Source organism: Ptiloglossa arizonensis, chromosome 4, assembly GCF_051014685.1.
Source record: "Ptiloglossa arizonensis isolate GNS036 chromosome 4, iyPtiAriz1_principal, whole genome shotgun sequence".
NCBI lineage: Eukaryota > Metazoa > Arthropoda > Insecta > Hymenoptera > Colletidae > Ptiloglossa > Ptiloglossa arizonensis.
In genome coordinates, this window is record NC_135051.1 from 7,106,052 (window position 1) to 7,178,140 (window position 72,089).

A 72,089-nucleotide genomic window follows, 5' to 3' on the forward strand; every position below is an offset into this window, starting at 1 on the left:
GATCTGCTATCGGTGACCCAGAAAGCCTCCCTCAGAGCTCAAAAAGATAAAACCAACGCCTCGTTGGTCCAGAAGCGTTTCAATGAACGATCACAGCTTCCCAACACCGTGCGAAAAGTAACTTCTTCGTGAAATAACGAAAATCACGTTCGATTCCAAATTCGAGAGAAACGTAGCGATTCGATCCGGTATCGGTGACCCAGAAAGCCTCCCTCAGAGCCCAGAAAGATAAAACCCATGCTCGCGTTGGTCCAGAAGCCATTTCCAATGAACGATCACCGTTTCCCAACACCGTGCCAAACGATAAAACCGAACAATCGCGTTCAAGTTCCCTCGATGTTATTAATCAAATTTTTATCGCGAGGAACCGAAAAATAACGATCGTAAGGGTATAATCGATGCATAATTAACGACGACTCGGCTTTCTCTTAACGCTCGACCTTACCGACCCGAATCAATTATTTTCCGCGTGCACGGGGGGCATGGGGGTCTTCGAAACGGGTCGGGAATTCCAGCAAGAACGATACCGGCTCGCCATGAATTATATCGCGCTGGGAGAGCAATTCAAGCGGCCGCAATAAAAGCGCATGAAAATAGAATGTCCCAGACGTTTCCGAGGAGCGAATACTTCCCTGTGAAGTTCGCGTAATAAACGGACGATACTCGTGAAAACTTTGATACCGCGGGACTTGTTACGCCGAGGAACGTTACCATCTGCCGCGTAGGAATAAACGAGTAACCGGTTTGGGTGGTGGGGAGGGGTCCACCGCGTCACGGGGGCGTGGCCTGCTGGTACGAGCGCGAGAGAGTGGGGGAAGCGGTGGGGGATAGGTATTAGGATCAACGGTGATCCGATTATCGCGACTTTATCGATCGTATATACGGATAACGCGACGATACGTGCATTCGGTACCGGTCGTAATAATTCGGACAACATCCGCTCTCGACGGTTTCCGGTGGTAATATTCTTAACGAGGACGGTAGTCGGGAATCTCCCGCGAAACGTTCACTGACGTTTCGCCGCGTTATCGGCTTGCACCCGGCGAATAAAAGAGAAGCGATCCCTTTTACCCCGGAGCGACGCGGAACAGCCGGAGACACGTTTCAAACGACTCGCACGGAAAACTCGTCCCCGGAAAAATGCTCGAAACGAACGGGGAGAGTACCACGCGCAACGTGCACCGAGCTGATGGTTCCCCGCATTATGACTGTGGGGCGTCGTTCCGTCGAGCGTAGGAGGATGCTCGAAACTTTTGCCAGTCGTTTGACGTTCCACGAGAAACAAGTCCGTAAATATTAGAATTTTCTTCGACGCGGGGTAACGTCGTGTTTCGCTCGAGGAAATCTCGGCCGTTTCAACGGCTCTGTTTCTACGTCTTGCAGAGGGATTCTTGGACACTGTTGCCCGCTTGCGAAGCACTCGGGATTGTTCCGAGAGCTTTTCTTGTTCGCGTTCGATGACACGTGGATAATGAAATCGCGAGAAACTTCCACGGTTCAGTCCCAACGGAGCACGTGGAAAATTATGCGGATAGGATGCATCCTAGGCGAGAGGAAAGATGGTTCTGGGATCGAGGGGAATGTGGGGCTACGAGCGAAGGGAGTGCATCTGACAGTTTTTCCAATTGGTAATTACAGGACGAAAGTTCTGTGTTATATTGGTTTTTGGAAAGAAGATTGTTCCACGTTGTCTTTCTTTTATCGAAGTACATACTTTAGGATACATTTGGCAATTTTTGCAATAGGTAATTGCAGGACGAAAGATTTGTGTTATATTAATTTTGAAAGAAAGCTTGTTCCACATTGTCTTTCTCTTATTGAAGTACATACTTTAAGTTACATTTCGCAATTTTTGCAATAGGTAATTGCAGGACGAAAGATCTGTGTTATATTAATTTTGAAAAAAAGCTCGTTTCATATTGCTTTACTCTAGAATACATTTGGCAATTTTTGCAATAGGTAATGGTAGACGAAAGATCTATTTATACTCCTTTTGCAAAAGGAAAGCTTTCTTTAATACCTGATTATTCTAAATTTTCCTCCTCTGACTTCCTTATCGTTACACCAGTATGAATTTTTAAAGAGCAAAGGGTTCGATTCGATAAAGACACTTGCAATGATCGATTAAATTACATTTATTTCGCATACAAATATACAAATTCAAATTCCACTAACTGGATAATTACAATACTAATACAATACTAATAATCGTCCTTGTTGATACATCCGAAAGGGATCGAAGGGCAAACGGTGACTCAGGAACCGAAGAAAGGAGCGTTTCGCAGTTTCTTGATCGTTCTCGAGGCAAAGATAAATTGTCGAAACCACAATCACCCGTGAATGCTCGTTTCGTTTCGTAGAGACGTGGTTTCGTCTGTCGGACGTGTAAATGCTGCTCCCAGTCTCGCAATAGAAGACACGGGGCGTGACAAACACGCACTAACGGGGACTCGGTGTATATTGAGACGTGAGAATATGTTCCTCGGCTAAACGAAGGGTTCTTACGGATACTCGGCAGATGTGCGAAGCAATAGTGGGAACCGAGCCGGAGATGCAAATTCCGGAAATAGCTGCGCAATATGGACGGATGAAGGTCTAGTCAGTGCGCTATTCTTGTATCTGTGGTATTTATCTTAACGGTTCGACACGACAGGGAACAGGGATGCATTTCAGTCGTCAGATACGCCTGTAGAAAGGATTCGCGCGAGTAGCTGGTACTCGACCCGATCCGGAACGATTGCTCATTCGGGACCAGTGTCTTTCCATAATTTCGACAATGTTCGAAAGTGACTATTTCCTTCATATTCGTCTGGAAATAAAAATAATTAGATTGAATGCATCTGAAGATCCTAGGGTAACGAAAAACGATACTTAATGGACACTTGGTAGTGAATGTGGTAATAATCGTGAAACTATATAACGTAAGGACGAAATAGCTAGATATTTTAATAGTTATTTCACGGTTAAAGATTGAACCGTATCCTTAGAGATATTTTTCGTTCGATTTAACTGTCGATCGCTTCTAATAATTAACCTTGGAATATTGAATATACTCTCAGGTGTTTATTACAGATGATGTGAATTCAAAATAATCGTGTTTTGTATGTTTCTCGTATTGACGATGAAACGAGATCGAAATAGATCAATGGTGTTGGTTCAGTGTTGTTCGAGTTGGCCTCGCGAGACCTCTACGATGCCCCACTCCTGTCGAAAATTATCCTGTATACGTTGCGCATAGTGGGGGAAAGACACGGTTGGAAGAGGATATTAAGCTAGGGTTAGTCTTGTTCTAGACGTCCTGTCGAAATTTTGTAAACAGAGCGAACTCGTTCTCCGTAGCAAGCAGCTATGCCTCGTAAACAAGAAGAGAACAAGCTTGCCAAACACCGAGGACCATTGAAAGAGTAACCAAACGAATGATAAGACATCGACGAGCTTGCTTGGAAATACAGGTAAAAATAGAGATAATCGAACAACAGAGAATTCGTTGTATCTTCTTCACAAAAATAAATCGAACAAGAAATCAACTATTATCAAAACCTTTCTTCGAGTCCTTGTGCCTTGCAGTCGATGCATTAACTACCAGTTAAAGTATATTAAAAACGAAGGATACTAGAACTAGGATATCGTTTCGATCGATGAAAAAGTAATCGCGTAATCGGTGCGTAACTATACTTATTACTAAATAATATCTGGACACTCGCGCGAGCAACGGACGAAATTACGAAAGCGAAATTAATATTCTCCGGAAAATGTAGGAAAAGTACGATCGCGAAAGCTCCGCGAATAACAACGTTGCATCACGAGTGGGGGAACCGTATATTAATACGAAATACTCGAACCGTGAAGACTTTTGTCCATTAGATTTACTTTGGCCGGTGAAGGTTGACGAGCAACGTGGCGTGTCGAAATTATTTAAATTAACAAACACTTTGCGGTCCGCGGGCGATCAAACTCGTGGAGCTTCCCATTGAGCCGCAGTTATTAACGATATAATTTCCGGGGAATTCCGCAAAGGTGCAGGACGTGGGCGTGAACGAATGCAAATGCTGGGAAGAACGGCACGTCCGGATTTAGGCAACGAGACGTACGTGATATCGTGCATGTTGCAAGCGATTAAGTTCCCTGCGGTTGCACAGGAATTTATAATGCGTGTTGTGACCCACCGGTACGCGAAAAACACCCGAAACGTCCACGCGTTTTACCAAGAATTATTTCTTTCAAGGTGATACCGCACGGATCGTCGTGGCACTCGTTATCACTTACTGTAGATAAATATTCGTTGTTTTACGGATTTATATTTCCAACGGTTTTTAATATTTTTCCAGACATTTTTCGTTAGGATGGATTTTTCGCGCGGAATGAAGATTTCATTTTGGAAGAAGTGCGAGGGATGCTGGAGAAAATATTTCATTCGCAGAAATACGTATATATTTTTATATTTGTAACGGTTTCGTATTTTTTTATTCATTTTCGTCAGGATGGATTTCATCGTACAATTAACAGTACGAATGATAGATTTATTCGAACACACTAGGATGTATCGAATTGTTTCAATTCGAACATTCTGGTGAGTTAAATGTGACTCGAATATGACTCGAATACCATTCAAATGCTCAAGTGCGTTTGATTTAAACTTTGTATTCTCGTAGAGAGAAACGAATGTGTTTACTTTTTCCAAATGTAAATAATTCCACGTGATATTGCGCTCTCCAATACATATTCATACTTACCAATTACGTAAATATACAAATACTTTCTGATTCGAGTAATAATGTTCCAATAGTGGTATTTGAATACGTTTATATTCATCTCTATTTGCGTAGGTTAGATACACACAGATTATTGATCATCTTCTATGAATCATCTATTTCACTGCAAGCACTTTCTCTGCATTATTCGTGCAGATGCATATTCATACTTATCAATCACGTAAATACACAAATAATTTCTGATTCGAATAACAATATTCCAATAGTGGTACTTGAATATGTTTACATTCATCTTTATTTACGTAGGTTAGATACACACAGATTATTGATCATCTTCTATAATATTAATCATCGATTTCACTGCAACTCTTTATCTGCATTATTCGTGCAGATGCATATTCATACTTACCAATTATGTAAATACACAATCTGTAGTAGATGTAACGATCGAAGAAACTATTCTAAATTTTCGAATATTCTAAAATTTGAATATAGAATATTAGATATCCTATTATAAAATTAATAATATATGATTGATAAATAAATGTAAATCATACTTTCTGATTCGAATACCAATGTTCCAACAGTGGTATTTGTACGTTCCATAGTATTCGAATACCCAAATATTCGAACAGTGATATTCGAATCCTCGACGTTGGAGTAAAACCATCGTTTTTAAAGATATCTTTTCGAAACAATGTTCAATTCCCAATCAATGCTCGGGAGTAGTAGACAATACGTTGATGGACGAAATTACGGTTTATTATTCACAGTTTCGAATTTCCGGGTTCCCCCCCTACCTGAACAGCAAACAGACACGTCATAAACCCACGAGTTGCCGCAGAACGAGACAGAAATTAGTTGTTGCGAGGCAACCGAGGGTAGGAGTTGCCAAAGTTCGAACATAGGACAGATAGCGTTGCACACCCTCTTGAGGATAGTCTCACTGAAGGCACGGTGGAGGAGAGGTCGCGATACCTTCAGAAACCTAGTTGTCGTTAACGATCAGTTAGCCGTTAGTTGATTGTTAGCGAGAATCGTTAGAAACGATCGGACTTCCAATCAATCGGTCGGTTAGGTAGCAATCGATCCACGGTTAAAAACATTGCAAGCGAGTTGGTTATTTAGCTAATTTCGGTCGCAATTCGAGGCACCGAAACTTGAACCAATTAATTGATAATCAGAGTCCGGGTACCCTGTACCAAGTCCCGGTTAATTGTTACCGGCTGTCTACTATTTACGATAATACTATTACTAGTTTCCCAATTATAGTATTGTCCTTCGAGTTGCAGCGTTATCCCCACCATTCCCGGGAACTGTTCCCATTAATTCCGTCTCTCACACGATTTCAATATTTCTCGATTCCATCAACGATGCACTCGAAGTGCATCGCCAGTGAATTTAAGATAAATAACACGTGCTTGACCTTTAAGCGGTTGGGGCTGTTTCAAGCCTCGAATACCGAGGTCAGGTTTAAAAATAGTATTCTATTGGGTTGTTCGGAAAGTGATTTCGTTTTCCAAAATGGAGAATGTATAATTCAATCAAATGTTTGCACACTCTGAAAAAATCGTGTTTCTGTTTCAGCAAAAAATAAAACGAAACGACTTTCCGAACAACCCGATATAATAAATGTGAGAAAATGTTCAAAGGGGTCGTATTTTTGATCCAGTAACTTTGATCTAGTGACTCTTTCCCTTTACACACTTCACTATTCAGATTTCTGCTCCTCGCGGTATGTGTATATTTTATTCGTTTCGTTAATAAACTTTGTGCAGAAAGCTGCTAAAAAAAATTGAACAAAAATAAATAAATGTCGTGCATACACAGACAGCAAAGATTCTTACCAGGGTCTTCCCATTGAGAAACGAACGATTTTTCTTTATCAAACCCTTTTTTTCGCTCCGATGTGTATCACATGTGTTTAAAGTTTGGCTACAGCTTTTTGCACATCTCTTGACCGGACCTGGGATACGAGTTGGAAACGTTGGACCTAGGTTGCCCATCTAGGTTGCCCATATCCCACGGGTATTGAAGATAAGCGATAGACCCTCGTATGTTATCCAGAAACTCCGGTGTAAATAAGTTATCGAATTCAGAAGTTGTTTCGTCGAATCTTGTTTGCAATCTCGTGGCACGCCGAAAAGGAGATTAGTAACAACCGAGAATAATTATTTGTTTCGCAAATATATATACCTGAAATGTCAAACCTTCTTTCCTGTTAACTTATTCTCCACGATTCGTTCCAGCACGTAACAGCACGTGTGTGAAATATGAGGGGAAGAAAGAAAAAAAAATTCGAGCTGATTTCGAGGGAAGAAATGACCCATTTCGTGCATTAAAAGAAAATACGAGAGGGAATATGTGTTAAAGAGAGAGACAACAATAGGTGAAACTACGATGCACTCGCATGTGCAGTGTATTTACCTTGGCTTTTCCAAAGAAACTAGAGAAACTCGTTGATACGAAAATAATGAAAGTCGTTGCTCGGAAAACTAGAAACGAAGTCCAGCATATCCTGCACAATTACCAAGAAATATTTTCTTCGTTCAACAGTTCCAAAGTAGATTCGAATCCTCGGTCCGAAAATATTAACAAAAGGAGAACTCGTATCGTCGAAACGCATTAACGATTTGTCGTTATCGATGAAACGAGAATTGATAAATTTTACTTTCGTCGCTATGCGTTACAATTGCATCGTACATCGCGTGTTTCGACAACCAATTGATTTCGATCCGATTACGACGACGATTAGAGTCCGATACCCTTACCAGATAATCGAACTTCTTAATGGATCGCTTTTCTATTATTCCATTATTCCGTTATCGTCCCACATTGAACGTTCTCGTGTCTTCGTTTACTTCTTCGTTCTCCTCCGCGAAATTCTACACAGAACTGCAGCGTATTTTTGGAAACGGTCGGGCAGGTATCTCTTCGTGGTAATCACGATTCAGACACGGTGTATCCTTTTCGACGTTGTTCTCCCTTTCGAAGAACAATATTAGTTTTCCCAATAGAATCGTCGTGGAAGATTAAACTGTTGCCGGTGCTCGGTCGGTCGCGCGCAATTTTACTCCGCTTTCGATGGTAATTCTCCGTTAAGAGAGCAATTTCCGAGGAGACATTATATTCATCCGCAGAGACACGCTCATTACACGTGTACCGTGGGACCGGGACGTTTAAAGGGCGGCCACGATTACAGCGACGCTCGTAAGTGAATAATTTAGGAGCAATTTTTCTAGTTTTACGCACACCCATGGAAGAAACTCCGCGTCGAGATCGCGGTTAAATCGTCCCACGGTGGACTCGTTTCGTCCCTCGATCGTCGTACGCTCGGTTATTAGAGAAATTTCCGCGAAATCGGGGAATATTGCCAGTTAGACGCCGCGTCTGTTCTTTCTCGTTTTCTCGTCACGGTTTCGCGCGTCGAAACACGCGGTGCAAATGTTGAACGTAAATACGAGACCCTGAGAGAATCGAATGAAAATTCTCTATCGATGGCTCCGAGATACTCGATGCTCGAAATTGGTTACGAACGTAGGTATCCAAGTATTGTTCATCGTACAATATGGAAATTTAAAACCGAATAATTGATTTACTTCTTCAAGTATACGTGAATACGAAAATACGGGTCCAAATGTTGTACGTAAATACGAGACCCTGAGAGAATCGAATAAAAATTCTCTATCGATGGCTCTGAGATACACCATGTTCGAAATTGGTTACGAAATTTCGTAAACTATTGTTTATCTGGAATACTTATTACAATCTGGAAATTACTCGAACATACTTGTGATGTACGATGCAATTGTAAATTTACTGGAACGTACTTGATGTTCGAAATGGGTTACGCGCGTAGGTATCGAACAATTGTTTATCGCAAATCTGGAAGTTTCAACCCGAATCGTTCCAAGGAGATTTAAAGGTAACTTTATTCTTCTAAATGGAGTTGTATTCTTTTTTTACTTCTCAGTAAAGCGTTTTAGGATGCGTTCGAAGGTCGTGAAAGATCGATTAGGAATTAAAATATTCAAATACAAGAAACAGATCGAATACTACAACCATAGTATTACCATACTGTAACCATACTAATAACCATTAGTCCGTTAATTGGCACGTTTACATTTTTTACTGCGCGAAGTTTCATCACTTCTATATTATCCATGTTGCAGAGAGAATATACACACCCATTTACAATTTTAGAAACAATATCTATTTTCGTATCAAATTTCAACGTTGATCTTTAAAGAAATGAAACAATATTAAGGAAAAAGTCTGTAAATATTATACATAACACGTACCTAATCAAACGAGTTTTGTGTAAACATCCAAAAGGACACACCGTTCCAAGTGTTTGACAACATTCGCTGAAGTGCCTCGAGGGCCATTTCTACGCGACGTGGCGCATTTAATGTCGCGATGTAAATCACGATTTTACCAGCACGGTACGTGTTTTACGGGACGACACTCGTCATTAATCAACGCGACGTCGATGCTGTTGAAGAAGTCATTTATACGGAAACTAATAGACCGTACAACCAACGTGACGTCCGTGATCGGATGTCGCTACCAACGACGTTCGAGTTTCCACGTTGAAAAGTGTCGCGACTGTTAGGTTCGAGGTTTACTTTTCGTTACACGGGAACGTATGTAGCTTCGACACGCGAGACCACGGCTCTGCCAGTCCCCTAAGTCGGTTACGAATTTCTGTAACCGTTTGTACATTGTATACATCGATGGCCATGATTATTAATTACAGTAGAACTCGCCGGCCGAATTTAGAGCGAACCGCGCGTATAATGCGCGCGCGTTTGCCGATTTGCATATTCAAACGTTGTGTACGACGTGGCGATTATGCGACGAATCGCGCTCACGTGCCGATGACGATGTACGCTCGCCATTGTACGAAGCTCTCCTCGCGTCGCCGACGCAATATGCTGATCGACCTTATTAATGGATTGAAGCGATGCACGGTTCTACCGCCTATGGCTGGACGCGTCCAGATTTCGCCTGCTCGAATTTTCGTTTATTCGGAGATTAATCGCGAAAGACGAACAGTGTATCTACGTGGATTTAAGAGAGGGAAGATTCGGGTACTTGACTTTAACGCGTTCGAGGTCTTTGGTTGAAAAATAGCGTGAATTTATGGAACTCGCGTTTTTTACATTGCGATACCATGAGTGGATCGAAGGAATTGTAGGGGTATCGAGTCTTGGAGTAGCTTTGATTATAGAATAAATAATTACATATCATGATTAATATATTCTGTGTATAATATTTTCTATATTATACATAGGAAAATAATATATCACGATTAATATATTCTGTATATAATATTTTCTGTATTGTATATAGGAAAATAATATATCACGATTAATATAATATATTCTTTATACAATATTTTCTGTATTATATATAGAAAAATAATATATCATGGTTAATGTATTCTGTGTATAATATTTTCTATATTATATATAGGAAAATAATATATCACGATTAATGTATTCTGTGTATAATATTTTCTATATTATACATAGGAAAATAATATATCACGATTAATATATTCTGTATACAATATTTTCTGTATTATATATAGAAAAATAATATATCACGATTAATGTATTCTGTGCATAATATTTTCTATATTATATATAAGAAAATAATATATCATGATTAATGTATTCTGTGTATAATATTTTCTATATTATATATAGGAAAAGAATATATCACGATTAATGTATTCTGTGTATAATATTTTCTATATTATATATAGGAAAATAATATATACGAGGAAGCAATCGGTCGAAAAAGACCATAGATTGAGAAAGAGAAGTTATATCTGAAATGGGATTGGAGGAGTTTTCTAGGAAAGGTACTTGTAGGTCAAAACTCTTTTTTAGTATTGTAAAATATTTCGACAAAATTTCGTTTCGATGTTCTAACAATTAGGGCAGTACTTATCATTGAATCGTGTAGAATTGAACCCAAAACAGACGAACGATCATTGTTACCAATGAATTCAGTTTTACAAACGATACAATACTCGTTTTTCAATCTTCAATTTTACGAGTACGAGTAATAAATTCATGTTTTACGATTCATGGGGATAATAAAGTTCTTCGAGAGCTATTTAGTTATTAATTGAAACGTAACTATGTATCTAAAAAAACCGAGGGAGACAAGCTACTGAAACACAAGCTTCAATTTATTCGATTTATCATTTTGTCGTACGGATCTTCTTTCCAAAAAGTTTTTCGATCGTTTGTTAAATTCCAGCAGCAAAAATGGCCAAAGAGTAATAACTTTAGAATAATAGCTTTGCAATGGTAGCTTCACAATAATAGCTTTGCACTAGCCAGTGACTGTAGTCAATGGTCTTTTGTAGAGGTTCTCGATGATTAGAATACGACGAGAGGATTAATTATTCCGAGTCAAATCCCTATGGCAATGGTGAATACTTCTATAGCTCGTGATCTCTGATCAGTGTAGTTATAAGGGAAAGCTTCGGTACCCATGACTGCTACGGAACTCACTCTCAAAGGGTAGGCACCCTTGTGCTTCGAAGAACACTTATCCAGTGTTGAGATGCAAACCTTCACGAGGGAGCTCGAGTCGAGGAGCAAAATTCGAGAAGCCTCAAAATATTTTATAAATGCTCGAAAATCTTCAAAGTCTCGAATCTCTCGGATATCTCGAGCGTCTTGAGAAATCATAAATAAAAATGTACACAAGGTTTCCAAGTACCGTGAAATCGATATAGATATACATATACATATAGAGAGAGAAGGGTGTCTTTTATTCTATTTCTAACTAGCATAAGAAACTCCTAGTCTCTTGCAAATGCGTCCAAAGGTTTGAAAATGATGCTTCTAAGCGTCTGAGAATAATCCCACCGTAATTTTCAAACATTATTAGCTATAGTAATTAAGTATTTGATAAATGCTAGAAAATCTTCAAAGTCTCAAATCTCTCGAGCGTCTTGAGAAATCGTAATTAAAAATGTACTCAAGCTTTCTAAGCAAACTATACATATAGAGAGAGGGTGTATTCTACTCTATTTCTAACTAACATAAAAAACTCCTAGTCTCCTGTAACTGCGTTCGAAGGTTTAAAAATGATCCTTTTAAGCGTCTGAGAATAATTCCACTGTAATTTCCATACATTATTAGCTATTGTAGTTAACGTTCCAGGGGAGCGTTGTCTCGTTTAAGACGGTTCGTGGACTCGGATTCGGATACGATGGTAATTCCGTTTGGGTATTTTATAGAGCCTTTGGTTGACGAAGAATTTGCGTTGATACATATTCATTCGTCATCCGTGGACCGACGTTTGCCCAACGAATCACCCTCATCGACGGCGCGTGCACAGCGCGGTGCAATTCGTCTTGTTTAACGCGATGAATCGGCGACTATAAAGACGTGGGAATATCGTGGGGGGAAAAAAAAAATAGAGCACACGCACGCGGCGAACTTAGCGCAACAAGTGCGTAAACGTCTCTTTAGCGGTTAATTTACGCGCATAACTGAGGGAATTTATGACGGTCGATACGCCGCGCAACGAGGCACCTGTTCCAAAAAAAAAACAATTCCGAGAATAATTGAAAGTGACTGGTGAAGAGACTGTGACGTGACTCGATACCGTCGATGCATTTGCATTCGGAATCGATACACGCGCGTCAAAACGTTCTAACGCGTTTAAATTCGCGTCTAGACGAGACTTGGCTGGGAATTACTCGAATACTTTCACTGTAGAATATTTTCTACGTGTTGGAGGGGTCTAAGAATTAAATTTACGTATTTGAGTATTGGTATAAACTTGTATTTGAGTAGTCGAATATCATTATTCGAATATTATTCGAGGAGTATTTTCTACGTGTTGGAGAGATCTAAGAATTAATTTTGTGTATTTGAGTATTGGTATAAACTTGTATTTGAGTAGTCGAATATCATTATTCAAATATTATTCGAGTAGTATTTTCTACGTGTTGGAAAGATCTGAGAATTAATTTTATGTATTTGAGTATTGGTATAAACTTGTATTTGAGTAGTCGAATATCATTATTCGAATATTATTATCGTCTTACTCGAATAATTTCACGGTTGAGTATTTTCTACGTGTTGGAGGAATCTAAGAATTAATTTCGTGTATCTGAGTATTGGTATAAACTTGTATTTGAGTAGTCGAATATCATTTGAATATTATTATCGTCTTACTCGAATAATTTCACGGTTGAGTATTTTCTAGGTGTTGGAGGGATCTAAGAATTAATTTCGTGTATTTGAGTATTAGTATAAACTTGTATTTGAGAAGTTAAGTATCATTATTCGAATATTATTATCGTCTGTTTTCTTCTAGCTTGTGAATTTCACACAGTCGATAGTACTGGATTTTTGAGATTTAAGAAAGAAACACAAATGTGTCGATAACAATAGTAGTAATTATTAAAAAGAAAAACCTTTTCTCTGTTTTATAGTCTAATCTACTCCATTTTCTTCTAACGTACTATAATAATCTACGAATCGTTCGATGCGATTGCAAATAAAAATTTTAAATTCGATAACGATAATAGTAATTATTAAAAAGAAAAATCTTTTCTCTCTGCTCTATCGTCTAATATACTTCTTCTAACATACTTTGGTAATAAAGGTTTAAAATTCCAATCGTTCGAAATAATTCGTAATCGAAGATAATCATTCCCTACGAAGAACATCAATTTCAAAATTTCATTAAACGCATTTCGTCTCGCGTACATTTTTATCTGCTTTCGAGCAATTTCCCTCCCAATTCGAGTCGAAACTTTCGCTCTCCACAAGAACTAAAAAAAAAAGAAGAACAACGAGTAAAAAGCATAGCGGAGCAGAGAATCGCGAACTATTATTTAATCGTACGAATTCGCGAAGAGTCCGAGCGAAGTTGAAAGTTCTGGATGTGCACGATAATTTCCATTCCGTTTCCCGATAAGTTCGCGGCCACCGATAACGGAAACGTACGCCAGGTATTGTTTATCGTAGCACGTGGTTAACTACCTCGTCCCGTACTCGCGCATTTTAATTACGTTCAAACGACGCTGGGCGCGTCGTTGAGCGTGTCGGTGAAACTTTCAACGAAATCACACGGAAGACAGAAATTTCTGTGTCTACGAGCTGCTACCGACCGACGTCTAGGGTAAATCTGCCGGCGTGCATCGCAGCTTCGAGGAAAATTAAACGTCACCGCGGAGCAGAGTATGCCGAAACTCCGCGAGATAGGTTTTACAACGAACGTACGAGCCATTGATATGTCATTGCGCAAGCATGGCTACGAAACTTCCTGCCGATTGGAATCGACGATCCTTAAACCCGCTCGACATTTATCACTCTCGAGGACGTCGTGGATAAGACAGAAAAAAGTACAAGCATTCGACGAAAATACGAGGCGTTATCGGCTCGCGCGACAACTTATTGCACAATGACTCTGGTCGTATCAAAGTGATATTAAGTTGATAATTATCGTGCAAGATTGTACAATAATAATATCGAACGTTTCTTCATGTGTAATCTTAATGTGTTCTGAGCATCGTTTAATCGTGCATTTCACTTTCTGAAATAATTATATTATTATTATATAGTGTGAAACCTTGTAGGATTTATAGTACGTTGTTATTCATGTTCGTTATTTCTTTCTTGGAAAAAGATCGATGATAATGGGTAGTTTACAAGGTGTCCTGCGTTAGATGTTATGTTTGTGTGATAGATAAAATTGATTCTAGATAGAGGTTTGAATTAATTTTTGTCAATCGCTTGAGCCACTTGGTCGAACTAGGTATCTTTGACACGCTAATAGTTCAACTAGGCATCCGTGACCCTTAACACGGGGACCTAAGATGATGAGGTGATCCCTTGGTAGTCTAACGGAGCAACCATGGTCCCCTTGTGGTTCATCTAGGTACCTGTGACCTTCTAATGTTTCACCTAAGCGCCCGTGACACTCGAGTAGTTCGATTAGAGAGTTATAATCCGGTAGTAATTCAATAAAGCAACCATAATCTCCTGGTGACAGTTACTCTATATCATTATAAATTGATATACCGTAGTAAAAATTGATACACGTTTAAAGTAAATAGACTAGTAACTTCGAACGGTCAATAAGACGATTTCAGAGTAGGGAAGAATTTATGTTCGTTCCACTTTAAAAAATGAGCTGCTCTCCCCGATGACATATAAATGTACGTCATCGAGCCATAAAATTGCAAGGAATATTCCATCGTTGTCTTTAACAGTGTCGAGAACAGCAATGATACGCGATACTTATCTCAGCTTAGGATTTGATTGGCCTTACTTTCGAGGATCGTAATTAATTAAACGAATCTTCACTTAGGTGTTTAACAATTGACAATCTGGTGTGATCGTTTTCAGCATTCGTTATTGTAGACACTCTTGTGCTTAATTTTTCGTCTCTGTTCTCTAGCAGTTTGCAAAAGTGACGATTTTAAACATTTCTTAACACTCGTATGGAAATCAGTTTTACGAAACGAGTATTTTAAAAACCTAATAAATCTGAAAGATTCTCGGCCGGGGTATTCCACTTTGTTGGCAGTCAGTTTATAGCCTGGAACTCTGTATCTACGATCTTCGTAAGTCATAAATAAAAGTTCCCTTGTAACAATCTGTTCGGTTAAAGTTTCGCGCGACACTCGCTCAAACTGTATTCTCGATTCTCGACGGTTACCAATAAAAGTACGATTAAATCCTTTGAAAACTAATGTTCAACCGAGAGTATCCTCAACGTCTTATTCGCATCGAGTTTAAGGAGCTATTACGTCTTCGCGTCGGGGATGGCCGACATATTTCAAGTGTACCGTGAATTTGACAAATCGATCTCCAGTGAGTGAAACCCAAGACAGAGAACCCAAAGCTTTCTCGCGACCACACGCTGCAAACTTAAACGAAACTGTATTAAGTACAGTGTCTAACAGAGACCCTATTTTATAATTCATACGAAATTAATAGAACAGTATCATTGTGTCGAAGAAACGCAGAACTTTATATTTATACTTTAATTACGTAGAATTAAAACCAGTTCGAATCAAGTCTTCTTTGGACTGTTCTTCATCGAAGAAACGTCATCTTTAACAATACTTTTGAAGTACAGATAGAAGATGACGCGTATCAAAATTTGATATATATTATATTACATCCAGTTTCGATATTTTACAATTTGAACGAGTATAAACGACCAAGGAACAATTTCTTTGTATCTGCTTGGAGAAACGAGGTTTAGTATCTTCGAACGTACGTAATTTACTCTCAGGTGGGATCATCATATTTTGTCGAAATTTTGTCCGGCAGCATTAATTTATATGTAGGAAACCAACTGCGAAATTTGATCGGCGGAATATAGTATGTACACTTGAACACACCGGCAAACATTTAATGGTTTAGCTATGCACGGGATAGAATGGTTTTGGAAATATCGATTTCGGTAATAGTACAATGAATGTTCGCAAACATACCGATGTGTTGCTTAATAATTTGCTGGAAAACGCGCTTACATTGAATGTCGGTGACACGTACTGTATTATTTTCAATGGGACAATTATCCTAAGCACCTCGTTCTAAAACGACGAGAGTGGATATACAAAGGGGCCCAATTTCCCGTGAATTGCCCACTAAATAATGGTTTTTAAACGCGATTATGTGTCGTCCACGGTTCACGGGGCGCCTAGTAATAATTTTCTTTTATCGACAACGAAGATCACTTCGATTAAAAACACGAGAAACCAATTCCTTTTACTGTTCGAAACGAGAAGAATTTTTTCTCGTTGAAAAATTACCACTTTTTATTCCAATAAATATTAAAAATTTTAAAACTGTATACAGAAGATATAGTAATAACCATGTGTAAACTTCAATGCAATTACCAGACAATCAAGGATTAAAGATCAAAAATTACAAGCATTGAATTTACAAGTTAATTATCCTCTTTGTGATTTCAATGTTCAAAAATAGTAACAGTCCTTCTACATTCAATGATTTAAATATGTGATTCATATTCAATACGTGTGATTTTAAATATTCAAAAATAGTAAGCAAGAAGGAAGAATTGAACAGGGAAGTAAAATTTTTCTTTTCGATAAAAAATTACAAGCACTGAATTTACAAATTTTGATTTTAAATTCAATTTAAATATTCAATAATTTGAATATGTGATTCATATTCAATACATGTGATTTTAAATATTCAAAAATAGTAAGCAAGAAAGAAGAATTGAACAGGGAAGTAAAATTTTTCTTTTCGATAAAAAATTACAAGCACTGAATTTACAAATTTTGATTTTAAATTCGATTTAAATATTCAATAATTTGAATATGTGATTCATATTCAATACATGTGATTTTAAATATTCAAAAATAGTAAGCAAGAAAGAAAAGTTGAACAGAGAAGTAAAATTTTTTTTGGTTTTTTTCGATCAACGCTTCACTTTCTCGTCGCTCGAGCGAACGATTCGAATATTTCGAGCCGACTTGCCTTCTACGCGGGTGCATCGTCCCCCGGATCGTACGAACGCTCCCCTGTATACTTTTCATCATCGTAAGTCCCTTTCCTTAAAAACTCTGTATTCCCAGCCTCCTCGGGCGTTCCCCGTCATCCTTTTCTCGCTGGTAATTATCTCTCGGTCGATCGTGCCGCAATTTATTGGAGCTTCATTCATCCGTGTGTAAATCGTGCGCGCGTAGTTCGAGATCGGGTATTGGAAACCAGACCGGGGTACAAGCGAAAGAAAAATAATTACACGCTAACGCGAAACTGATTTACGAGACAGGGCGATAGGATCGAAAGGACGTTGGCGTGAAACTGGTTCGACGTTCGTTCAGCGACTCTATTAGCTGCGAGACTCGGTAAGATACAAGACAACGAAACGGTGGATACGTCCTAATTTCCGGTTCAGCGCCGAACGAGTTTTTATGCTTTATGGCCGACGCGATAGATACCGAGTGTCAGCCAGATTCGGTGCAACTCGGTGTCTCTGTTTGCGCGTAGTGCATCAAAACCGGCTCACAGTTGCATCGCTTTCGCGTACGGCCTCTGTTCATAATTTACGAGTATTTCTTTTCATAAATCTTACGGGTTAACGTGCCGCCCCGCCGGGAACACGGACTCCTGTCATCGTTCTCTTTCTCAGATTTTACTTGTCGCGGTGTGTTGCGTGCGCGGATACGTTAATTTCTTCCTACGTGCAATTCTTCGGTGCACAGCGTCGACTGTTGACACGTTGACGGTCAGTTCTCGAGTGTTTAAAAATGTCCACGATATTCGCTTGTTTATTGCACGAGCACGGACTCGTTTGCTAAGAAAAAGAAAATTTTTAAATATACCGATGGAACACAGAGTTTACGGATACAAGAGAATAGTTGAGAAATACGTGTACGGTATAAAATAGAATTAATATCGAGGCTTGTGTAACAGCGCGATTGTAAATTGTATATCTGGTTTTCAAATATCATTTGCTCAAACCGAGGTGTTAAATGTAGAAATGTTCCATAATTTGTCGATTGTACTTGTTATTTTATAGCATTGTTACGAGAGTAATTTAAAGTTTATAGGCTTTAGAGTTTATGACTTGTAAAGCTAATTGTAGAAAATTCAAGAGATATTATCATGCATCGACCTTTCGAAGAGTCATTCTTTATCGAATAAATTAATCGATTTTCAAGCGCGTTTGGTATTTCATAAAATCCTGTAAATCGCAAACTTGTATACAGAGGACGAAACGCAATTATATTCGCGCAAAGAGACGCAACAAATGTCAAAAATAAATCTATATGTGTTATAATTTAGGCGTGGTAGGCAAAGTAACATCCCCACTAGCGTCTGATCTACCATGACGTAGTATGTGATAGCAAAGCATGGCTTTGAATCGTGTAATTTTCGCATTGAATGAACCGTGACGTAGGTAAACACACGTACACGTCGGTATTTGTAATTGGTTTCTTCGGAGAAGGTAAGCCAGTATGAAAAACTTTCGGCTCAATCGAAGTTCCCGAATTCTTAGAAGCACTTCTTCCAGGAAAAGACGAACACCTGGGGACAGTCGTAAACATGCTAAGGCGATTCACCGTGAACTTGACGAACACGTTGTCAGTGTCCTCTGAGCCATCGTACCATACGTATCGAAGACTGAGAAATTCATGGTGTCAATTTAATAAAATGAGTACTGTTAGTATAATCAAAATTATATTATTAACTAACTTATTAGCTTAGCCATTAAATACTATTCGTACTTGTTGGTTATGCGCATCGTGCATAAGAAGACTGAGATATTCGTGGTGCCAATTTAACAAAACAAGTACTATTAGTATAATAAAAATGATATACTACGAACTAACTTATTAGCTTAGCCATAAAATACTATTCGTACTTGTTGATTATGCACATCGTACATAATTGCGTGTGCATCTTTTATTTAAAATGGACATTTTTCACGTGTGTCTACAGATACGACAAAGACGAGCAATTCACTGTGAACTTGACAAAGACGTTGTCAGTGTCCTCTGAGCCATCGTACCATACGTATCGAAGACTAAGAAGTCTATGGTGCAAATTTAACAAAGTGAGTACTATTGAATGTATAATAAAAATTATAATATTGTCTAGCTTATTAGTTTATCGATAAAATACTATTTGTACTTACGCACGTCGTTTGTATCATTTATTTAATATGGAATTTTCTCACGTGTCTACAGATACGACAAAGACGAGCAATTCACCATGAACTTGACAAAGGCGTTGTCAGTGTCCTCTGAACCAGCGTGCCTTACACATCGGAGACTAAGAAGTTCCTGGTGCCAATTTAACAAAGTGAGTACTATTAAACGTATATTTAATTTATTAGTTTATCGACAAGATTCCATTCGTCCTTATTGGTTATGTATTTCGTCTATTTACAATGGAATTTTCTCACGTATCTACAGTATCGATAAATACATTTGACAAAATGATTATTATTAAACGTATACCTAATTTATTACCTCATCGACAAGATTCTATTCGTACCTGTTGATTATGCCTTTGGTTTATTTATTATGGAATTTTCTCACGTGTCTACAGTATCGATAAATACATTTGACAAAATGATTATTAATAAACGTATACCTAATTTATTACCTCATCGACAAGATTCTATTCGTACCTATTGATTATGCATTTGGTTTATTTATTATGGAGTTTTCTCACGTGTCTACAACATCGATAAATACATTTGACAAAGTGAGTATTATTAAACGTATACCTAATTTATTACCTCATCGACAAAATTCTATTCGTACTTATTGATTATGCATTTGGTTTGTTTATTATGGAATTTTCTCACGTGTCTATAGTTTCGATAAATACACTTCGTAGTAAAATTAAGGGATTGCTATATTTTGGAGGTTGTTGATAATTAAACCTTTGTAACTTTATGAAAAAATGTCGTACAGTAGTGTATCTAGTGTCGTTTAAAAGAAAAAAGTTTCTTTCTCGTTCGTGGATTAAATTTTTTCAAAGACTCATATTTTTCGAAAATTTCCCCGAAAATTTTCGTAATTCGGACGACTCTATGGAATTCGATCAATTTTTTTCGCAATTCGTTTTGCAATACATCTAAAGGAGGAAGTCTTTCCTTTATAACGAACCATTAAAAGTTGGAGTGCGATTTTTTCTCACCGATTTATCGCACATCGAATGAAAAGTGTGCTGCTGGCATCAGAATAACCCAAGCTACACAGCGAGGAGGTTTGTACGGTTAAACTTGTACCTTGTGTGTATAAATTGTATATTTTTTTTTCTTGCATAAATTTAGCGTGGGTTTGATTTACGCAAAGAATCGTAAATTGATTACGAAAGAGGACAATGTCGCGTATTATTCGCGAACGAATCGCGGTTTTACTTCTACGTTAACGATCGCGAGTTATTTCAATACCAGCTGCACACTTTTCATTCGAAGCGCGATAAGTTAACTATCAAAAAATTGTACAATAATTATTATCGCTAAACGTCTTCGTTACGCACATATAACATACATATATAATAATAAAAAGACGTACAGAGATCGAACCTATCGTTGAAAATTTCTCAACAATAATGAAACATAAAATCCAAAGCGTATCCATGAGATACATTCGGTAAATTTCGGTGTATAAAAATTACGTACGTCGCTTATATTTTTCGAAATTAATTTTGGCTTACTTAGGTAGACTCCACCAAAGTAACCATGTTTGTACATTAATCCAGACTACCGAAGGGTTAATCGTGGTCTCGTCGCGAGACACTTTTCTCAATTAACGCGACGTGTCAAGTCTCGAGCGAAACGTATGAAATTTCAGTAAACATTAAAATTCAGACGAAGCTGTCGTGCGAAATTTTAAAACAGCCCCGCTCACGGTAGGTTAACAAAAACGTCGTGTCTGATTATAGAAGATGACCGGTGGAAATAATTTATCTCGGTTGATCCGTGACGCAGTGTTATTTCATTTGTTCAATGATCGGCGAATGCATTATTCACTGGAGAGGATTAGCACCGTATAGCCTTTCTCTTGAACGATAGACTCTGATCCGGTTCATCTCATAGAATTATCTTGAAGCGTGTGATTTGTTGAAGGATTATGGCTGACCGCGACGATTAATCCCCTTGGACAGATTCGTTCGTAGTAGGTTGCTTAAAGCAGTTCGAAAGGGCCGTACGTATTCAATTTTTCGTCCTTTTTTTTTATTCGATGTAACGACAAAGAAAGGGATTTTATTTTTCGAGAATTTCCACGGTCAGAATTATTTCCCTTTATTCTCAACGAGATCGAGCTTATTTTCTCCCGTTTGAAATCCTTCCGTTTGATTTTTAACGAAAGTGATTTTATTTTTTCCGAAATTTCTACGGTAGTATTCAACATTGTATCGTTCTTTTTCGTAACTTAACTGACTTTATTTTTTTCCAAATTTCTATGGTAATATTTAACATTGTATCGTTCTTTTTCGTAACGAAACTAATTTTATTAATCCAAGTTTCTACGGTAGTATTTAATATTGTATCATTCTTTTTCGTAACGAAACTGATTTTATTTTTTCCAAATTTCTATGGTAATATTTAACATTGTATCGTTCTTTTTCCTAACGAAACTAATTTTATTAATCCAAGTTTCTACGGTAGTATTTAATATTGTATCATTCTTTTTCGTAACGAAACTGATTTTATTTTTTCCAAATTTCTATGGTAATATTTAACATTGTATCGCTCTTTTTCGTAACGAAACTAATTTTATTAATCCAAGTTTCTACGGTAGTATTTAATATTGTATCATTCTTTTTCCAAACGAAACTGATTTTATTTTTTCTAAATTTCTACTTTACGTAGAAACGTTACCAGGTAACATTTAACATTGTATCATTCTTTTTCGTAAGTTAACTGATTTTATTTTTTCCAAATTTCTATGATAATAGTCAACATTGTATCATTCTTTCTCGTAACAAAACTAATTTTATTTCTTCCAAATTTCTATGGTAATATTCAACATTGTATCATTCTTTTTCCTAACGAAACTAATTTTATTAATCCAAGTTTCTACGGTAGTATTTAATATTGTATCATTCTTTTTCCAAACGAAACTGATTTTATTTTTTCTAAATTTCTACTTTATGTAGAAACGTTACCAGGTAACATTTAACATTGTATCATTCTTTTTCGTAAGCTAACTGATTTTATTTTTTCCAAATTTCTATGATAATAGTCAACATTGTATCATTCTTTCTCGTAACAAAACTAATTTTATTTCTTCCAAATTTCTATGGTAATATTCAACATTGTATCATTCTTTTTCCTAACGAAACTGATTTTATTTTTTCCAAGTTTCTACGGTAGTATTCAACATCGTATAATTCCTTCTCGTAACGAAACTGATTTTATTCGATTTGCAACGAGGATGATTTCATTTCCTTTAAATTCCTACGATCGTGTACAGAATCGTTTTATTTTATTCGAAGTACATCACTAGCGGTTATTCCCTCAAAACGAATGACAAATGCACACCGGACCAATGACAGTTTGACAGTGAATCGGTTAGAACGAGAGCTCGAATTCCTGCAATTCCCCGTTATTTGCAGATAGATGGTGTTGATAGCCGAGTTTATAAAAAGTCAGTTTGCTTAATTGCCGGAGCGTGCATAGTGAATAGCTTGTGGGAAGTTCGCTGGCTTCGGAATACTAGATATTGTTTGCACGAGATTTGTTAAGCGAGTGTACGCTGTTCATTGGATTTAAATCGACAACAATTTTCGGTGTGTATTGAATGACCTGCAGCAACAAGACCGATTCCGCCTAGGAGTTTATAAACTCATCGATTAGACCATTTGATTGTAATCGATTTCCAGTTTGAACGACGGGGTAAATGGGTTGACTGATTGTGTCAACAAGGGTGGTTGTATCGGTGGAATGGCCCACTCGTGTAACTGACGTTCACGATATATCGTATAGATATCTTTACAATTAAAGAAAATAATTGATCGTACAGGTTATCAAACGATAAATGTTGTATCAGATTTTTCGTCCATCCAGAAAGAACCGGGTAACATTTCTCTAAAACAATTAATTGGTTCTCTGTTACGAAAAATTGTGCCACAGAAAGGTGTCTCTGTTTATTTTTTATCACGTATATAATTACACGAAAGAAACAGATCTTGCTTGTATTTTACAAATAATCGGACTTCGTTCGTTCTCACGCGCGCGATACGTTCGATTATTCAAATTTGTACAAATCTGGATTTAGCGTCGTTGTCGATTAAACAATTACACGAGTGTCGCTACAAAACAGTTGTTATCTGCGGTTAGTACTTACAGTATCAAAATCCAGTCACCTGTTCGAAGTTACTCACGCCTGTCGTGCTTACTGCACTTAGGAAACTTCATTCTACTAGCTTAAGACCAAGTTTAACGACGATTAACGATCGTACAGCTTCTTCGCGCTTGATATAATAACATCATGATTGTGAAGGAATGTTGGACTTCGAGGTAGGTTAATCAAGTAGAGAAACTTCCTTGGGGAACGACGCGTACATTTGAATAGAATTAACATAGATTAGATTAAATTTTAGCCTCGAATCCTTTGTCTTCCTTAGAAGTCTTTAAGTTTCACTCTCTGCATTCCAGCTGTTAATTTTTACGATTTCCACGTAATGGACGTCTGATCTCGATTCTTTGACTCTCTGAACTTGACTCGCTTACTCTCTTTGACTCTTTGATCCCAGCTCTCTGATTCTCTGCCTTTTTCAGAGTTCAACTCTTTCGAACCTTAATCGTTCTGCACTTTTAAATCTGTTACTTGCACACTCGTGCCGTGCACCCACATTCCGAGTGCAGTCTCAGAATTCTTTCACCCTTTATCATTCTTCCCTCGTAATCGGTTCTCCAGCATAAAGTTTCACTCGATATCGCTCCATTTAAAGTATTATATATGTCATTCACACGATCTACCGCAGACAAATATCTCTTGTATGTACAATATATAGATCAATATTATCCATAGATATATATACACGAATATAAATACTTGACGAGATACTTTGTACGAAAAAAGCAACGAAGTTTCACTCGATCTCGTTCCATTTAAAGTATATGTCATTCACACGATCTACCGCAGACAAATATCTCTTGTATGTACAATATATAGATCAATATTATCCATAGATATATATATACACGAATATAAATACTTGACGAGATACTTTGTACGAAAAAAGCAACGAAGTTTCACTCGATTTCATTCCATTTAATGTATATGTCATTTACACTCGGCCTCACGTTCTACCGTAGACAAATATCTCTTAAATATACAATATATAGATCAATATTATTCATAGGTATATATACACAAATATAAATACTTGACGAGATACTTCGTACGAAAAAAGCAACAAAGTTTCACTCGATTTCATTCCATTTAATGTATATGTCATTTACACTCGGCCTCACGTTCTACCGTAGACAAATATCTCTTAAATATACAATATATAGATCAATATTATTCATAGGTATATATACACAAATATAAATACTTGACGAGATACTTCGTACGAAAAAAGCAACAAAGTTTCACTCGATTTCATTCCATTTAATGTATATGTCATTTACACTCGGCCTCACGTTCTACCGTAAACAAATATCTCTTGAATATATAATATATAGATCAATATTATATCCAAATATAAATACTTGACGAGATACTTCGTACGAAAAAGGAAACGATTCAAGAGAACCTTGTCATACAATAGTGGAATATTTAAACGCGTTAAACGAAAAAAGGAAATAGAAGAACGCTGTCGTTGAGAAATGTTCAGTATCAGTATCTACTCGTTGAGAAATGTTCAGTATCGGTATCCACTCGTTGAGAAATGTTCAGTATCGGTATCCACTCGTTGAGAAATTTTCAGTATGAGTATTCACTCGTTGAGAAAAGATTCGTAAGGAGCATCGATGTTCAATCGCACAGCAGTCTTCGCATCAAAACGCAATAATCGTTCCCCTCTGCATCCGTAATCGTCGATAGCTTAAACAAACCTCTACACCCTGTTAAAAGTTGGAAACGCCAGACCCTGGATTAAATCGAACAATTATTTTTCATCGGTTTACACGCATCCGCTCGTCCGGTTCTAAAACATCGCGAACGGGTTACAAATTTCAACTCGTGTATACGTTTTAATTGCCCGGGGGGTGGTTTCGATTCGTCGTGTTCTGAGTCGCGAGCTACACGTGTTATCAAACGCGAGTACGCGTATAAAAGAAAAGAAGAAAAAATCCCAAGCGATAATTAGCGTAATGCTCGGTCGAAATAAAGAGCCCGGTGTCATGGATACCCATGGAAATTACACTGGCGGTACGTAGGTACACCCGAATGAAATTTAGTTGGGTTACATGTCCGGCGCGATACACAATCGACGGGATAAACGTTCCGTTCGAATAATTTAGGACATAATTAATTGCAATCGACGTCGCAATTGGCCGTCGTTATCACTTTTAAACCGCGTGCAGCGCTCGGCTGCGTGCGAAGTCGTCGTAAATCGATACGGGGGAAAGCCGCGTTGAAAGCGACCGATTTATTTTATTCGTAGCTGCAGATTTACGCCGATTACCAACCGATTCGTGTCAACGGCGATTAATCGATCGACGAAAACCGGTAACAGCCCGGATGAAAGGTATTTGACGCAAGGGCGGCGCGCATTAGCGGGAAGTGTTCGCGCGGTGTATTGGTCGGAAAATATAGAGAGAGAGAGAGAGAAAAAAAAAGGAATTAATAATCGTGTAACGAAGAACTTTGAAAAGTCGAAACGACGGTCGTCACCGTAAATCTCAATGAACATCGAACGTCGAGGGTAATATTTTTCCGTTTTCGTTTTTTCTTTTTCCCCGTTAGAAAGTACACCGACACGTTCGCGCGAAACAATTTTTAATTATGGTACGTATTGTATTAAATGACGGAGAAGAGATTCCCGAGAAATATACGGTTTCCCGGTTCAATGGGTGGAAAATATAAATCGCGACGATCGAACGTATTTAAAATTAAATTACGGAGGGAACCGTGAATACATTTTGTAACGTTTCGTTCACTTTTGCACGGTGAGCGAAATTAGCGTAAGAAAAAAATACGATTTTCTTTCGCGTTGCACCGGCACCGTTCGAAATAACGCGCGTAAAATGAACGAACGAAACCCCATCGGAGTGAAAATAACAACCCGTCGACGAGCAACCGCGGTAAATACATTTTATCTTTCCCCCGATACTTACTTTACCATTGCGCGATAGTGTTGCGGATATTAATAACCGAGAAAATGTAAAATTTTTGAACGAAACGCGCACCGAACGTCGGCCAACGTCCACGTCGAAACCGTGGAAATGAAATAATAAAGGAGAAATAAATATTTCGCTATAACGGATCCGTTGGCCGCTCGCGTATTAATTATCAATGCGGAGCGTGCATTTATTTTAACGGAGACTTGCACGTTCTTTCGATAAAATTACATTCGGTGGCGCTCCCTTCTACCTTCCACCTTCTCCCTTCACCCTTCACCCTTCGTGCTCGTGCCCACGAACTCGACTCAAATTTCGGCACTTGGTGCGTGAATATAGAGTAACCGCGAACCGATGTGGTATCACATTGTGGGAAATATACACGCGCGCTAAATCGCACATTTATGCACAGGTCCGTGAGATCAGCGGCAAACGTGATTAATAAGAGGCACAAAGCGAAATATCCATGGTCGCTTCTATCTTCCGTAATGTAACTAACCGTTGATTTGCTAGGGACGTGGAACGCGGGACCGAAACTACGCGGACCGGGCAAATAATTAGTTTAACGTTAATACATGTCGCGTTGAACGCGTTGCATTCAGTTTTTTCAAGAACCATGCCGTAGATGATACGTTTCCTACCATTTACTGGTTCAAGACATTATAAAATATGTTTCTATAGTTAAATCGCTATGTACCGAGCAAATAATTAGTTTAACGTTGATATATGTCACGTTGAACGCGTTGCATTCATTTTTTTCAAGAACGATGCGTTTCGTATCATTTACTGGTTCGAGACCTTATAAAATATGTTTCTATAGTTAAGTCGTTGCATACCAGAGTTCTGTGTATATAATTGATAATATCAGGTGATTTTTATAGACAGATATTAGACGTTATGCTATATTAACTAGGCGGACCGAGCAAATAATTAGTTTAACGTTGATATATGTCGCGTTGAACGCGTTGCATTTATTTTTTTCAAGAACGATGCATTTCGTACCATTTACTGCTTTCAAGCCTTATAAAATATGTTTCTATTGTTAAGTTGTTAGACATCAGAGTTCTATTTGTATAATTGATCATATAGGGTGATTTTTATAGACAAATATCAAACGTTACGCTTTATTCGTATATACATATGGAAATGAGTAATAATTATAATAACGATAAATGAGAATCAATTTTTGGATACTTAGTGGGTTAATGTATATAGTAATAGAAGTAACTGAGATGTAATACTCAAAGTTACATTTCTGTAAATATTTTAAACGTAATTTCGTTAGTTGTTATTTAATTCCTCCTCTAAATCTATTATCGTCTGTTCTTGCACAGCGTGCTTTTAACATTTCTGCTGTCTTTCTAAAGGACTATGATTCCGCCCTTTTCCTTTTAGAACATAGTAATCGAAGCATTCTTTGCGTCTAGTAATTTCCCCTTTGTCTCATTTTTGCCCTTTTATTTAATTTTCTCAGGTGCATTTTAATCATTACCCTACTTCTACAACAATAGAAGGACTGACCCATTTACAACTTTGCAAAAGTAATCGTATTAGTTTCGTTCCGGGGCTTTTAAAAATTTAGAACGCGCACAGGTAAAGAAAGATTACTTACCTTTATCTTCGCTGAAGCTCGCGAACAAAAATAATATGGTTACTTTTGCGAACTTACAAATTGATTCTTTTCTTTTTACCAAATCGATCCTTTTCCCACCAACGAGAACTAATAGACCGAATCATAGAATTCGAATCAGAACCGGAAGAAAATCTCCAATGGAATTTGAAATTGCAAATATCTCCTAAATTTTCAGCATTCATTTTCACGATATCGTTATCTAATTACGTATCACTTTTAATTATACGCAAATTGCGAGATCCTTTTCCAATCAACGAGAACTAATAGATCGAATCGTAGAATTCGAATCAGAACCGGAAGAAAATCTCCAATGGAATTTGAAATTGCAAATATCTCCTAAATCTTCAGCATTCATTTTCACGATATCGTTATCTAATTACGTATCACTTTTAATGATACGCAAATGGCGAGAATAGTTATCATTTTTTGTCCACTGTTTTCGATACAGTTTTCTTTGAATACACGAATACTCGAGCTTTACCACAACATTCCTCAAATTTCGTACGTATAGTCTTGCCAGAATTAATTAGTCTTCCTCCTCAAGTTTACGTGGCTCCTTGAAGCTGAGCTACGATAATTTGAGGGATAGCTAAGTGTTCTATGAATTGAACGCTATTACTCCTCTTCAGCTCCCTTCAGTATACATTAGAGACGAGAACGATAAACAAAGTGTGTAGAAATTGTTCGAGAAAATAGTACGAAATGACCGAGTTCCAAGAACAACTGCACTCGTTACTTCTTATTAAACGATTCTGAAGTATTATAAATCGATGCAGCGTTTCATTTCACACTCACTGCACACACGTTCGAATATTTAAAGCTATTTACAACCTAACCAAAATTTCACAAACTTTTTCCGATCGTTGATCGATCGATCGTCGTTATTAAAGACAAAATGGTTTGTAAAAAATTTTATCAACGGTACAATGTCGAATTACAATCCACGTAGGCTCGAAAGTAAAAAGTGAATAATTAGAAAACGTCCTCATCGTTCGTAAATCATTTTTCAATGGGAATCCATATTGTTGCAAGTAACGTCGAACGAAATGACACATTTATTTAGCACTGTCAATGAAAGTTTAATCAATATCGTAACGCGGACCACTGTTACCATGTTAACAATTCTTATCAAAGGGACAGGCAATACGAGGCATCTGACAGATGCATCGCAAACCAATATGCATTTCTAACCGCACGCCAATAGTAAGATAGAAACAATTTTCTGCGGTTTTTAATAACGCTCTCTCGGATTCAAACTGTCCCCGGTTTGCCCTCCCACCGTTTCTTCCTGTTTCCATCGAAGCGACATATTTACGTAATTAATTCGTAACTCACGCGGACAAAGATTGAAATATTATACAGTTTTTTGCCATCGGTGCGATTCCTACTGCACGCGACATCGAAATTTATCCGCGACTGAAAATTAAAATATTTACATTTATCTTTAGATTTTCGTGAAAGTGAAATCTCGCTTGAGATATTAATAATTATTCGAGTAACTTTTTCAAGTTTTCCAATATCGTGTTATTTGAAAAATCATTTCGTGTTTACAATTAATTCGTCATTCACACGGACAACGATTGAAATATTATAGTTTTTTGCCATCGGTGCGATTCCTACTGCACGCGACATCGAAATTTATCCGCGACTGAAAATTAAAATATTTACATTTATCTTTAGATTTTCGTGAAAGTGAAATCTCGCTTGAGATATTAATAATTATTCGAGTAACTTTTTCAAGTTTTCCAATATCGTGTTATTTGAAAAATCATTTCGTGTTTACAATTAATTCGTCATTCACACGGACAACGATTGAAATATTATAGTTTTTTGCCATCGGTGCGATTCCTACTGCACGCGACATCGAAATTTATCCGCGACTGAAAATTAAAATATTTACATTTATCTTTAGATTTTCGTGAAAGTGAAATCTCGTTTGAGATATTAATAATTATTCGAGTAACTTTTTCAAGTTTTCCAATATCGTGTTATTTGAAAAATCATTTCGTGTTTACAATTAATTCGTCATTCACACGGACAACGATTGAAATATTATAGTTTTTTTGCCATCGGTGCGATTCCTACTGCACGCGACATCGAAATTTATCCGCGACTGAAAATTAAAATATTTACATTTATCTTTAGATTTTCGTGAAAGTGAAATCTCGCTTGAGATATTAATAATTATTCGAGTAACTTTTTCAAGTTTTCCAATATCGTGTTATTTGAAAAATCATTTCGTGTTCACAATTAATACGAAGAAGGTACGCGGTGGTAAATTCGAGTAAATTATTTACAATCGGTACGAACATAACCGAGGAATCAATTCCTCGAAGGTTTCACCCTGTATAACATTATGTAACGTTGGTTTCAACGACCAATGAAATAAAGTTTCCAATACTCTATGTTGGAATTACGTTTCGTTGTTCAATGTTGTTTCACTATCGTGTTTCAGTTATCGAATATTTTTTCTTTCGTTTGCATTCAAAAAAGTCGAATTATTGTTTTTCAAAATTCATATTCGTTGTCTTGGCGTTTTATCTGAATATATTTTATTCAATATGAACGAATATCATACCATAAGAAAAACACATTCACTGCTTAATGTTACCACGTGTTTTACAAATGTGACGCTGTCACCTGGAAGTATAGTATTTATAATAATTGTACACAACTAACAAATGTACCACCCGCTTCTGGGGATACGTGAACAGTAATGGCTAGCTAAAAGCATATAATCTCATATGTCAGCGTCACATTTATCGGCCAGTGCAATCTCGTACAATCGTAATAACTTAAGGTAAAAGTAGCTTTATCGATTATAGATCAAAACATGTGTTTCTACTTAGGGTATGTCGTCTTGGTCAGCTCATCTTAGCCTTACTATTCCTAACGATGGTAAAATTAGCCATTTTCAAATCTCTAAACTGTTTGTAAAGTGTGTGAAATTAGATCTTGCTATCAAGAAAAGTACGAAAGAAGTACCCTATATTTGTGTTTCAAGTACAGAGTTTAAAGAATGTTTTCAAATATCTCCAAATATGGTTTCTGGACTTGTATTGTTGGACTATAATTTTTCTCAACTTTTAATAATTCTATCTCGAATCCACACTGTCAATTACGTCTCTGTTCTTTTCTACTATAGCTAAAGAGATGTCACCTGGAAGAAATAACAAATTCTATCTAATCGAATATTTTAGTCGGTTGCTTCGAAGCAAAAATTGATGTGTCTCTCACACATGATACTACAATCTTTTTGATTCAAGTGACGTCTTTCCATCTTTATATAATATATTATATAAGAACATATATACAATGATTTACCGGAAAAATCAAAGAACAAGGAATGCAAAATACAATGGGAGACTTATGTAGAACTCGTGTTCACATTTCTTTCATACATGGTACTACAATCCCTTTGATCCAAGTGACGTCTTTCCATTTCCATACACTATATCGTAGAAGATACTCTTACACATGGTACTACGATATGATCCAAGTGAAGTCTTTCCACCTTCATACACTGTATAGTAAAAGATACTCTCACACATGGTACTACCCTGTGATCCAAGTGACGTCTTTCTATCTCCGTACACTATATCGTAAAGGGTACTCTCATACATGATACTACCATCCCTCTAATCCAAGTGACGTCTTTCCATTTCCATACACTATATCGTAGAAGGTACTCTCACACATGGTACTACTCTGTGATCCAAGTAACGTCTTACCACCTTCATACACTATATCGTAAAGGGTACTTTCATACATGGTACTACAATCTCTCTGATCCAAGTGACGTCTTTCCATCTCTATACACTATATGGTAGAAGAACATATACACAATGTCCTTTCAAATATCTCCAAACATACTTTCTGGACTTGCATCGTTGTACCACAATTTTTCTCAACTTTCAACAATCCTATCTCCAATCCGTACTGTCAGTCACGTCTCTCTTTCTCCTCTTCCACAATAGCTAAAAAGATGTCGGTAAGAAATAACAAATCCTATCGAATCGAACGTTCCGCTCGGTGGAAGCGTACGTACATTCGCCGTAAAAATCAGAGAACAAGGAATGCAAAATGCAACGGAGACGGTGCTAGTGTGGAACCAAGACGACGTCGGTATACGGGTCGCCGCCTTTATTTTGATTCTCCGGCGACGTTAGGGGCCTGCCGGGAATATACCGACGTATTATGAAATGTGGCGCGTAGTCTCCGGGGCAAATAAGTTTCCGAGCTCCTGGAATACATCAGGCAACACGTGTCCCGCAAAAAGCCGAGTTTCGCGACTCGACAATAAGTTCATGGAAATATAGTGCGCCGTTGGGAGTCGGGACCGGTATTAAAACTTTTTCATCAGTTAACGTATGGACTCGGACGTAATTCCGTCTGACGTCCACTGTATCGTTCGAACCGGTATTAGTATTTATGCCGGTCCATTACCGCCATATTGCGCCACGAGGTTTCAGGGGGTGTGTGTATGCCTTTTAACGAATCGCGGACAACTTGCTCTTATTTGCTCGTCGTTCTCCCTTATCGTTGACCCACCCTCTCCCTGGACCCTATTGACCATTCCCTTTGAATCATCCGAGATGTTCGTCCCCCTTGTTCTCCACGCACATCTCCGCAGAGTGGTTTCGAGTCACTTGGTTGAACTCGGTCGATGTGTTCTCGTAATCGAGGTTGCTGGAAAAGAAAAAAAGTAGTCTCACCAGTACTTTCACCAGTTGTAACTCGGTGCAGAGTGGACGATGGTGTTGAAAACGACGAGACGGGAGAGGAAGACACGGTTCGTAGTGTCGTTTCATTGATTGGCGAGTACTGTTACGATTTGATGGGCTGGTATACCTCTGGCAAATGTTTTATGAACGCTCGGTGGTTAGATACCCACAGCTCGTTGAGACACTCGGTCGAAAGACGTAACCGACTGGTTCCGGATGTTCCGAAGGTATTTTATAGACCTCGGGGCTATAGACATTCTACTATTTCCGATGGTTTCGTCTTTGTAGTATCTACGAAATCTCGAGCAAATGGGAACACGACTCGTCGCTTCGGTTTACCAGTTGCACTCGTTGGATAGATTATCGCATCGTTTAGGAACGGAATTTTACACAGAATTGTTCGAGACTTGGAAACGTAAGTTTTATTATAAATTGCGCTAATTTGCAGCTCAGTGTACATCTCTATTTTTTCAATAATCTGATCAGGGTTGAGTGGAGTTATTATCTATCAGAGACACTCGAATTTGTATTTCTCTCATTCTAAATAACGAGTAAAATATATGAATAGCTTTTTTTGCCTAAGAAATATTTCTTTCTCCAAATATTTTTGCTCTTACAAGCTCCCAGAGAAGCTAAAATTTCATTCGAAACTTGTAAACGTAACTTTTATTATAAATTGCGTAATCTTTGCGCTAATATACATCTCTATTCGTATATTTTTTCAATAATTCGATCAGAGTTAATAAAGCGGAGTTATTATCTATCGAGCACACTCGAACTAGTATTCCTCTTATTATGAATAACGAGTAAAATACACATAGATTTTTTTACGCAAGAAAAATTCCTTTCTCCAAATATCTTTTGGCTCTTTAATTTACAAGCTCGCAGGGAAGCTAAAATCTCATTGGAAACATTTTTCAATATCTTCCTCAATTTATGAGTCGCGTATAAATAAAGTTCGTGGCTCCTGATGTATGTACACGATAGTGATTTTTCCCTTGAAGACGAAAGGTGGCAGCAACGAAGTACATCGTATCTTCCCGGGGAACGCGCGTGCAAAGTTTCATCAAAATCGGCGTCTGACAGTTCGCGACGTTCCCTTGTTAGCAAGATAAGACAGAGTTATGGTATCTTGCGAGACCATCGTGCGTATCACTTACTCGCGTATACCTTCTCCGCATATTTATCTTCATCCATCCCCCCTCCATCCTCGTCACCATCCACTCGTTCGATTATAATATCTCTTATCACTGACAATATCGATTAGAATTTCTTTCTTGGCGCGTTTGCGGTCGTTTCGTGCACGATTTCTGAAATCCTGTTTACCTCGCCATTAAAAGACACGATAGGAGAATTTATCGAGAAAACGGGGGAAACAGTTGCGTATAACTCACGACAGTCTTCCTGGATATCATTCTTGCGTAACACTGTACAGTTACGCCGCGTAGTTATGGCGTCGTGGTACGGTCATAAGTCGCAGACAATTTTCTCCTATTCTGTGACCACTTCCCTGACTTCGTATTACTCTCTCCCGTATTTTTATTCCGGCCATCTCTGTTTACCATCCAGGTTTATTTTTGCCCCCCGTCTTTGTCTTCGCGTTTATCTTCCTCGTTGTTCTCTTCTCACCTTTTCCGGCTTCCTCGTTGCAGAGGTAACACGGATAGCGATAGGAGAGATGGTCACAGGGTAGGAGGAAATTGTCTGCAACTTATGACAACTTCCCAGGGATGAGATGGGGTGGGGAGGAGGGTATCGTAACTACGTAGAATTCTAAACGAAAACACGGGGAAAACTCGAGAATCGGGTGGAATCGTTTGCACCTGAAGTTAAGGTGTAATTCAGTGTCAAATCTACTTGGGAACTATTTAATTGTATCGTTCTATGAATACCGACAGCGCGGCAACTTAAAGATTGTTTGCAACGGGGCTGTTACATGCAACCTTTGATGCAACGAGTTGGTGTGGGTGTTTCTCGAATTTTACGTTCTCGTGAGACGGAACTTCCCCTCCAGAGACGAATTGAATCATTGTTAGTTAAAATTGTGCGTGTTTTTCTTTTTTTTAATATTATATTACTTTTTTTTAATATTATATATATTATATTTTCTTTTTTTTAATTTTTTGATCTCGTTCAAACGGATTCGAAAATGTAACATCGTATTTTATAATAGAGTGCTCAATGTATCTTTAATGTATGTATATGTACTGAAATAAAATTGATTCCAAATTGAAAATTCAGTAATAATACCGACGATGTGAAATATTGAGAAAAATTAAATAATAACTAGATCGTACGTTATGAATGCGAATAATGTAAACGAGAACACAATTAAATACATAAGTGATATTTGATGAGTAATTTAACGAACGATTTCAATCGAAGTTGATTGTTCCGATCGGAATTCTAAACATTCGTTTTTAAATTTGACAAGTAACACGTCCATCTTGGATTTCAATAACGACGCAATTAACACAATTAAAACTTAGTAGTTCTACTCTCGTTTCGTAGCACCCTTCGTTCGTAAGATCTCATTTGCAATTCATAGTGCTTCGCTACACTGAACTCTTGAAACTTTTCAAACGAGGAAAAATAATTTCAAGCTTTATATTTTACATCTGCAGATAAACAAACGTAATTAAACGTAACTGTGCAGTGTGCAGTTACGTTTCTTGTACGTAGAATCGTGTAAACCACAGAAGTAGTAAAATCTCTGATAATTGAGTCACCGTGAAATCGATTTTTGTTTAAACGAGGTCTCCGGCGACCGTGCGAGCAGATTGCTCATAATTCTCGATCCTTTTCTAAAAAGCGTCCCTCGCGTTATCGTAAATTTCGGTAATAAGAATCACGAACGAGACGCAGATTCATTATTTGTTTTATTCCACCGGGCGCAAAATCTACCTTTCGACGTTAATTTATCCGCGAAGGGATTAATAATGTCGCGTAAAAACAGTAACGAGCTCAACAAATCTACGGCGTATAATTTTGTATGCAAAATGGCGCTTAATACTCGCGGTCGTGGAATTAAAATTTCAAATTAAAATTAAAATATCGAAAACAATTTCAACGCTGGTGGAAAACTTTCCGATCGCGTTTCTTTCGTAATTTTTCTCAGTATCGTACGAGTTCGATTACAATCAAGATTACATCATTTTCTTCGTAACGTTGTTTCTATAAACGTAACGTTTAATCGGTTTTGCCAACGGTTTACACGGTAACCAAAATATTGGCGAACTACGAATTCCGGATAATGAAAACAGCCGCCAGGATAAATCATATTTCGCGCCAGTACATCGTGCAGCACCGTGATTGGAAAAAAACTTATAAAATCGCTCTCGAGATTGTTCGAACGTAGACGTGTAATCCAGTTACTCGGTTATCCAACTGACTCAACTGATACAATTTTTTTGTTCGTTATCAGTTTCTCGTCTACCTTCGAATCTCATAAATGTCTGAACTATTACGTTTCTGTATCGAATTTTAGACGGATTCGTAACGAAATAGGAACGCTGGCGAACTGCTTTTAATCGTTCAATTGTTTTTCGAAAAGATGAATATTCTACCGACAGTTAACCGATGAAAGTAAATTCTCTTCGTTGAATCGATACAAATTTCAGTTTGTGGTCAAATTGAATGATAAAATCTCAATAACTAAACGACACTCTTATTAGTAACGGTAAACACGGATTTGTCACAAGTTGGAGTATTTTCAACGAACAAACGAGGAATTAATCATCGACGGTTTTGGTTGAAATTTTTCACCGTTGTAAAAACTCGTTTCGAAGCAGATCGAGAGAACGATAGAGGAGAAGTCGTTATATTCGTGGAGAAAGGTAAAATTTTAAATAACATTAGCGTTCAATCGTAGCCAGTCATCAGTTAGAAACTTGGGAAGTAATGGATGTTTAATTGGTAATTACTCTAGCCAGTAGTTCAACTGGCACCTCTGGAAGCAATTAGGCTTCCAGCAGTCAGTTTTAAATTAGCAATCGATCGCTAAAGGCTATGGAAGCGATCAGGATCCCATGAGTTAATCGGTTCTCATTCATTAGAACTGGTAATGCTAATGTTACCAGAAACCGAGTCCACGGTGATTTGGTCAATATCCGAAGCACTCTAGATTTGGTATCACGCTAATTAGCTATTTTATGAAATTACTATCGGATTACTTTCTATCGTTTGTTCGGACGATAACTGTCACGGGTCACACCGGTTCGCGATTATTAAGATCTGCGATTAGGATTGAACGTCGATTTTGTCAACCGGATCGTTTTACACAACTAAATAACAATGAGTATGCGCGAAGAAGCGTGTTACCCGTGCGCGAGATCTAATGTTATCAAACCAAGTTTTAAGTGGGATTATTATTCTCGCTGGAAGTTGAGACGAGAGAAACTGCTACTGAACGAAGTTGGAATGGGACTGACTGTTAATCCTCGTGGTTTTCCATTCGCATAGGTTTGTTGAGTTCAGAGTGTACGGGAGCAAACCATGTATCGTAGGTTTGCGTAGAGAATATTTTATCACTATTAAAGGACCAGACACGGAACTATCCACGGTCTTGATCCGACAGTATCTGATGATCAAAATCTTCCCAAGGGTTCTCGTTAAAATGTTAGATTTGTAACACACCTGATCTCTCGTACGACACTCGTCAGAGAGGAAATGACGAGTAGTATGGGACATTCTAGTCAGCCTTTGTAACAACCTTGTAACAGCTTTACAACAAAGTAACAGTTCATATTCCCTCTAGTTATAGTATCACGATCAACCTGAGTTTGATCTTTCGTTCTACCTGCCAGATCGCTTCTGTCTAATAGATCTCGTTTAGTTAGGGAAGTTAGAAGTGTCTTATTTCATTTATTTCGAAAATTTACCATCGATTCGACAAAGATAATTACGAGTAAATTAAACGAGGTGTTAACTGTGTCGAGAGGGGGTAACGTTTTAATAGCGTTCAGATAGCATATTCAAGGAAAGCTGTATGTACTGTTGGAAGCTGATAAGAATAATCTCAAGAGGTATCTCGAGGCGAAGGATAAGTTTCTCGACTCTGCTTATGCTAGTATAACTTGCTCGAGATAACAGCTTACCTCTTCCTCCCCTCTGCTGCAATTGTTTGTGTTTATTGGATTCTGGTTGACTCTTTGAATACTGGATAGAAAAATCAATCATGATAGTAATGGAGAATAGTATGGGACACACTAGTCAGCCTTTGTTAAGCTTGCAACAAAGTTACAGTCCATAGTGTCTATACTTATAGTATAGAGATCCACCTGAGTTTGATCTTTCATTCCACATACTAGATCTGTTATAACAGCTTACCTCTTCTTCCCCTCTGCTGCAATTGTTTGTGTTTAGTGGATTCTGGTTAACTCTTTGAATACTGGATAGAAAAATCAATCCTGAAAGTAATGGAGAGTTGTATGGGACATTTTAGTTAGCCTTTGTAAAGCTTGCAACAAAGTAACAGTCCATAGTCTCTATACTTATAGTATAGAGATCAACCTAAGTTTGATCTTTCATTCTACATACTAGATCTCTTCTACCTAATAGATCTCATTTAGTCACGTAAGAAAGGGAAGTTAGTATTCTGATCAAGGACTCGTATTCCTTTGAGATCTTTTTTTCAGCTTCCAACAGTATACTCAATCAATCCTGAAGGAAATGACGAGTAGTATGGGACATTCTAGTCAGCCTTTGTAAACAGCCTTGTAACAGCCTTGCAACAAAGTAACAGTTCATATTCTCTCTAGTTATAGTATCACGATCAACCTGAGTTTGATCTTTCGTTCTACCTACTAGATCTCTTCTATCTAATAGATCTCGTTTAGTCACGTAAGAAAGATTCTGATCAACAGGACTCGTATTTCTCTGAGATCTTTTTTGTGACTGGACAGCATCTGATGATCTTCCAAACGGTATACCAACCAGTATACTCGACTCAGATATATAATCCTTATCTATGTACGAACACACCACCTACGAAGAGAGGTTCCACCTTGACTCTCGATGCTCTTCTTCGTGGACACGTGCACATGTATGGTGGTGCGCATCTGCAGCAATGGGAGTATACAATGTGACGCAAATGGCTCTCCTATGATGAGAGATTCCAAGCGAAGTGTCTATTTAGTGGACCTAATGGGTTGGGCTTTTGCAGTATGTTCGTGTTATCCGTATAGTGTGTAATGAGCTTAAGACAGAAGGATTCTGTTGATTCGATATGCGTGAATGGCAGCGGTTGTCAGAGCTCACGATATCAGTTTCGATCGTGGACTTCTTGAAATCGTGATGGATGGCTTCGTTGGAGACGCGACAAGGAGCATTGCAAATTAGTCCTGGAGTTTCGAATTCGAATCGTAGAATTTCCACGTTTCAACGAACGAACGATCTCGCGTTTACGTATCGATCTTGTGGAAGATTTTTATTAGAATAGATATCGATTACGAGCGTTCTCTTCAGTAGATTTCCACGCAATTTTTCTACCATGGTTTTTCACCCAACGTATCGACAATGTATCGTAATTTTGCTCAATCGTTTGAAACCGTATCGATTTGAAAATTAGGTGCACGTCTGTAGAAAAGATGTACGAATTTATAAAGTCGACTCGCAATCCGGTGTGTTCGTTCGCTCTGACATTTCACTCGGGCGGAGTTCAAACTTTTCAGGAATTCACGAGACTTTCGCAAACACAGGTAACTGTGATCTATTGCGCCACGGCCGGAAAATTGCGTGGCGGCTTCCTTTAGCGAGGCACGAAGTTGTTGATGAATGCTGCTTTTGTAATAGCGCTCCATTCAATATTAATCCACGTATAACCGGTTTAATTTCTATCGGCGATATGTTCATCGTGGAATTTAGTTTCGCGCGTGGAATGAAAAGGAAACGTGTTTATTCAACAATGGGGATAAATAATGAAACGATATAGGAAAAATGTACACTTGTTGTAGGTAAATACAGGTCAGGAAGATGATTCGGGAAAAGAAATCTTAACGATAGGAGTGATTAATAAATGGAACGAGCAGTACGAGGAAAGGAGAGATCTTGTGTAAATCTGACTGCAATATAGTGAGTGTGATCAAGTGATATAGTTATATGGTAAATCTAGAGGAAAATAATAACGTGTATCGAAAATAGTGTAACGTGACGTGTGAAATATGGAATAGTAAAGGAAGGATTCGATTGAAGAAGAAACATGTGTTTAAAATCATTTTTATTCATCGTATTCGGATACAATGAAGTCCAGTAGGTATTTTTACATACAGATTTGCCTCGAAGAAACTATTCAACCGTTCAATAGCGTTTTTTTTAATTATTCTTACAATATTAATATTGTTCAGCAGTTTGTTCGGATTCGTTAGAAACATTTTAATTAAATTGATTAATTTTTCATACATGGAACGTGCCGATTTACGTTTCCAGCGTCACGTGTGTCCGTTTCAATTTACTATACACGTACGTTGATAAAAACGTCGAAAGTTGGCGATCGGGTGATTCGACGAATTAAAAATTTCCATCGTCGCGAAAAATACGCGGGCCCAGTTAGTGGACAATATTAGCTCTTGGGGATGACGGAGCGTTGGCGCCGCTTAAGTTAAAATTGCTTAAGTTTCACAACTTCTCTAAGCACTTCGCAGACCGGAAACATAAATTTATACCTTTCGAGGAGCAAGGTGTAACGACTGCTGAAGTAAATTTCTGCTTGGACGTTTCCCTTTCAATGTTCCTCGGCCAATATTTGCGTCTAATGCCAGATGTCCGTTGATACGCCCCGGGAACTTTCGATTTGCTATTTTATTCACCTCTCGTAATTAACTAGTCAGAACCCAATTGACTGGAGAATTCCAAGTCACGAAAGTGAATCAACCCAAAAGGGAGCTTTAATGCAAAATATGAAGAAAAAGTAATAATTAAATTACTCTGAATTTCTGATTATTTTACAGAAGGTATCCGTTCGCAGACTTTATTAAATATTCAAGCTGTGCAAAGATGTACAATGAAACGTCTAATGCAAAATACGAAGAAAAAGTAATGATTAAATTACTCTGAATTTCTGATTATTTTACACAAGGTATCCGTTCGCAGACTTTGTTAAATATTCAAGCTGTGCAAAGATGTACAATGAAACGTCTAATGCAAAATACGAAGAGAAAGTAATGATAAAGTTACTATGAATTTCTGATTATTTTACACAAGGTGTCAGTCCTTTCTGACTTGCTAAGTATTATTGCTTCCATGTGTAAAAGTGCAGATACAAAATATACGGTCAAATTGAATCTTTTAATTACAATATTATTACGCTACAACTCTCTTTCAAATATTAATAGATTGGAGATTTGAGTAAATTTGGAGATTTGAGTACATATGGAGATTTGAGTACATTTGGAGATTTGAGTAAATTTGAAGATGTGAGTAAATTTGGAGATTTGAGTAAATTTGGAGATTTGAGTAAATTTGAAGATTTGAGTAAATTTAAAGATTTGAGTAAATTTGAAGATTTGAGTAAATTTGGAGATTTGAGTAAATTTGGAGATTTGAGTAAATTTGGAGATTTGAGTAAATTTGAAGATTTGAGTAAATTTGGATATTTGAGTAAATTAGGAGATTCGAGTAAATTTAAAGATTTGAGTAAATTAGTAGATTTGAGAACAATTGGAAAGATGTGTCGTAATTACAACTCGCACGACTCACAGAACCAAATCTAAAAATCAATTATAATTAACGTCGACTAATAATCCTTAATTCCTTAACTTAACGAGTACCGCGCTCTAAATCGTGCATCTCGAGTTCTTAATTCTTCGCTCTGATCGATTAAAAACTCCCCACATTGTCCAACAGCTAATCCACAACCGTCACTCGAGTCACCACCGCCACTTGTCCTTCAAAAAGAAAAAAAAACAACGATCGAGATAGAATCACAATCCATCGAACGAAGAATTAGAATTGTCGCGCGAAGAACAACGAACCCCGAGCCCGGACTCCAGCGAACAATGCCGGCAACACCGATGGAAAAAATTACCAAGGAAGGTGAAAGAGCACGATACACAGCCCTAAGAGGGCGCACAGTTGTAAGGACCGTGACGACACGGACCGACTACGCCATTGTTTGCAGTTGTAGGAAGCACTCCGTTCGAACAAAGAGAAGTGGAGACAAAGACGCGCGAGCGAGCGCGCGAAACTTATCGAAATTCGAAACGTAATCGTCCACGTTCACCGATCTATCGTCGAAAGTCCACTAGTGGTCCCCAATGCGACGAACGTTCGTAACGATGGAAATATTACTGAAAAATCTCTCGTGTAAAGAGCCAACACGTATCTGCTACGGATTCGGTTGGTTTACAGAAGCGTGAAGCTCGAATCACGTTCGCGGGGATAGTGGAGAAAAGTGAGCCACTTAGGTTGAAGAGAGTGTAGCCAGCCTGGCAGAATAATCCAGAAACGCCTTTAGATACCCGTTGTGCTAAATCGCTCGAGAAGCGTTTAATGAAATGAGGAGGAAGACACTGCTCGCGTCGCCTGTCTGCCAAGTTTCTTTTCGGAATGATCGAGAAGCTTCGGGCGTACGAGTTCCCGAGTTCGCGAACACTTGGTAATGGCGGATATCTCCGTTGGATATCCGTCTGTGCTCCTCCCTCGCGCCTTAACAACGTTTCTTCTTCCGTCGGGATGATTTTCGTCGCATTTAATTCGACGGGACGCGGGGTGTTAATTGCATCGCGAAGAAAACCGATACGGTTGCTGGAGTGGAACACAGAGCTCAAACTTTCGCTCGTGCACCGCTCTACGCGCTCAAGATGCCCGGATGCTCGATATTCTCTTCTAGGGGTGTACTATTCGTATATTTATTGCGCGCGTGTGAAGGTATCTAGGCGAGTTTGCGTAAAGAATACGGGTACGTTGGTCGATTTCGGTCGGGTAGAAAATTGGAAAATCGAGATAATATAGTTAGGGTAGCCTGTGCGAGGATTCGAAGACTCTGCGCGGGTCTCGTGCGGGAGTTTCGCAGTTACGTCTAGCGTACGTGTACTTCGAACGCCCATGGGCGTTCAACGCACGTACGGTACCGTTTAAAATGTTTGCACTCTTCGAAAGCGTCCAACGCATTAAACGACACGAGAATAATCCCATTTTTGACGATTGTAAGAAGGGGAGGACTTGGTTTTTCGAATTGTCGGAGCAGAATTCGAGTTTCGAGATTTCACGTGCCGGACAACTGCTTTAACTGGTTAAGTCAGTGCTGTTCACGAGTGAAGCCACTTGCACGGCTTTGTTCCCCTCTACACGCGGCGCTGCATTTCTATGCAGCTCGCACACTGTAACAGGGCCTCGGCCAGTGTTCTTGTACTGTGGTAACCGAAACAGGGTGGGGGAAACTCCCTAATCTCCCAAAGCTTACGTTCACCGGCTCAAAGTTAAGTTATATAGGCCGCCCACGAATACTTTTCGTGGAAGTTTCATATTCGGGTTGTTGCTCAATAATTTCGGCAGCGGTGTAATTCTCTAGGCTGGAATAATGAGAATGTTCAATCGCGAATGCGTTCAATGATGATCCGCGAACTAGTTGCAAACAGTAGAGAATTCGTATCTAAATTTAATTTCAAGAGATTATTTTTTAGAGTTAACCTTACTTTTTTTCTGGTGTACCTTGAAGCTTTACCCGAGGGGGTTTTAGAATCCTTTTAATCGTTGCTTAGATAATTATTTTACGCGAAATTATTTTACACCAATGATATTGTTGGAAAAATTTTATACGAAGTATAAACGTAAAACTTAAGTTTGAAAATTGTTCACAGTTTGGATCAACGAATATTTGTACAATAATTCATAAGATACTCGAAACAAAAGACTCTAGAAGATAAAGAAAAACAAACATTTGGCAAATATTTTTCTAGCATTTACAGAGAGTATTTAACGCAAAATGTTCATTTCGAAGGGTAACTACAGAAAACGTGGCCCGATGTTTAACAACTTGCACACGTCGCGTTGTGGGACAAATTCGATAATTCTAATTAGAATATTTCCAACTTGAACGAGTCCAGTTTCTCCGTATTTAAAAGTTTTATATATCGCTGCAAGTAGAATTCGTTCCGCGGGTCTTTGACTCGACTCTCCATTACCAGATTGAAATACAATGACAAAAATTTTGTAACGCGCAACATCTCCCGTGTTGACTTTCTCTCTCTCTCTCTCTCTCTCTCTCTCTCTCTCTCTCTCTCTCTCTCTCTCTCTCTCTCTCTTTCTCTTTCTCTCTATCTTTTTACGTTCGCGATGATTTTCTTCCTTTCCTTTGAGAAACGTCGGGCCGCACAATCGCGAAACGGATTTTGTCATTCCCCGCGACCGCGGTAGACCCCCATTGCGAACGTTTCGTAGTTTTCTTTCGTTGGAGAATAAAACGAGTTCGTATCGCGGAAAGCTCTGTTTTCTTGTCTCTTTTCATATCGCGTCGGACTCGCCGGCCAAGCACCGCGCATTACAAACGAATAAAGTGTACTCAATTATAGTGCTTCTCTCTTTCCGTGCTTCACTTTTTACCTACCTTTATCCAGGAGCTCGAGTCGAAGTCGTAAGACACCGATTTTACCGGTTCGACCGCGAACTAGACGCCGATCTTGAGTGCTTGCTACCTACCTGTATATACATACATATATTTATATATCAATGATGATCCGCGAACTAGTTGCAAACAGTAGAGAATTCGTATCTAAATTTAATTTCAAGAGATTAGTTTTTAGAGTTAACCTTACATTTTTTCCGGTGTACTTTAAAAGCTTTATCCGAGAGGGTTCTAGAATCCTTTTAATCGTTGCTTAGATAATTATTTTACGCGCAATTATTTTACACCAATGATATCGTTGGAAAAATGTTGTACGAAGTATAAACGTAAAACTTAATTTTGAAAATTGTTCACAGTTTGGACCAACGAATATTATAATAAAAATTGTTTAACAACTTGCACACGTCGGTAAAAAAAAAATATATATATATGCATGCATATATATGTATAGATACAGATACTGTTCTCCAGAGAGCCTTTCGAACATCCTCGAAGCAGGAAATTAATTTCATGGAAACGACAACCGATAGCCAACGGTTTCGACCATGTTCATATCACGTACACACGTGTTATACGTATGCGCGTGCACTCAGATTACGTAGTTTGCGAACTGTTGTAATTAGTATCGACTTACTTATCGCCTCGTTCGTAAGAATTTTACTTTGGTACAAATGGTACGTAAGTATTATTTTTACGTTAAAAGCGATCCGTGGTCGATTCTCGTTCGTAAGTGAGAACAATTTCGACAAACAGATTGTGAATTTAACGTAAAAATTGTCATTCGAAAGCGGGGGATTATTCTATTTCTACATGGAATGACGAACGATTCAATTATCTCGAGCGAAAGATTTCAGATACAGTGAATTTTACTTGCGGGTGCCAATTTGTATCTACAGTGGATCGATTATGTATCTGTTGGCCTTCTAAGAAGATTATATAATTATAAGAAATATTGACTTTTAATTTGGCAGAGGTAAAATCTGGGCTAATGCTCGGATTATTACTGTCTTACGAGGAAACTATCGAAAGTGTTATACTTTCGAGGGATTAGTAAATTAATACATTTGAATTGATTTTACGTTATTTCTGAATCCAAATGTTTCGGTATTATTAATTCTGAATATAGATCAAAGTGCAGGAAATGCACAGGCACACTTCCTCTTAAAAGACCGTAACTTGCAATATACAGAGTTATTAATGGAAGCAGTTTTAATTTTGTAATTATCTCGATTTGTAATGAACTGTCAGCTCCAACAGTTCGTAGTTGCATTGTAATTGACGTATATTGTATTCGTAGGAAACTGATGGTAATCCAGCCGTGTCATTATAGAAGAATAATTTTTTTTTTTATTATCGAACATTGAACGCTACGGTACCAATTATTATTAGATAAATGTAAACGAAGAACGAGTTAGCCAAGGTTGTGAATATTTGTGCAGGTTTTGTTCGTGAAAAACATTGTTTCGCTGGAAGGTTTTATAATTACGGAAAGTTCACGGTAAGTGATATTTCGTTGTTTTTACTCTCTCGTTTAAAACTGATTATGAAAAAGTTTCTGTTGCCTGCCTACCTCGAAATGCAATAACTCAGGAAGCTTCCATTCACTGCAGATGATGCGAATTCGTGTAGATTCCTATTGAGCCGTGCCACGGTTTTTTAATAACACGGTGTCATGTTCCGCAAAAAAAACGCAAATAAACCTCGCGATTCAATCACAGCGGACGGAGAATATAATTAGAAAATTATCAACTGCCCCGCGTATTGTGTAAAATATCGTACGAGCTTCTGTCGTCAAAGGTTTTTTCCCCAAAAAAAGCTCGAAACCCCGATTGAAAATATGTAGCGCGCATATTGACAAATATTGGATTCTAATATGTGAAATATCCGCGTTGATAGATTGAAACGAAAACATTTTTTTGTTTTTCTTCACAGCGAAACAGCTTTTTTAGCGGAAGTATTTATTATTTCGTTCGCGGAGCTTCGGACGAGTTAGAGGCCCGTGAATTCCAATTTATTTCGAATTTTGGTTTCACAGAACTCCGTGAATTTTTAGTGCAAATAGTGCCCTCTTAGCCGAGAAATGTTATTTCGCGGAAATTCTTTTACTTGCGGGAAAAAAGAAGGTGTCGGTAATCACGAGAGTGAAAAATCGGAGGGAAGAATGCAATTCATTAGTTAATAACGTGGACGTAATACGCGCGAAAGAAAATGGTAAAAAAATATTTACTTATAGGATCCGAGTTCCCCCCGACTTTCGATCTAGGATTTTCCACGCCCTCCGTTTCAACTTTAATCAATGTATGCACGAGTATGAAATAATATATATAAAAAAAGAAAAAAGTTTACTTTGACGCAGATCCGAAAGAAAGGTGCCACCCAAGTGAAATAAATGGATTGAAAAGTTCATACATAATAATATTCGTTTTCGTTTCGACTCGTTTATTAATTCACGTGTTCTCTTTCAGGTGTTCGGTGACTGCTGGTCGTTGATACGCGGGTTGTTCATCGATGTAAAACCGAGCCGAGTATGCAAACACGATACCGGGGCGGTGCAATCTCGAAAGGGAGACGCTCGGTTGAAGTGCAGCGCGGATCGAGTGGCCGAAAATCGAAAAGCTCGGTGTACGAGGGTAAGAGGAATTTGTCAGATAGACCGGAAGACGTCGGCTGAGGCGAACAATATCGCACGGTTAATTTACTCGGGCAATAATGCCCGAAATCATAAGCCCCAGGTGTTACATTGCGAATCTTCGACCCTCGTAAACACCGAGCACAAGAGCGCAAGGACAGCTAGATGGTTACGTGAGCTGGTGGAGAAAGGAAGCGCTATAAGAGAAAACAGTGGCGCTTTTGGAACGAAGGGAAAGGGACGAGGAAGCGAGAGAGAGAGAGAGAGAGAGAGAGAGAGAGAGAGAGAGAGAGAGAGAGAGAGAGGGAGGGAGAGAGAGAGAGAGAGAGAGAGGGACACAGAGCAGCGAGCAGAGAAACCCAAGGGTTACACCCTACTTTCCTCACTGTTGCAGTATCAATAGGTAAAGTTGGCCGAGGGTAGTTCCGTTATGACGGCACGCATTACTATTTTCATCTTATCTTCGCCTCTGACTTTTTAACTATCTTTAAAGATATCCTCCAGCAGCTCGTTACACGTGGAAAAATACCTTTCAGAACTTCTTCCATAACACAGGAGTATCATTTTCGTTGTAGATTTACCGTCACTGATTTCGATACCGAGTATTCGATACCTAGTATTCGATGCCGTCATTCGAACGGTGACGTTTTCTGCTGTATTTTATAACAATTCGTTTCGATCGTAGCATGATATTTTATTAAAGATATCCTCCAGTAGCTCGTTACATGGAGAAGAATACCTTTCAGAACTTCTTTCATAACACAAAAGTACCATTTTTTTTTTTTGTAGATTTACTGATTTCGATATCGAGTATTATCCAATACGGTCACGTCGAAGAACGGTGACAATTTTTAGGGATTTTTTATAACAATTCATTTCGATCGTAGCATGATATTTTATTAAAGATATCCTCCAATAGCTCGTTACATGGAGAAAAATACCTTTCAGAACTTCTTTCATAACACAAAAGTACCATTTTTTTTTTGTAGATTTACTGATTTCGATATCGAGTATTATCCAATACAGTGACGTCGAAGAACGGTGACATTTTTTGGTGTATTTTATAATAATTCGTTTCAATTGTAGAATCATAATCTCATTTCGAGCTTGCAATTTTTATAAGGATTTAACTTTGAATCGTTAACGATTACTGTTAGGTCATTTTAAGAGGCTTTTGGATACGAATTATCTAAGTGCCTTTTCTTTTTGAAATTTACATACAGAGTACACTGCTGGTTTTTTTCTTTCGAAAGTTTGCGATTTATAATATGCGTAATCGAATTTTATTGTAGCTAACATTAATTAAAATTGACTCGATCGCCAGCTTTGGATTTATGATCCATAGTATCTGTTATGATTCGTGATGAAAAATTACATCGTAAAATTCTATTCGTTGTTCTCGTGTTTGTGCAAATAACAACGGACCTGAGTCATATTTCTGCACAATGTGTCACCGTCTTTCAAACCGTGTAATATCGATTCGTGACAAGAATTTCCAACAACGTGAAAAAAGGAGAGATAAAATCTGTTCAACCTAAAACTTGTCGAAGTAGAGAGGAAAACTTATGAAATTAGCCAACCGCAAGACGTCCATCGTTTCTTTCTATTCGGGCTTCTACTGGTCGTCGAAGTAAGTTTAAGAAGGTGGATATTTTCCAGTCAGTAACGAACACGAGAATTTATAGACACGATAGTAGATAACACGGTTCGTTAATCGACGCAAAAATCGAGTTTCAAGATACCGAATTATCCATTTATCCTGAATCTGAAATCATTTTTTGAAATTCAAAACTTGAGCGTGTTTCCAAAACAAACTGACCGATTTCTCGACGAATTGATTTACCAAAATGGAAAAATCGTAGAAAAAGTTGACCGTTCAGTGGACGATCAATGTTTTCCTGAATCATTTATCTTGAATCTGAAATAATTTTTTGAAATTCAAAACTTGAGCGTGTTTCCAAAACAAACTGACCGATTTCTCGACGAATTAATTTACCAAAATGGAAAAATCGTAGAAAAAGTTTACCGTTTCGTGGATGATTAATGTTTTCCACGTACGTGTGCATATTTTCCTCGAAGCAGATTTCACGTGATCGAAAGAAGGCGAATACTTTGAAAATTATGCACGCCGTGTGCATGCGAAATATTCGACTCGATCTTTGGCAAAGTTCCTACGTGCACTTGACGCAACAAATTAATCTCGGTGCGAGTAGTTAAGAAGGGTGGAGGCTAAGGTAACTTTATTTATCGTTCGAATGCGAAGGTTGAGTGTCTGAGACACGTGTGACGCGTGTTTATCGAGATCAACGTGTGTGTACTCAACTGTGTGCGGTTGACTCTACGAAAGTTTCGAACTTCTTGCGTGCAACTGTCCTTGCAACGTTCCGTGTGATAGAACGTGTTCTCCGGATCGATAGTAATTTCTCACTATGTGGATCGAGGCGTAATCGATTCGCAGTCCTGTGTGCTCGTGGATGTGCAACACTGAGCGATCATTCCCCGAGAAGGGAAACTTTTCTGCAAATGTATCAGAATGATACGTTTCTCTGAACGTATCATTTTGCAATTTCTGAGAAATAAGACTGGAATTGATCACGGTTCATTATTTATATTTATACTTGTTAATAAATATATTCGTAGTATCACTTAAACGTGATAATAATATCACGTCGATATTATTCAATGTAAAAGTATCTATTTACAGTTTATAAATGTGGTAAGTATCTAACGGTATTTAGGTACATTTGCATTATTGCGTTATTAGCTCCTAAGCGGGTAACAACGTTTATAAAAGCCAACCTCGACGTTCTAAAAGCTAACCTCGACGTTCTAAAAGCTAACCTCAATGTTATAGAACCTAACCTCAATGAAGTATTTCACTCCCCGGTGCTATTGAAAGAGTGTTCTTTCCTCGGTCGAAATCGACCATTGGAAGCGCACGCTTCTACAGTTTCCATGTGAGAAAGGATCAAAAAGGGAACATAAGCGAAATCCATTTACGATATTGTACTCCGAATTCGATAAGAATAATGCTAACCGCGTTAAAAATATTCAAGAACTGTACAGTGAAACGGAATTCGAACTTTGAGGAACGAGGAAGACGATTTCCAATACAGTCGAACCTCTCGTATTCGAATAGTATGATATACGATTATTATTTATACATTATATCTGTCGTAAAGACACACGACCCTCGAATATTCAAACAAATAGTCTTTAATAATAACTTAATACTCAAACAAATAGTCTTTAATAAAGACTGAATACTCAAAGAAATAGTCTTTAATAAAGACTGAATACTCAAACAAATAGTCTTTAATAAAAACTGTATATTCAAATAAATAGTCTTTAATAAGGACTGAATATTCAAACAAATAATCTTTAATAAGAACTGAATATTCAAACAAATAATCTTTAATAAGAACTGAATATTGAAACAAATGTTCTTTAATAAAAACTGAATATTCAAACAAATAATCTTTAATAAGGACTAAATACTCAAAAAAATAGTCTTCAATAAAGACTGAATATTCAAACAAATAGTCTTTAATCATTCTCTAACAAATGGAACTTAATGTCGAAAGAGTTATCAATTCTTTAATTACTTATTGGTAATAGTAATCTTCCTACTAGTTCGAATATGGGATTTGTTATATTTCGAAGAGATATTTCGAGCCTCTCCAATGAATCGATACAGGATCAAACCGGTGCAGTTCGACGATGAAGTATTAAAGGCTCTAATCGAAGTAGAACCAACCGATGTAGAATCCACGAAACAAGGAGCCAATCAAATACAAATGCAGTTCCCATCGCTGTATGCATATTTACCAATCAAGGAACCTACACGTTAGCAGAGAAGACACGAGAGACTCTCTGAGAGTGCTCACGGTCCGAATCGACGTATCAAACACGATCAAACGTTGAAGAACGTACTCGATTCGAAACGTTATTATATTCGTAGGCTTGACGTACAATTTATCGTTCTCCACTTTGTTCTTAAATCTATACGTACGGACGTAGTACGTTGAAACAACGCGTACAACAACCACACACGGTACTCACGCGATCTGCAAACCTATTCCAATCGGCTTCAACGATATCAATTTATCGTTCGGTCAACCTACCGCGGTACGTGCTCGCAACACTTAACAAAGATTGAAAAAATATCGAGAGTCGGGGAATTGGTTACGCGCGAACAGTCACTGGCGAACTTCAACCAACGCATGAACATTCGTGGTTAATTGGTAACCCGACGATGCACTCGATTCTTAACCGGATTTTTAACACCGATGAAAAATGAATTCCGTGGTATAATCGTAACGGTGAGCGTCAACGAATAAAGTATATCGCGTTCGGGATCGTTGGTTCGAAAAAAAAATAGTATTTTATCCACCATGGTGGTTGAAAATTTCAAACCAGAGGTAGATTGTAACGGAAATACATATAACTTTTAACTTGTTCGGTTAGATTCAGCCCGAATGGTTAAACCGATCATTGTTAGCGAATCACGAGGAAATTCTCTTTCATCGTTGTAACGATCGACCGTGCACTATTAAAATAAACATCGAGAAAGAATGAAAAAGTCTAATTGAAAGTTTTCAATGGATATCTCCATAGTTTTTCTTGATCTGTCGATTATCATTTATCCTAATCGTTGTAAAATGTTTCAATTAACGAAACTACTGCTGCAACGTTGGCCAAAGAACAAGGTATTAAATTTATTACGCTCGAAGTTAGCTCGAAGAACGACATTCCTTATTAAACAACCCGATATTAGTTATTCTCTGTGCAGAGCTACTAGCTGTGCAATTTAATCCCAGAAAGATCCAGCCACGAGTGACTTGCAACACTCGCGTTATTCATAATTCTATCGTCTATTATTTCACATTGTTATTTCATTCGATTCGACGCGAAGACAAAAGTAACGAAAAGTAACAAGAAACGAGCCACACGAGAGCGATAAACGCAACGATAAATAATATCTTACGAGTACTATATCCCTAAGATTCTTCTACTCGAATCCTCCCCTTTTAGTCTTTCGTTCAAGGGTTAAAACACACCTAACAATATTATTTTATCCCCTCGGTGTGAATTCGAAGGAATTTGATGGCTGTGCAAATATTCAACGACCAAGTGACCACTGTTTGGAGTATTTAACGATGGTCAATATTATTTATATAGCCAACATTATTGTTCTCCCTGAGACGCGAGTGGACCGAAATAGGAAGGATAAATGTTTAGTAAGGAGGAGGGAAATAGGTGGTGGTTTGAAGGAGTGGTATAGCAATTTCCCTGCCCGGTTGGCTTGAATTCCCTAACACCAGTCTCCATCCGAACTTTCGAGCAACGCACCGGTAATTTGTATCTGGCTGACGTTCCACGTTATCATTTTTTATAACACGGTAGACGGGCCGGGTAATACGAAACGAAAGTGGAAAATGATCGGTGGCCGTTGTTCGGGCGACGGTGACGTTCACTTCCGGCTGGAAGTGAAAAACGCATTGGTCTCGCGTTGCACCTACTCGCGGTATAAGTTCCGTTACGAGTATATTGGCCCGTTGCGAGCGAAACGAGGAACAGTATCATTTTTCACTAATACGAATTTATTTTTACAGTTGCGGTATCCAATATACTTTTTAGCGTTGTCAACCGTGAAAATAAATTACGATTAGTTTGAAAGACGTATCGTCGAGTTTGAAACGTCTTCGGGGACGCAGCAGACGTTGGTGAGAATTGTGAATGCAAGTTGGATGCACTTCGTTCTACGTCAGGTACGATGAAGATGCACCGTGGTGCGTACGTGTATTTAATTTGCTATAACTCGTATTGTCGTTGTCAGATTTTGCAAATATTCTTAGTGTCATTGTTGGAATTTATTAATATTTTATTCTCGATACTTTTGGGGAGATTATTGTACAGATTATTATTGTTCTTTATTTGATATTTGTGCGAACAGTTTAGCCCGATCTGTGTTCGTAGTTCAATGATAATTATTGAATTATTTCTGAGGATACAAACGTGGAAAAGTTTAGTTAAGATTCTTTGTGTAGCCAACTAGAAACCAACTTAAAAACAACAAGCATCTTTCGTTTGCACATAGCATAATAAATTTAAGAATCACGCCATTAGCATCACGATCATATAGTTATACGTATATTAGGTTGTTCGGAAAGTTATTTCGTTTTTTTTTTTTTGGGTGAAAATAAAACACAATTTTTTTAGAGTGTACAAACATTTTATTAAATTATTAATTTTCCATTTTGGAAAACGAAATTACTTTCCGAACAACCCAATATTTTCCACAATCTGTCATAATTTTGAAAATTCTACCACTTTCGTTAATTATTCCCAATAATCCGTATTGGGATTATTATTCCAAATAATAATAATGGAATTTTCCAAATAATAATAATGGAATTTTTCAAATGATAATAATGGAATTTTTCAAATGATAATAATAGAATTTTCAAATAATAATAGTGGAATTTTTCAAATGATAATAATGGAATTTTCCAAATGATAATAATGGAATTTTCAAATAATAATAATGGAATTTTCCAAATAATAATAATTCTTGAAAACCCAGTCTACAATATCTAAACGTAGTGATAAATTCTTAAAACAGTTCTCCTTTCTCTGATTTTCCGTATAAATCGACTCAACCAGTAATCGAGTATCGAAGAAAATTTTTCTCATCCTTCCTTCGTTACTTAATTTTCTCATCTCTCGCCTCAGATACGATTCGAAGCCTGATTTATCCCATTTGTTGAAACCCATAATGTTCCTCCTTTTTACCATAACAGCCCGATATTTGCGACAAAACGAACAGCAAGATTACAATAACGATAACCTGGCCAGGATACGAGCAATTCGGACCGTTAATAACACGGATGAAAACAATTGCCCTTCCGGTCCCAGTGTGAAGTAAATTATGCATAAGTTAATTAAAATGATCGGCCACAACTCCGGCAGCAAAAAATGTAGATTCCTTGAGCCGTCGCGGTGTATTTAAATGAGAATTAAATTAAAGTTGATTTTATGTTCCTTTTTTTTTTATTTGCATTTTACTCGTATCGTACGCGGCATTCGTAAATAGGTTTCTTCTGTGCACGGTTACGCTGTCGACCTCGAAATCGTATATTTTTTCAAAACGGCCCACGCCCTTTTCCACCGCGGTATTTAAATTGTTCGCGGAAAAATATGTATCGCAACGTTCCATTCCGTTCCGTGCAATTTAAGTGCAAATAAATCGAACGGAATTCTCCGGCGCGTAACAATTTTCGCTTCTTCGCCTCGAGATTCGATATTTCGCGCGGTTTCGGGGGCGAGAGAAACGTGGCAACGATATCGAGTACCGATATTTTTTCGATGGTAATTCCCGATCTCGATCGAACGAAACGTCCCCGTGATAATCTCGCGAAAGTATTTTGTTCCCCGTTCGGTAACGATCGATCGTTGACCGGCGCGTGCATCCATTTTTTCCACCGTGGATACGCGTGTCTCGGGAATTTGCAATTATTGCATTCGCAATGGTGCAACCGGAGCGAAGTACGTCTCGGAGATCGATGGCGCGAGGTATTTAGCAAATGGCGACAGTATTTGTCGATACTCGTGCTACGTTCACCGTGTAATAACTATTTCATTGTGTAGTACGGGTATCGACAGATACGTCGATTTAAATACTCGCCGAGTTTCCAGACTTATGAATTACGCGGAACTTCGTTCCGAATGTTCCAAGTTCGCGAGATTTCCGTAGCTACCGGGGCGATTTATCGATTTTAATCGTAATTGTAATTTCAGGGGGCACTTCCTTGGTCCAACGAAAACGAAATTCACTTGGTTAGTTTTTCTTGGCGAGTTTGCACCGCGATTTTCGAACGTCTCCTCTGCACACCAACTGTGCCACAAATCTGTTACACGGTGCATGCAGATATGCACCGGGAGCGTTGCACACTTTGCACCGATTGTTCGACCCTGGTCAAACGTTCCGATGCAGATTGTAAATTAACGCTGGTGCACGAAGTGCTATACTTTTGGTTACACGGGGCGAGTCATTGTAAATGAAGCTCCTTTGCATCGTGTGGATATATATTTTAAACGAACGAGCACGGCCGATGTTATTAACAAAGAAAATGAAACTGGTACCGGTGTCGTCTCGTGTATTGTGTAATTCTTCTCGCGCAAGATTCGAGAAATTTTCGGAAAATCGACCATCGAAGTTGCTTCTCGACGGTGTGTTAGTGTAAAATACACGCAAAAGAAAACCCGTGAATGGTTATAAATAAATGTTACGCGAATAATTTGTTACAATCGTACGACTCGAATTGATACGAATTCGTTTCGTTGTTTCGTTTCGCACTTCGTGACTCGCCGACTAACAAACGTGCAACGTCACCGTTGAAAAATTTATAAATTTTCCTGCCCATCGACGGGATTCAATCGAAATTACGTCGCGTTTAGTATTTTCCATTCGAAATGACCGGTACAACGTGTGTAAAATCGTAAACGCGTTTCTTTTTGCGGGGGACGATCGCTCTGAAGGAAATATTAATTGTTATTTCTGTGTCGATACGTTAGCGTGTTTTTCCACACGTCGGTGCATGTCGAGTCCTTCTGATATACAAATATTTCGATCGATAAGGTTGCATTCGCTTCAACAATTTTTTAACGTTATCGCCTTTGTTTATGTCGAGCGCAAACTACTGTTAATAGATCGGGTACGACGCACTATAATTACGAAGAACGTAAATAAACGTAATACAGCGGATAGCTTTTTAACGTTCAAGTAGTTGACGATGACTAATGATGAGGTTCGAACCAATTCAAAGGAAAATTCATCGAGTCTTGAAACCTGAATGTCTTCAAATTGTTACAGACCTCGATGAAACCATAAGTGAAGGGAAAAAAGATTCGCAAGGAATGCAGAAATAAAATTTGTATTGTATTTTGAACTGGTACAAAATAATTTTGTACAAAAATTTTCACGTATTCAAGACGTTCGAGACTTTGAAAATACTCCATTAAAATTGGTGTCGACAGATGAAGGAGTGGAAAATATTAATACGATAATAATAACTGGTACAAGATAATTTTGTACAAAAATTTTTACGTATTCAAGAGGTCCGAGACTTTGAAAATACTCCATTAAAAATTGGTGTCGATAGGTGAAGGAGTGGAAAATATTAATACGATAATAATAATGACGCAAGTGCTGGACAGGTTATACATAAACTGTAGGTTCTCAAAATCAGGCAACAGACCAAACGATCGATAATTTTAATAATTATATTTCGACACACAGTTTCTCGATGCAACGCACGTTAAAATTTAAACCCTCTTGACGGATTTCAGACTGTTATTGACGCTATAAACGTTGAACACAATACGAGTGATTGGCATTAGTAAATAATTAGTAATTCCCTTGTTAAACGAATGGGAGCTCGTTAATTTACATAAGCCACATCATTCTGAAAGTATTATCAACGGATTAGCGAAATCCTCCCGACGATGGTAATTCGAGACACGACTTTCTTAAGATTATTTTCAATTGTAAGTAAAAATGAATTATTAATTACATTCGTCGCGAAAATTTCACGTATTCGTTAACCGTGATACTCTTACGAAGATACATCGATGAACGTGCAAAATTTTAATTTTCATTCGAGGATCAAATACACGTAAAGCGAACAAAAATTTATTAGGAAAATATACATTTATGATATTTACACGGAGAAACATTAAATTGAAGTTACGTCGCGTTTAGTATTTTTCGTTTGAAATGCCCGGTCACGTGTGCAAAATCCTAACGCGTTTTTTTTTTTTTTGCAGTGGATGATCGCTTTGAAAGAAATATTAATTGTTATTTCTGTGTCAGGAGAAAGAGATAAAATGGAGTCAGCGAACACATCCGTAAAAATTACTTTTTAAATGTGTGTAATACACCTGTGTGTAATACACCTGTGTGTAATACACCTGTGTGTAATACACCTATATGTAATATTTCTACCGATTCGAATTATCTTAGGGATTTGAATACCGCGCCGTTTGTAAAAGTAGAAAAATCTCTCTGAGCGAAATTCATCGGTATGTTGTATTAGCTATTAGAGTACCTGAACCTTTGACATCCACTGGCAAGGTACGCTTCAACTTCGGTGACATTCCGCCGGATGGTCTCTCTGAGAAAAATTATTTTATCGGTTGCAACGAATTTCTACTCCCGACATACTTACAGCAACAAAGTAGATTACCTGAATTAATTAACGGAAAAGTGTGCGAGAGCGTGGGATTAGTGCCTACTCGATGTCTGATCAAAGGCGACTGCTTCTACTGCAACGTCGAATCAGATACGCTCGATGAAAAAGTGAGATCCACGGTCTTCCATCCTTGGAGATATCGATTCGTCGCACTCCGGGTGCATAAGGGTATCGATAATTAAGTAGAAGAAAATTATTCTTTTTTACAACGATACTGTATATTTTCTCCGATGCTCCTGTAAAACCTAACACTTTCACCAGGATAAAGCAGAGGCAAGGTGCAGCTGTTTCGCTATTACTAAAGCTGACCTAAGACCATGAATTGTATACTTCTATCGCACTCGGGATGCATAAGGGTATGAATAATTAAGTAGAAAATATTATTCTTTTCTACAATATTAACATTTCTTGCGTATAAGAGTAATTTTGTCACATCCAGAGGCAATGTCACAAAATAATTAATTTTACAGTACAAACTCGTCTATTTCGAAAAGGAAAACTTTTACTTTTCGATTGCAATTTTAAACGCGAAATAACCCTATTCCATCAGAAAATATCGGATTGTTCGGAAAGTAATTTCGTTTTCTATTGGTGAAAATGAAACACGATTTTTTCAGAGCGTACAAACATTTTATCGAATTATATTATATATTCTCCAAAATTGGAGAACGAAATCACTTTCCGAACAACCCAATATTATTCTTCAATCGAATATCGAAGTTACACCTAATATCGAGAACTTGGAACATTACTGCACCGAAAGAGAAAATGGGAATTAATTTCAATTTCGATGCAACTTGCGATGGAACACTGCAACTTTATCGATGCACTGCTCGATAAAGCGTACATTGCTCGAATTTCGTATTTCGATTTCATATTTTCTTTTCGTTGCTCGAGAAGTTTGTTTTTCTTTTCTTTATCAGTCGAGCAAATTTGGGAAGATTTGAATTTTCTAGTCATGTATATGCTTCCAAGAGTATCTCTTTCGTCACGATTAGCGAATTTCTCGTGCAACCTTGATACGTTTAATTGCAAATGGATGCGCTTGTTGAAGCACGCTCGAAGCTCGATGCACTTTTATACACGCTTTAAACGTATAAACCAATTCGGTCCGTACTCTCCCCTTTCCGTCCAATTCGCTCCGGTTCGCGGTCAGAAAGATAATTAATGTGCATCCGGTGCATCCGGTGGAGGCATTCGATCAGAAACGTATCGATAAAGTCGCGATACTTATTGGCGTCACGGGTCCACGTTGAAAAGTGTGGCCCCCCGTAAAGCACTTTTATCGTCCGTGGGGAAACTCGTGTCGGAAGATAGTGGACGCGCACGAAAAAGACGATGGTAAACCCCGCGAGAGAAAATGCATTCTCGAGGAAGTGGAACACACCGTCTCAGGTGAACACGTGCATTCGCGATAGGTTTGACGCCAGCAGATATGTAAACGGGTATGCGTCGTACGTTGAAACGACAATGTGGAAGGGAAATACGAGTGGTGGAAAAACCGAATGGTCGACAAGGTACAGTTACCTTGGGGGGTGATATACAAGGTGTTTGGAAATTAAAAGTATCGGGTCAACCGGTAAGAAAATTACATTTTCTTTCAGAAAATTAATAATTGAAATTCGTTTACAATTTTCTTGCGTCTGCTTGGACACTGTTTACAAGTTCTTGGTAACGATGCAACGATATGAAGATTTCTCGAATTTCAGCTAAACTTTCCACGTAAGTAGAACAAGAAGTGACTTTTGTGACAATTAATCGGTATTCGATATGTAAACATTCCACGGAGGATCGTTAAAATTGATCCAAGCTCGACTAATATCCAACCTGAGTTTCCACTTGCGAGGTAAATTTGTGAAATTCGTTTTCGATTTAAAAATGAACGAACCTTTGTGCAGTAAGTGTGTTCTGGGTTATTTCTCTGTTACAATTAATCTCGAATTAAATTCTTAGGGTATACGTGCGATGGAACAGTGCAACTTTATCATTAGCAGTACATTGTTGCTCTGTGTTTCCACTTGCGAGGTAAATTTGTAAAATTCCTTTTCGATTTAAAAATGAACGAACAATTGTGCAGTAAGTGTCTTCTGGGTTATTTCTCCGTTACAATTAATCTCGAATTATATTCTTAGGGTATACGTGCGATGGAACAGTGCAACTTTATGGATGGACTGCTCGATAAAGCGTACATTGATCGAGTTCGTTTCGATTCGATATTTTCTTCTCGTTGCTCGAGAAGTTTGGTTTGTGTTTTTTTTTTGTTTTGTTATCAGTTAGGGAAATTTCCCACGATTCTGAGACACCCTGTGCGTGCTACTCGTGGCAAGGAACGCGAAACGAGTTTCATCCAATCGTTTCAAGCATAACTGTAACAGTCGAACGTTCAGATCAAACGCAATAGGAAACCTAGCTGGGCTAGGAATTCGATGAAATTTCGATTTCAACTTTGCAGAGTATTCGCTTTGTTAGCTGTCTCTGTCGATCATGGAACAGCGACTGTGAGATATTCCGTTGCATTACCTTCTAGCTGGATAGTCTACTCGGGATATTAAGGTTGGACGTCTTTTTCGATGTTTAATATCCGAACGATGACCATCGAATGTAATACTTGGAGACCGCGATTAACGAAATTTTGTGCACGCTGCTGGTTGAAGTTCGATCGTTAATTTTCGGTTCAACGACAAACTGACTCCGACGTACAATTAGTAATTAGATTTACCAGGATTCTACAATTACGAGAATAGTTTGACAAACTATAATTGTTTTCGAATTCCAGGAATAATTTAGAAGTAATACGTGTATACAGAAAATTATCTAACCCGTATTTGACTTGGAAATTAATTGACCAATTTGCGAAATAGATGGATAATATTCAATAGAATTCCGATGTCATTAGCGCGGCTCGTTGTACGATTAATTTTCGATTAAGCGCACGGCGCGTCGCAAATTGTTTCGGAAAATATGAAAGAAATTTCTTTCCAGAGCGTCGTTGAAACTTATGCGATTCGTCGAGCGGGAATTGCACAAATAACGAGACACCGATTAATGTAATTTCGTTGCATTTTATTCGCAGTCGTGATAGGGCTCTGTACAATTTTCCATTAACGTTTGGAAATTTTCTGCCAAAATCCTGTTTCCAAGTTCTTTTTTCCGAACGCAACCAAACGTCGGTGAAATATCTATCAATTTGAACAAATTGATTACATCGATGACCAAACAAACAATACACGTGTTCGTATTTAACAACGAAAGTGCTTGCAGAGAATTATTTTCAAAATGCAATCGGCGAAGGTAAATTATCATCGTGTACGGATGTGCGAGGCAAAAAAAGCAAATATTGCCGCAAATCGGTGTATCAATCTACAGTCAATTTTCCATGTTATTCAATTATTTAGTGCACCGCGTTCAGTCGACCACCGTTTCAATTCTATGACGATCCTCGTCGGTTATCGACGTGTACCTGTATGCTTAATTTTCAACCGACTTTGAACATTGTAACGCAAAATAATTATCGATCATTTTTCTACTATTTGAAAAAAGTTTCTCCCCAAAGATATTAAATTTCAATAAAGCGACCACCGTAAACTCGAACCTGAGTGAATGAACAAAGTAACCACGCAATAAATGGAAAATCGTAACGCAAAATGATTATCGATAATTTTTCTACTATTTGAAAAAAATTTCAATAAAACGACACAATGACCACATTAAATTCGAAGCTGAGTAAATCGACAAAGTAATAAACAGAAAATGGTAAAATATTCCACCGAATATTTTTTTCGAAAATATTTACTGTACTTTGTCGATTTACTCGAGTATACAGTGGTCACTGTTCAATAACCAGGACAAAGTAACCACACGGTGAACAAAAAATGGGAAAAAATTCCACCGAATATATTCTTTCTAAAATAATTTCGCTCGATTTCTCGCTCGATTTCTCGCTCGCTCAAAGATGCGAGCCAGTATTCTGCACGAAGCTGGCTCAACGTACAAATGAATATTGAGTCGATCGTTAAGAAAATAAAATTGTTCAACGCATAAATCACCTTTGAGCGACGATATCTCGCCTCGTGACGTTCGAGCGTAACAACAAACGTAACGTTTCGATCCACCGAGGAACCGTCGCTCGAGAATCCTTTCAATTGCATCGAAGTTGCATCGTTGAAAATTTCAACACGACGATCGTGTCGGGCGCTAATTTCTTCGACAAAGTTTCACATTCCACCGTAGTACGAGATCCAAGATCGGATCGGAGCTACAGAATCATCGAAAATTTACAACTAACGGGGCCCGTCTTCTGTTTCTTTAATCCCTGGTCCAATTAGAAAACGTCCGTGTCCACCGATCTGCGAAACGTCCCAACGTCCTTCGAATCCCCTCGTCTCGGTATATACGTATCCCCGCGAGGACGTTTACGTCGGCATTTCGAGAATGGCCGACTCTTCGGCATCCGTCGACCAATGTTTATTGCATACCGATGTCGAATATCGTGGACCATTATAGATAAGCTACGCGAATACGAACCGCGATATTTTCGATCGATCCGTGGGATTAAAGTCCAAGAGGCGGAGAGAAAGGGGCGAGGCGGCTTCTTACGGCCGGAGAAATACGAGCGGAAAGCTGGAAGCTGAATTTGAACGAACGACGTGTCTCCGGGCACGGTTATCCCGACGAGAGCCGGCTGTCGTGATTCGAACGTGAGATCCGGCTGACAGCCGGCAGAAAATTACGGATTTGCTGCATTTTCATTTACTTAATTGAAACGCAAGCCGCCTCGTTTCACCGACTACTCTTTCTTTCTTTTTTTTTTTAACTTTTTTTTCTTTTTTTTTCTTTTCTCTCTCCGTGCAAACGGATAATTTGGCCGAACGTAAGAAACGGATGCACGTAGCTCGGTTCTTTTTACGGTGTTTCCATAACGCTTTGGGACGAAAGGAGGAAACCCCATTGACGATACGTATTACGTTTACGAGACGCAACGTTCGTCCTGGATGGCGTTCAGTGAACGACGTCTCTGTTGTTTCTTCGTTAGGTAATTAATTATTTCCGTTGGTCGTAGGTAAGGTGAACTAACGACGAATTCACCTCTTCCCCTGTGAAGCGAATACCCTACGGGGTATCGTTTTTTGGAAGTAGGAATGGTTAGGATTGTTTGCACGACGAACGCGCCATCTTGGATGTCGAATATCTTGATTCGAACGCGTCGAGAATGATCGCCAATGTTCGAGGTAAGTTACTTGCTGGAATATTGTTACGCAGGGACGATATTAAAAATAAAATTGAGCACGTTCTGGTACTGTGCGTGGTGAACTTGTTTGATACTGTTTCTTTTTTTTTTATTTGTTGCAGATGATTCGGTCGAGGAGGGCCTAAGAGATCGTAACTTAGAATCTTTGAATACTTTTTATGAAACCATAAGGTCACTTTCAGTTTTGTTTTTATCATTAATAGATTAATCTTCTTTGTTACAGATGATTCAGTCGAGGAGAGCCTTCGAGATCGTAACTTAGAATCTTTGAATACTTTTTATGAAACCATGAGGTCACTTTCAATTTTGTTTTTATTATTAATAGATCAATCTTCTTTGTTACAGATGATTCAGTCGAGGAGGTCGTAACGTTAGAAGTTTTGCATATCTTTGGTTCTATGGAACCATAAGGTCACCTTTAATTTTGTTTTGTATATTTTGTCTTTTATTATTAACAGATTGATCTCCTTTGTTACAGATAATTCAGTCGAGAAGGTCGACTGAATGCTACTAATGCTAGAATCTTCGCGTGTCTTTGGTTGTATAAAACCATAAGGTAATCTTTAATTTTGTTTAGGTGCAATATTGTGGTCCATTGATATTGAGTGGGTGTAAGAATTTTGATCGATCCATCGATAAGATACGATTCAAATGGTAAATAACGATTGTCGAGAAAATAGGGAAATTTTTTTAAACGAAAGAATTGTACCTTGATGTATTAACCCTTTCCACTCGATCGCCCCTTAATTCGGTGTACTTTCTCCAATTCGTTGAACCATCGCGATTTGGAATTGAAATTAAAATTGAATTACTCCTTTCGTGTAAGACGTAAACATATGTATACGAAATGTTGAAATGCTCCGTTTTAAATCAATTACACAATTTGAAGGATTTCATCGAGGCGCTAGTTTCATGTAGCAAGAAAAGCTTCGAGTGCAGAGGATTGAGAAACTTCCTATTTAGTAGGAAGAGTGGATAATTTTTTGAGGGGACAGTTTGTAAAATTAATGCGAGCGAAGTACGTGTAAAACGATAGTACGTATCCGAGCAAAAGTAAATTAATATGTCAAATATTAGAGAAATTTGATGGGAAATTTAGCATCGATATTTACTACATTTCAACCCCGTTTTACTCATTTACGTTGAATTAATATATATATATTGACATATCGGAACGAATTTGCCAGAATTATTGCCATTGCATTCCATGTCGGGCCGTATTAATTGCAACGCATTTTTTGGACGAACGGCTTTCAAGCTTTAACGAGCAACGTAATCGAAAAGCTATTTGTAATAATGCGGAGTTTCAAAAATGAAACGTAGACGCTTGATTTGAATTAATTATAGCGATCGGACCGAGGATCGGTGCATATTCTTGTTAATTAGTTTTATTGTCCCGAATATCGCTACCTTTGTATTCGTATTTATAAATTCCATACGAGTTTTAAAGGAACGATACGTTCGCATGCAACGTTCAAAGCAACGTTACACCGTGATCAGCGACTCGATAAACTCTAACAATCATTTCAATTCTCGTTTAAATCTTTCCATCGATTTTAATAAATGGCAATTATGAAACATATTGCATTTAAGCGAGTGTCTACATTTAATAATTACCGTACAGATTTTAATTCACATTCGTTCGTCGCGAGGAGTAAAATATTTTTACAAATAAAATTAACAATTTCTAATAAATGTTATAAGTTCGCTCAATTTAAACGAAGCAGTCGTCAGCGAGGTCTCTGATTCTAGAAATCTAAATTCGTTTGTTTCGAGAGCCTTAAACGACCTATCGTAGAAAAAAGTTAACAAAGTTGCAAAAATAGTGAAATCTATAACCTTTTGCCAGTCTGTCTAACACACGAATCCAGGTGAACAAGTATTTCAATGTCCGAACTATTGTCTGTAAGAGAAAGTATGCACGTCTGGTGAATAAATGTCTCAAGACGCGAGCTGTTCTCGCAGATATTTGAAATTTCTCTCTCTCTCTCTCTTTCTCTTTTTCTCTCTTTCTCTCTCTTTCTCTCTCGAATATATAGAGAACAAGTGCCACGTTAAATCTTCTCTCCAAAGAAGCAAGAAAAGTCCGTCAATGTCCCATATTACTCGATTAATTAAAACGTTTGGACACTTACTACGAACTCAATTATCCGGAATTTCGAAGAAGTGTGCAAGCATAATTTTTTCTCCGCTTTTTACACGCCACCGACCTAAGAATCTAATCATGGAAATCCGACCAATCTTGTAACTTCCAATTTACTACCCGTTGAAGAAGTTTAACTTTTCGGTAACTTTTCAGCGAACAGTTAACACAATCTCGAAAGAAGTACAATTTCGGAGTAAATTAAATCGGCGCCGGTACAATCTTAATTAGTTGTTCCCTCGTCAGTATTATTGAGAACAGGTAAATTGACTCGACACGTCGAAATGAACGATTCGTTGTGCGGAGTAGTATTAGAAACTCAACGTAAGACGATAAAAGGGTAACGAAAGTATTGGGTTGTTCGTAAAGTGATTTCGTTTTCCAAAAGTGGAGGATATACAATTTGATAAAATGTTTGTACACTCTGAAAAAATCGTGATACTTTTCGTAAAATAAAATTAAATGACTTTAGGAGCAACCCAATACAATTGAGTCGACCAGGAACGTTAAAATCGTGCGAGGAAAGAACGATAGTTTGAAACGGGAATAAATAAATTGTCGTGTATCGTTTCGATGTATTTATTGATCGATTCTTTGCGGAAGTTTGACATTTACCGAATAAATTCGATTTCTAAACAATGGTACGTAATTCTATGAACATATTTAAAATCGAACGCTTCGATCGGGTTTTGTAACATCTGTGACCGAGTAAGCAAACTTTAGTTTACATTTCCTTTGTCCCTGGTACCGTACTCTGCTCGACTCTGAAGCGATCCTTCTCTCTGTCCAAAGTACATTGCATTTGTGCATTTCCATTTGCAAGGAAAATTTTTCCGTCTTCCATTGTCTTCAAATTTTGTTCTTTCGATACTAAAGAACATTTATACAGTAATCTTCCATATCCAAATACTCCAAGATAGAACCCTCGAGTATTTAAAGCCTCATAATTCTCTTCGTTTCTATTTAAACGAACCAAATTTAATCTCGAACGATAATCTCTCCTTGTTCTTGTTCCGTTATTCAAATTCCTTGAAACACTAATCCATTGTGTTCAAATTTTGTTCTCTCGATACCGAAGAACATTTACATAGTAATCTTCCATATCCAAATACTCCAAAATAGAACCCTCGAGTATCTAAACGCTCATAATTCTCTTTATTATCCGAATTCCTTGAAACACTGATCCATTGTCTTCAAATTTTGTTTCTTCGATACCAAAGAACATTTATACAGTAATCTTCCATATCCAAATACTCCAAGATAGAACCCTCGAGTATTCAAACGCTCATAATTCTCTTCGTTTCCATTTAAACGAATCAAATTTAATTTCTCCTCCAGATAATAATTCCATTATTAGAATTCCTTGGAACACTAATCCATTGTCTTCAAATTTTATTCTTTCGATACCGAAGTACATTTATACAGTCTTATACAGTCTTATACAGTCTGTACAGTCTTATATATAGTCTTGTACATCTAAGTACTCCAAGATAGAACCCTCGAGTATTCAAACGTTCATAATTCTCTTCGTTTCTATTTAAACGAACCAAATTTAATCTCGTACAATAATCCCTCCTCCTCGTTCCATTATCCGAATTCCTTGAAACAGTGATCCTCGTTCGAACAGTGGAGTCTCCGTTGTATCATCCACGGTGTCCTTCACGGTAGATTCTCCTCGTGAATATTAAATTCCGAAAATCGTCGCAAGCTATTCGAAAAGACAATCCAAAGTGTTTCCCCTCGTTCGTCGAACAACTCCTCTTGGCAATACCCGACGCTATCGGTCCCGAACAACGCAATGTACACAAAAAAAGAAAGAAAGAATAAAAAAAATCCCGTTCGTCGCAGATTTTCATTTCGTCCGTCCTATTTCCCAGCATTTCCCCAGCCCTGCCAATTTACCTTGAGCGTTTAACGCCCATCCCCGTTCGTTCGGCGTAATAATAACTTCACCGCGATTTTTCAATTTTTTGTCAAGGAGACGTACCCCGGAAGAGCACCGGAGGGGTGTCGTGGATCGAGTAGAGGGTATTGGGTGGCGGCAGTGAAAATTGGTAAGAGAAAAAGGCGGGAAGATTCGTGTGGGCAAAGCGACGACCGCGGAGGGTTCGGGAAAGAAATTTAAAAATGAAAAGAAAGAAAAAAATAGAAAATAAAGAAAAAAATGAAAAGAAAGAAAAAATAGAGAAGAAAGAAAAAAATAGAAAGAAAGAAAAAAATAGAAAAGAAAGAAAAAAAAAGATAGAAAAGAAAGAAAATCGAAAATGGAAAAGAGGAATACTTGGCGAGACAGTGAATCGACGTAGAGGGGCAGAGGGTTGCCTATCACCGCGCGATGCTCGCGATCAACGCGACACTGATTTATCATGCCTTGACGTACAACGTAGACGAATCGAGGACGTCGCTGGATAAAACGAATTGTCGCAATTGGCGGTGGCAGGCCGTGAGTTGTCGCTGCAGCGCGCCACTTGTTTACGCCGGCCGTTATTCCGCCCGTGGGACAAATAAAACTTGGTTAATAAATAAATGCATAAATATAGGCGGCCGGTGGTACAATTTGTCTCTCCCGTGGTTCCCTGGCTCGAGCCGCGGTACGTGTCTTTCTTGCGCCACGGCGAAGCCACCAACCTTGGCTTCTCTAGGCCCTGCGGTTGTGGAGGGGGAAGGGCCACGGAGTGGGGAGAGAGAAGAAAAAGAAGGGCAAGTGAGAGACCAATCGAAAGCCTCCGCGAGCTTGCGAGTTCGTTTCGATCGTCGATTATACATCTTAGGGGTGATCTTGCGCATGGAGATCGAAACGGTGCGAGAGAGTTTGGAATTGTTTTTTTTTTCTATGGAAAATGAAAGGGAGAATTCGTCGGGGAATAGTTTGACTGTTTTCTTATTTTGTTGTTGCATCGATTAAAGGGAAATTTGGCTCAACAATTGTGCAGGGTACGAAAATGTGTTTGAAAATTTCTCGAAGAAAATTGTCTTATTTTTATTTTTGCTCACTTGGGTAGTGTCTAGTCGTTGTTTGCGTACTCTTTTCGATTCGAGTGGCGAAGAATTTTGTTCGGGAATGTTGCAATTTTATACACGACTCTGAGAAAAATTTCCTTCGGTTGCAAAGAAGTTCCTTCAACAAGCGTCGAAGTGAATGGATCGTTTTTACGGTCATCTTAGCATCGAGAAAGAACACAGGGAATAGATCGTTGTTTATATTCGTAAACAAGGTACAAAATAGAATAAAATTAATGATTGTACGTAAAAGGTAAGAACCTAAGTGGAATTTTCTTTATTTAAATGTAGTTGTACTATTGGGTTGTTCGAAAAGTCATTTTGTTTTCTAAAATGAAGAATATATAATTTAATAATCTTTCGGTTGCAAAGAAGTTCCTTTAACAAGCGTTGAAATAAACGAATCGTTTGTACGTTCATCTTAGCATCGAAAAATAACACAGGGAATAGATCGTTGGGGGTACAAAATAGTACAAAATTAATGATTGTACGTGATGGATAAGAACGTAAGTGTAATTTTATTTGAAAAGTTAACGTTACTTTATTTAAATGTAGTTGTACTATTGGGTTGTTCGGAAAGTCATTTCGTTTTTTTTTTTTTTTTTTTTGTGAAAGTGAAACACGATTCTTGTAGAGTGTATAAACATTTTATTAAATTACATATTCTCCATTTTGGAAAACGAAATTACTTCACGAACAACTTAATAGTTTCTCAATGCTTCGATTTCGTTCTTTGGACCCTCATCGGGAAGTTGACACATTAGCGTAAATTATTTATTCACATCGCAGAGATTGATGCCACACGCGTTATCTATACGCGCAAAAAATTAAGAGAGAAGGTTAAAAATTCCAAAGCTTCGCAAGAAATAAAATACACATGACCTTAATCGCATTGCTATTTTTCAACGGCGCTAAAAACTGTTCGAGGGATGAAAACACCCCTTGGAAGAAACTCATGGTTCTAAAATTTTTCTCCGAGTCTCTGCAACCATAAATATTCCAACAAAATTCCCCTACTCCGTTCAATAACAACAACAACAACCATAATAATAATAATAATAATCAAAAATCCTCACGATCCAAAAATGCACCAAAGCAATCCGTAAAAGAATGTTTCTTTTTCCATCGTTCCGATAAAACCAAGGACGAACGAGCTCGAGGATATTCAAAGAATCTCGTTTCGTTTTTTCATAATTCCCACGGTTCGGGAAGTTACACTCCCCTCAGTCCCCTCTCCTTTGGTTGGCCCTCTCGAGTCCTCTCTTCTGCAAAAACGATCCACGTCCTCTATGACCGATTGACGTCGAACGCGTACGTCTCCCCGCGATGCCAATATTTGAACGGGACAAGTATCCGGGTAACTAGCAACGAGAGGAGGAACAGAGCGGAAACAGACGCGGTTAAAACGGCTTTCGTTATCCGCGCGTCACGTTCGGTTCCGAACGAAACGAGATCCACCTCTTTCCATCCACCGTCCCAAACCCTCGGTGCTGGTTTCCTTTTTTTTTTTCTTCCTTTCTCTTTTTTTTTGCGATTCAAATTCTCGCGTTTCCGCTACGACGAGCTGCCAACGATAACCGCGCGACGCTCGGACGATATCCGGGGCGATGCCGATCTTTCACGGTTGGCTGGCGCGGCACCGACGAATCGGAGTCATACATCGCGAAATCACACGTCGTGAAACAGCACCGGGTAGAACGAATCGGTGAGATCATCGCCGCCGAGACCGTTTCTGCGGCGGGTCGCGCGCGCGCGCATGGCACAAACTAGGCAGAACAGACGAACGAGCCTTTTAACTTTATAACTCGCCTTCCCCCTCCTTTAACGATCCACACTTAACTGCGATATATTACGACAACCGGAATCCTTTTGGTACCGGTATTTCCTCGTACCGGTGGCGTTTTATGTCTTAATCTAAATGGCCACCGTGGAATAAGAAGTCACGACGACGACGACGACGACGACGACGAGGAGAGTACTATTTTCGACGAGAGTACTATTTTCGCTCCCGATGGCCCTTCATTTTCAAGGAGGACGATTTTATCGACCGAATCGGACCCGTTACGTCGCTCGAAGGGCTCGAAGGTTTGTACGTTGTGCGTGATAAAATTCAACCCCGGATCGATTTTATTTGTTCAGAGGCTAACAGAGCGATCGTTTACGGAAGGTTTGGTAAGGTGGACGAATTTATGTTGCGAATACGAGTCGATTTTATTCCTTCTCGGTCCTCCCGATTTTTTCACTGGGTCAGTGTGTTTTTCTATGTAAATCTCAGAAAGAGAGCTTTGTTTTTTTCAATTATTTTCGACTTTCCTTTTTCTTTGTCGTTCGTTAATCTTAGTGGACGAATTTATGTATCGAATCCGAGTCGATTTTATTCCTTCTCGGTCCTCCCGATTTTTTCACTGGGTCAGTGTGTTTTTCTATGTAAATCTCAGAAAGAGAGCTTTGTTTTTTCAATTGTTTTCGATTCCATTCTCTTTGTCGTTCGTTGGTCTTTGATGAGAATTGTTTAGGCAGGTTACGGGTTTTACCCAATCGTGAGAGGTTCGTTTGTATAGTTGTTTTCGAAATAAAATCGATTTTATAAGGTTCTTTTATTTCTGTCTAAATTCTCTAGACACTTGATTCGTATTCGTAGAAAAATTAAATGTATTGGGTTGTTCGGAAAATTATTTTGTTTTTTTTCAGTGAAAATGAAACACGATTCTTTTAGAGTGTATAAACATTTTATTAAATTATATATTCTCCATTTTGGAAAACGACATTACTTCCCTGATTAGTTCAAATTATGTTGAAACGGTACGAAGGAGCAAAAGTTATTTTCAAATGGTGTCGAGAAGGCAAAAATTGTCCTTTGTTCGAAAAACTTTGTATAATATTATTAGTTGTATCCATTATATTTCATTTTCGAAGAAGAACAGAATTGATCGAAAGCTTTAAATAAATATCGTATACTTGACTTGAATATTATGTGAAACACGTGATAAGGAAAAAGTAACGAACATAAGAACCATGGATTTGAATTTTATCCACGTTTGTAACTTTAAATATATCTCCTCGAAAATATTAGAAAGAAACCCTTATATTGGGTTGTTCAGAAAATAATTTCGTGTTTTTTTTTTGGTGAAAATAAAACACGATTCTTTTAGAATGCATAAACATTTTATTGAATTATATATTTTCCATTTTGGAAAACGAAATTACTTTCCAAACAACCTAATAATTCGATGGATTACGCATGGTGAATTTTTGACATATTTATACAGTATCGCGTTCATTTAATCGGTTAAAACATTATCCAAGAACGATACACGTTTACGTTTAATTTCCATTTCACCTCGCTCAGTGTCCGTAATATTTTCTCAAGCTTTGGTCGTTAAAATTAATTTACCGTAAACATTATAAACACAAGAATACTTCGTGCTTCCTATTTGAAATTTAAAACGTTGTTGTTAAAACCATGTTGACAATTTTGTCGCGCATCGTTTCCTTTTTTCACTATTTTGCGAAACTTCGATGTATACGGTACACGTCAATCTTCACGGTTTAAATTTATCGGCTGAAATTTGTTCACGATAGTTTTTTTCCTCGTATAAACGTTTAAAGATATATCGACTGTTTACCAGCGACTTGTTCCGTGTACCAAAGGTTGTTATTTGCGAATTTACTTTTAACGGAAAAGTCGATCAACGACACGGTAAAATTAACCAGAAAAATACAAATTAAAAAGACTATCGAATCAAGTTTGACGACTTCGTCGCTAAAACTGGCTCGAAAATATTAAATGTGAAACAACTGTTTGTGGAACGTCTTAATTGTAAACCCAGCCGGAGTGTGCAACGGGATAATAATATCTTAAAGGAAAATGAATCGAATAACGCGATTAACCTATCGTTATTCTCGGAACTTAATAATCATTCAGCAACGAAGGTATTTGCGTATCGAAGCGATGCCAGATTCAACAATTACGATCCTTGTTAATATTTCATTGGAACAATTGGTTTTCGGTGAAAGATATGCGCATTTCTGGAACACTCGTGCCAAGATGGTTCTTAACTAAAAATCTATTCGTACGATTATTGAAGGCATTATTGGTGGTTTTATAAGACGACGGATACACGAATGGAATATTTCATTGAATTTTATTCGTTTATTTCCAACCGCCGTTTTCTATTGGCGCTTGGAAAGAATCTCTCTGTATCGCTAGCTGCATCAAATCGAAACGTCATTTTCCTCAAGTGCATGCACATGCATTCATTTATTTCCACGCAAGTATTTTTCCGTGAACGTGAAGGGGTATTCCAGTACGTATTTTTTCGTATTGTATTCTAGTAGAATTTTCAGACGACTGACTTTTATTTATTTTCTCAAGATGGGGAAAATATTTCTGTTTTAGAG

At 38.0% G+C, this 72,089-nt stretch overlaps 1 protein-coding gene across 1 annotated transcript; it reads left to right on the plus strand.

Moving 5' to 3' along the window:
* Window positions 1–19,200: 19,200 nt before the first annotated feature.
* On the plus strand, window positions 19,201–47,556 carry LOC143146314 (uncharacterized). Its single transcript, XM_076310478.1, has 3 exons — window positions 19,201–19,301; window positions 19,435–19,549; window positions 46,881–47,556. The coding sequence occupies exons 2-3, from the start codon at window positions 19,460–19,462 to the stop codon at window positions 47,445–47,447; spliced, it is 657 nt and encodes a 218-aa protein (XP_076166593.1). The 5' UTR covers window positions 19,201–19,301; window positions 19,435–19,459; the 3' UTR covers window positions 47,448–47,556.
* The last annotated feature ends 24,533 nt before the right edge of the window (window positions 47,557–72,089 follow it).

What these genes read in the sequence shown, in the direction of transcription:
- LOC143146314 (XM_076310478.1), top strand. Translation starts at nt 19,460, where the DNA reads ATGAACTTGACAAAGGCGTTGTCAGTGTCCTCTGAACCAGCGTGCCTT. An exon ending in CCTGGTGCCAATTTAACAAA is followed by an intron (nt 19,550 to 46,880) that starts GTGAGTACTATT and finishes GTTCTCTTTCAG; the next exon opens with GTGTTCGGTGACTGCTGGTC.